General features: G+C 34.6%; 1 long non-coding RNA gene across 1 annotated transcript; it reads left to right on the top strand.

Annotated features, from left to right (window-relative positions):
- The first annotated feature begins 29,956 nt into the window (after positions 1 to 29,956).
- On the top strand, positions 29,957 to 69,203 carry LOC122238412. The gene is made up of 3 exons (XR_006217327.1): positions 29,957 to 30,028; positions 67,189 to 67,241; positions 69,107 to 69,203. It is a non-coding gene; the product is annotated as an uncharacterized LOC122238412 (long non-coding RNA).
- Positions 69,204 to 72,089: the final 2,886 nt, after the last annotated feature.

Raw genomic sequence — 72,089 nt, 5'->3', positions numbered from 1 at the left:
CAAATCAAACCCGCGATGAAATATCACCCCATACCCATAAAAATGGCTAAAACCAACAACACAGGGGGTACCTGAGTGACTCAGGCAGTTGAGCATCCAACTTTTGATTTTAGCTCAGGTCATGATCTCACGACTGTAAGATCTGTGTCAGGCTCTGTGTGGAGCACAGAGCCTGCTTGGGATTCTCTCTCTCTCTCTCTCTTTCTCTCTCTCCCTCTCCCTCTCTCTCTGCCTCTCCATCTTCTCTCTCTCTCACAAAAGAAAAAAAATATATGTATATAATTTCTAAAAATTTCTGAACTACTGGGACCTCATCAAAATAAAAAGCTTCTGCACAGCGAAGGAAACAATCAGCAAAACTAAAAGGCAACCAATAGAATGGGAGAAGATATTTGCAAATGACATATCAGATAAAGGGTTAGTATCCAAAGTCAATAAAGAGCTTATCAAACTCAAAAACAAATAATCCAGTGAAGAAATGGGCAAAAGACATGAATAGACACTCCTCCAAAGACATCCACATGACCAACCGACACAGGAAAAAATGCTCCACATCGCTCATCATCAGGGAAATACAAATCAAAACCACAATGAGATACCCCCTTACATGTGTCAGAATGGCTAACATGAACAACTCAGGCAACAACACATGTTGGTGAGGATGCGGAGAAAGAGGATCTCTTCAGCATTGTTGGTGGAAATGCAAGCTGGTGCAGCCACTCTGCAAAACAGTATGGAGGTTCCTCAAAAAACTAAAAATAGAACTACCCTAGACCAAGCAATTGCACTACTAGGCATTTATCCACGGGATACAGGTGTGCTGTTTCAAAGGGACACATGCACCCCCATGTTTATAGCAGCACTATCAACAATAGCCAAAGTATGGAAAGAGCCCAAATGTGCATCGATGGATGAATGGATGAAGAAGATATGGTATATCTATATATATCTATATCTATATATATATAGATATGAAGATATGGAAGATCTATAGAAGATACCATAGAAGATATGGTGTGTGTGTGTGTGTGTGTGTATATATATATATATATATATATATATATATATATATATATAGACTATTACTCAGCAATCAAAAAGAATGGAATCTTGCCATTTGCAACTACATGGATGGAACTGGAGGGTATTATGCTATGTGAAATTAGTCAGAGAAAGACAACAATCATATGACTTCACTGATATGAGGGCTTTAAGAGACAAAACAGAAGAACATAAGGGAAGGGAAACAAAAATAATATAAAAACAGGGAGGGGGAAAAACATAGGAGACTCTTAAATATGGAGAACAAACAGAGGGTTTCTGGAGGGTTTGGGGGAGGGGGGATGGGCTAAATGGGTAAGAGGTATTAAGGAATCTACTCCTGAAATCATTGTTGCACTATATGCTAACTAATTTGGATATAAATTAAAAAAATAAAATTAAAAAAAAAGATATCCTTTAGAAGCATACAATTTCAAGGTTCTGTCACTTATTTGCAACATGACCTTAAGTAAGTTTTAGGACTTTCATTAAAATTTATTTTTTTAATTGTGAATTATAACACCACACCTGTCTTTCAGGGATTTTGAATAAATGATGTATGATGATGTTGGTAAAAAAATTATATACATATATATGTGTGTGTGTGTGTGTGTGTGTATATGGCATATACATATTTGCCTAGAAATAGAGTACATTTCTTCTCTACTTCTATTCTTTCCTTAGTTTTCTACAAATTTAATTATTATTTAACAATTAGCTTAGAGCTATCAAATATAATATAGCAACTGCTCTCTTCAGCTGTAAACAATTGCTTGAAATAGTATTAACTTCTGTAAAACGCATCCCTATTAGAATGAAACGTTCACCATACCTTCCAAGGAAACTATATTCTTCAAGAAGAAAAATACAGTTGATTTTCCCCACTGGTGCTTTTTGATTTTCAAATTGATAGATTTCAGATGACTTTATTTTTTCATTACTTTAGTTCCTATAACTCAAACGTAAGTCACAGAAATTTAGTGACAGTAGTTGAACAGCTTTGAGCAAAACTTTCATAAAAACATTGTTTGGGTCTACTTATAAAGTACCTGATTGAAAACAACCTCTAGCATTCATTCTAAGGTATATTTGTGCTGAGTTGGTCTCTCTCCTCGGTTTTGCAAAGCAACATAATCAGAAGCTTATAGAATATCTTGAATTTGCTTTCTAAATCTCTGTAGCCTAAATAATGACCACACTTATAGTTGCATGGTATAAAATATGTGATTTCTCTAGGAGTTTGGTTTTACTTTGAGGAAGACTCAGTTACTGAAAAATAAACTTTATTAATGTGTAAGTATTATAAATGTCTAACTGAAGTACCTTAGGGATTTGTTTTCAAGTGGTCCTACACAATACTTCAGTGAAAAAAAAAAGTCAAAAAAGCTTGTGTTCATGTCTCTTTTCCCTTTACTGCTATTAGGCCACAAGAATATTTTCTAAATTAATGAAAGACTGGAGCTCTCAAAAGCAATGAAGAAACTCGATGTGAAAAGTTGAAGCTAAAGTTAAACTTGGACAAGGACTTTTTAACTAAAAGCCCTAATAAATATTGCTTTCTTTTTACCCAGATATCCAATTATAAACATTTATTTATCCCCCCCCCCCAAATAAAAGTGGTACCTGGGTAATCATCAGTATCTACTCTACTATTAATTTTAAAGTAAGCTTTAGCATAATCATAGCACATCCTCACCAGCTTATACTAGGGGCCATGAGATGTGAATCACAATATAAGAGTAACCAGTAAGAAAGTGAAAAATGTAAAAATATAAAGCAAGGGGATGCTGGCTGTCATGTTCCTGCTTTATATTTGCTTCTACACCCAAGGCTATATAGGTTATCCTATAATAAAGTGTTTCCTACAATAAAGTGTTGGGGTGAGGAAGCCTCATACATTACTCCTTAATCTATCACTGGCATTATGCATACAAACATGAACATGTGTCCCTGCTCTTATGTTCTAGTGGGGAAGGCAGATGTGTAAACACATTATTACAATTCAACTCTTCTAAAGAGTTGAATGGAAATAGGAGGCTGGTATCATTGGGGTACCATAAAAAGCTAGAAGAAATTCTTCAAATCAAGGGGAACTCAACCTAACTTGGAACACGGTAATTTGTGAATATGCAACTGTTATGGATGAATTTATGTGGTAACAATTACATAGGAAATCAAAGTGATACAAGTTACTCTTCCCTAATAATTAAATTTAGCTTGAGTTTTCTGCTTCTGCCCAAATAGATCCAACTTTATTAGTCTCAGTTGCATTTTGTTTTACTTAGTTCAAATATGAAAGGAGATATTTACATGTCTGTTATAAAATCTATAAATTAACCTGATATTCTAAATTCGGGGCTTAATCATTAACTGTAAACTAGCCCTTATTCTCTGCAAAGCATTGTGCCAAGTACTGGATTATAAAGAGATACAGGACAGAGCATCCCTAACCTTAAAGAGTTTACTTAGTCTAATTTTAAATGTAATGTTACAATGGTTATTATATATTATAGAAAATAAAGAAATATGAAAGCACATAAGCTTATGGAATTTATAACAAAATTGAATGAAAACAGCAAATTTATTGGGTTATTACAGACATTTGGGCATGTAACCAGATTTCTGGTAATGGTGGTACCATGTCTGCCTCCCTTAAAATTACCTATGAACTTACTGGAAACAAAGTACTTTTCACATCACCCTCAGAAAAGAATAATGTTCTCTCCCTTGTGTTTTTTAAACTAAATATATTTTTAAATAAAGTCTCTATATAGAGTTTTATTAGTGTATAATACTTCATTTGAGCTTCCAAATCATATTTCTATTGTACTAATGGAGTATTATTAGTATACTATACTAATATACAACTTTGACTGGATTAAAGAATCATTTGGTAGAATAGTTTCCTTCCTTTAAAAAGCAATGTGTATGACTATATTGAATATCTGTATTTCTTTCAAAGTGTGCCTAGGAGATTCCTTGAATTTCTAATATTAAAACAGTGATGCCCCTTTTGTGTACATAGGTTATTTTAGTAACCATTGTGTCAATGAATCTTCTCTACAGTTGTTTTAGAATAATCCTCTGTTCCTCTTATTGCTCTAAATTTGCTACCTGTTTACAGGAAAGGAAGTTATTAAGAATAAGTTAAGTGATATTTAAAATGATTATGTTCTATGCTCTTGAATTTGTGTGAAAATACTGGGATGTGGAGGAAGAAACAGTTTATGTAATTTTATCTAAACTCACATTTTTAACATGTTCACTTATGAAAGATTAATTGATGCATGAGTATATATGATTTCTAAGCCCTGAGAATTTACATATAAGAAAAAAAGAACAAAGAAAACATCTAATCTTGTGAAATTCATACAACTAAAAAGCATTGAAAATAGGAAAATAATTGAATGTTAGAAGCAACACACAATAGTCTTAGTCATAATAAGTGTGAATATATTCCCTATTAAAAAATTATAAGATTGGGTAAAAAGCAAATGCTACCTGAATGCTATATATATAAGTGAAATAAAGACTCAAAATTATTTAAAATAAATGTGCAAAAGTATATCATGTAAGGGCACATGAAATAAGTCCAATTTGCCAATATTTAATTGAGCCAAAATAAATTTCAAATTTTAAAAATAAAAACATGAACAGAACAAAGGGTGGTATTTTTTGCATTGACACAAGCTTTGATTCATCAAAATATATAATAGTTCTATGTTTTCACTCATTAAATATCATAACATTGAATTATATACAGCAAAAGTTATTACCAATACATGAAGTAAACAAAACGACATTAGTGAGGAAGATCAATCACACTTTCTTTAGAATTTGACAATTCTATTGGCAACACTATAAATTAGGATACAGAGGAAATATATAAATTACAAACAATGATATTGATTTTATACACATGGTTATGTGATAGAGAGAAAGAAACAGAGGCAGATGGAGATAGAAAGACAGGGACAAAGAGAGAAGATGGATTATATATAGAAAGAGAAGGAGGAGGAAGAGGGAAAGAAAAGAGAGGGGAGTTACTGATTGTTCTCAATCAGAGATATCTTCAATTTTCTCAAAGCATTAAATTTTAAAAAATATAGATAATTTAAAATGTATAGTAGTGAGAACCAATGGGGGAAAAGGCTCTCAGAATATGCAGAGTTTATGGGAAAAGCTCTGTCTTTACAGTTCTGGATAAGTTTATCCAGAGCTCCAAAAAGCAGGGATGAATGAGATACTAGTTAAACTATATATATTGCTAAAACAAAACAAATAGAAATTCCCTAAATAAAGTCCCCACAATATTAACAATGGTGTTAGGAGTCAGAGTCTAGTCAGTGAAACAAAATTCACACTACATAGTTCAGTAAAGAGGTATTAAGATGGGGATCTATTTACCAATAGAAACATTAAAAACTCAGAATATGGTAAGGCAACTCAAATAGAAGGTTTGGTGTTATCAGAATCCATGGAAGGATCTGGGACAGCAGGAAGTGAGACCACAGAAAGAAGTCTGTCCAGTAGAAGCTAGAATCCAGGAGGCATGGCCACTGCTGGTCACACTGCCCCCATCAGTCAGGGAAAAGCAAAAAGGAAATAACCTGTTTACTTCTTCTCACTCAATAATCTCCTACCAGTGCCTCTCATTGGCAACTCTAGCCAGCATCTAAGTAGTGAATGAACCTAAGACACCTTGTTTGCTGGGTTAGTTCCCTATGATGGCAGAATAGGAAGCGGCAAGAAACGGGTCTTGTATGCCAGCAGGTGACAAGCATACAACGTTATCTATTTATTGGGGAAGGTTGTAAGTTTACCTTCATTTTCTCTTTATTGTACTCAGAAATGGATAATATACATGTTTTTACTATTAAACAAAATAATTGAAAGCTTATAACACCACCAACCATTTTTAAGGGAAAATTATTCTATTTTGGGAAAAAATCTATCTGTACAAAATTGTAATAGTGTGCTGTGTTGAACCAGAAAGATTTATGACATAATCTTAACACAACTGTATCTCCTGCTTTTCCCTTAGACTTTATTCACTTTGGTTACATTTACCCAGGATAAGAACTGAGATCGATATGATGGCTTTTCTTCTCATACTTGGGTAACTGAGAATTCTACACTTATTTTAAAAAACAAAAACAAAACAAACCTTAGTTTAGGAATTAGGATACTCAAACCCATGTAGTAATCAAAACTGCAATTTGGCCTAGAGTTAATTCTTCCATACTCCCCTAGCCCAGGTCTATTTCAGGCTGGGTAGTGGCCTATGGCCTAGTCCTTCTGTTCATTCTGTCTCCCACTTCACCTCCACTTCTATCAGCAGGCTATTGCTTCACTCCCCCAAAAAGCTGAAGGAGTTGGAGAAAGTTGGTGAGTTGATCTGGTCAGTTTTGACTTAGCTGGTGGTTTCCGGCCTCTAAGCCTTATATATCCTGGATAAAGTTTCTTCTCCTTTGTCAACTATTCTGTTTCCCTAAGGGATCCGTATCTTACCCACTTTTCCTGATCTAGACAAGTGTGTTTCTACTTCCAGACTATATACATGTGACTTTTTCCTCAACTTTTAGGCAAATTAAGGCAACTTCAGCTCCTTTTGGCTAGGGGTTTCTCACTCTCCAACACCTATTAGCCAGGGCCCTAGATGACCTGAAATAAGTCCTGTCTTTCAGTTATACACCTGACATTCATGCGAAACCTGGAAGTGCATGGCAATCCCCAATCCCAGGAAAATTATGTGAAATTTCTAACTGTAACATAAGGTAACTAAAGAAGCTATCTGGGGAATTAGACATCACAGAAAGCTCTTAAAAGGGGAACTCAAGTATGTCACTTGGGTTGCACCATTGGAAATAATGAATTATAATCATCTCTGTGTTCTCTGGATCACTTGGTTCAAGTTCATAAACATTGGAGAGAGATTCTTATTTGCTAAACTTAAGTCTTGTGCCTGTCTTTTGGCTTTATCTTATTGAAAAAAGAAAGGATCAGGGAGAAGTATACTTTAGGAACCTTTATGTTTCTACAAGAACTTAAGGTTACTATCCCACAAAAACTACATAATGGGTGGGCTTGGTCAATGGTGGTGGAAGAGAAAGCCCCAGTGTGTAACCTTACCAAGTTTCTGCTTAAATCATGTTTGTTAATGTAGCATTAGGTAAACCACGAGGCCAAAGTCAAGTGGAAAGGGTTCAGAAATAGACTCTGCCTCTTGCTGAGAGAAGAGCTGCCAAACTCAAAGCAAGGGGGATTTCAAGGATTTATGAACTTCCTTTGCAATCTGCCATATGTATGTCAAAAAGCTGTTATGTGGTCCATATCCATTCTTTCACTAGAGGTTTTCAAGTACTTATTTTGTATCAAACACTATTGCAGACACTGGAGATTTAATTATAAATACAGGAAAATACTTATTCTTAAGAACCATTTACTCTGAAGGGATAAAAACAGGCAAAAGATGATGACTGGAATACTATTGCTATGGTAAGAATATGCACAGTGTTATAACCCTGAAGACAACATTTAAGGAGTAGTGAACCCAAATGTTTAGTAGAGGAGTAGACAAAAGTTATATTTTCTGGAGAAGAGGACCTGAAGACTTTAGGTTACAAGAAGACCTATTATCACACTACTGAAGTTTCTAGTCAATTTGTAAGGCAAAAAAAGAAAAAAAAAATGGCATAAAGCCTTAAAAAAAGAATTATTTTGACTTGCAGATGATAAAATTGTATATTTAGAAATTGCAAAAGGTGGGATACCTGGGTGACTCAGTTGGTTAAGCATCCAGTTTCAGCTCAGGTCATGATCTCATGGTTTGTGAGTTTGAGCCCTGTGCCAGGCTCTGTGGTGACAGGTCAGAGCTTGGAGCCTGCTTCAGATTCTGTGTCTCCCTCTCTTTTTGCCCCTCCCCGCTCGTGCTCTCTCACTGTCTCTCAAAAATGAATAAACATTAAAACTAATTTAAAAGAAAACCCAAAAGAGACTATAAATAAATATTAAAATCAGCATATGAACTTTACAAATTTGTGGACACAATTTCATTACTCAAAATTCACTTGAATTCTTACACTAAGAATGAATTAGAGAATAACATTTTGAATAGCATTTACAATTGTATCAGATGACATCAAACACTTAGGAATAAATCTAACTATAAATATGTGAGTCTTCAACACTAGCAAATAAAAACATTGATAAGCTAATTCTTAAAACAATCTATAATGATACATTAAAAGATGGGGAAGGGGTTGGGAAGGAGAGATTGAGTTAATAACTTACCTAGGCTAAAAAAAAAAAAGGCACATGGTTGGATAGTCAAATCCAGGTGTTTTTGTTTGTTTGTTTGTTTTTGGTGTGTTTCCTTCTATGGGCTTTCTCTTCCCTATACAACTTCTCAGCTTCTGAACTATGAATCACGTACATCCCTTTCTCTCCACTGTAGCCTCTCTATCACAGCCCTAGTTCAGACATTCATAAATTCTTCCATGAACTACTGCACTTGCCCTCTCATTGGATTTCCTGTTCTGATCTCATACATGTGAAATACAATCATATTTGAATATGTAACTATTCCCAGTCAAAATACATTGATGGATTTCTATTATATTCTTGACTAAACCTGAACTCCTTAGCACAGCATGAGTTAACTTCACCTATATACCATGCACATCTCCACTTTAATTTTATTTTTTATTTTTTAAAATTTACATCTAAATTAGTTAGCATATAGTGAAACAATGATTTCAGGAGTAGATTCCTTAATTCCCCTTACCCACTTAACCCATCCCCTCTCCCACAATCCCTCCAGCAATCCTCAGTTTGTTCTCCATATTTATGAGTCTCTTCTGTTTTGTTCCCCTCCCTGTTTTTATATTATTTTTGTTTCCCTTCCCTTATGTTCATCTGTTTTGTCTCTTAAAGTTCTCATATGAGTGAAGTCATCTGATATTTGTCTTTCTCTGACTAATTTCGCTTAGCATAATACCGTCCAGTTCCGTCCACGTAGTTGCAAATGGCAAGATTTCATTCTTTTTGATTGCCGAATAATACTCCATTGTATATATATACCACATCTTCTTCATCCATTCATCCATCGATGCACATTTGGGCTCTTTCCATACTTTGGCTATTGTTGATAGTGCTGCTATAAACATGGGGGTGCATGTGTCCCTTAGAAACAGCACACCTGTATCCCGTGGATAAATGCCTAGTAGTGCAATTGCTTGGTCTAGGGTAGTTCTATTTTTAGTTTTTTGAGGAACCTCCATACTGTTTTGCAGAGTGGCTGCACCAGCTTGCATTTCCACCAACAATGCTGAAGAGATCCTCTTTCTCCGCATCCTCGCCAACATGTGTTGTTGCCTGAGTTGTTAATGTTAGCCATTCTGACACGTGTAAGGGGGTATCTCATCGTGGTTTTGATTTGTATTTCCCTGATGATGAGTGATGTGGAGCATTTTTTCCTGTGTCGGTTGGCCATGTGGATGTCTTCTTTGGAGAAGTGTCTATTCATGTCTTTTGCCCATTTCTTCACTGGATTATTTGTTTTTTGGGTGTTGAGTTTGAGAAGCTCTTTATCGATTTTGGATACTAACCCTTTATCTGATATGTCATTTGCAAATATCTTCTCCCATTCTATTGGTTGCCTTTTAGTTTTGCTGATTGTTTCCTTCGCTGTGCAGAAGCTTTTTATTTTGATGAGGTCCCAGTAGTTCATTTTTGCTTTTGTTTCCCTTGCCTCCAGGGACGTGTTGAGTAAGAAGTTGCTGTGGCCAAGATCAAAGAGGTTTTTGCCTGATTTCTCCTTGAGGATTTTGATGGCTTCCTGTCTTACATTTAGGTCTTTCATCCATTTTGAGTTTATTTTTGTGTATGGTGTAAGAAAGTGGCCCAGGTTCATTCTTCTGCATGTCGCTGTCCAGTTTTCCCAGCACCACTTGAAGAGACTGTCTTTATTCCATTGGATATTCTTTCCCACTTTGTCAAAGATTAGTTGGCCATATGTTTGTGGGTCCATTTCTGGGTTCTCTATTCTGTTCCATTGACCTGAGTGTCTGTTCTTGTCATGCACATCTCCTTTTATGATTGGCCTTTTTCCTCTTTCTTCTCCCCCCACCTCCCGCAACCCTCTTGTCTTCTAGCTCTTCCTTATAATCCCTTGATAACAGGAACAATTCTTGGTAATCTTTGAAGTCATCACTCAAAATTCACCTTTCCAAATTTTACTCTGTCCCTCTTCTTAGCCTCTTCTGGTAAGCTATCATATGATTTCTTCTGTTGTTCAAATATGTTTTACATTTTATAATAGACTGATTATATTTCATTGTTTCACACATGTCTATTTCTTTATTACATTATGAGCCACTTGAATGGCTTTACAGTGTCTGTTTTAGGGAAAGGTTCAATAAATATGTGAAACAAACCACTCAATTAATGAAATACTTTTATTCAGAATATTTTGATTAATTCCTTAGGGCAGGGAAATAAAAACACAGTCTGAGTATTTTACAAGTTTACTTGAAATTATTAATAGATGAAAGATTTTATTCCACAACCAGAAGCTGATATTTACTCTTTGCTGACAACTAAATGATTTTCTAAAATCCATATTATTTCTCTCTTAAAGATGAAATTGTGATTTGCACATTACAAACTATTCTCCCTGGCCCACAGGCGATTTGAATTTAAATGCTCCATATTCTTTCAGATATTAGACTTATTGCACACAGATGCAATCTATTAATATTTTGAATGACTGTGTGGCTTCTGTCACAAAAAGCCTGTAGAAATAAACCAATGTGAAATTGTGCTTTTATTTAAATGAGACAATATATATAAATTACTCCATACTATATCTAAAGTATATTCTAAAAAAATATTTTTCTTCTATTTCTAAGACACAAATAACAAAATGAAAGGCCCATTACATTAATATACATCCGATAAAACATCCGTATTTCCAAAACAATACAACACTTTCAAAATTCATTGCTCTTCTTAATTATTTAAGTTATGAGATAAAAGGAAATAAGGTGAAACTTTACATTAGTAGTTATAATGTTTATGCCTTAGGCTTCTGTTGCAATATACCTTCAGTTAATGGAATTTTTTTTAACGTGGGGATGCTAAGCACAATTTGTTTTGGGAGTTGAATTTAATTATAGAATTTTCTTTTGAAAGATGAGATAAAATTATGGAACTTAATTTTTTATGTGCACTATTTTTTGAGGTTAGACAATAGAAGAAACTTTCTATTTATAAATTATATCTGCCCATTTCTATCAAATCTGCTTACTGAATTTGGTGCTGTTTTCAATTACTAATACATTTAAATTTTTATTATTTAAAATTTAACTTGGGAATATTTAATATTGTAGGTCTACTATATATTTTTTTTCTAATTATTTTAAGTCCTGGAATTTTCAGAGCATGGATGATGTACATCGATTATCAGAAATAGTAAGTTTTGGATTTGGGATGCTATTTGATTATATTGAGCTAAGAAATGTGGCGTATCTGGCCAAGTCATTGATTGTTCCTATTAGTAAGGGAATAATGGCAAGTGGAAATGATAACCTGTACTTCTCATCTCTGACTGACTTCTGTCGAAAAAACAGTGCTGAGATCAAGTGAATCAGTTGGGAGGTTTGGCGTATTGTAGAGATCAAAGCAAAAAAACCCCACAAAACGAAGCCAAACCTGCATCTTAAAATGAGAGCTTTCTTCATCTAAAATAAGCAGAAATGACAGAGCTAGCCATTTGATTTTAGAATTCTTATATGTCATACTTTAATAATATTTAATAAGTTATTTTTTTAATTAGGACGTTTCTATTCCAAATAATGGCTAAGGTGAGAGTGTTCCTGGTTGCTGTGTTTAAGTATTTGCCTGAATGTAGCTTTGGTGAAAAGAGAGCTTAGATCCCAACTAATAAAAATCTAAATGGGAATTAATGTTATAAAATATTTTATCACTTTTACATTAGTTTTCAATTACTAGAGGAATTTTGATGTACTGCCAAAGACATTTTATCAGAAGAATGTAATGTACACATCTGGTAAAATCTAAGTGGTTTTGCAAAATTATCAGTTTCAGTATTTCTCATTATCTTGTCATGTTTCCATATCAGTGTGTTCTGAGCTTCCTGTTTTTACTAATAGTCCATTATGGGCATAACGTAGCCAAAGTGTGAGTGAGAATGAAAAAAAAAAAAAGGTCTTTAAAGCTATTTAATGATTATAACTATGCTCTGGTTAGTGAAAGCAAACTGAATTGATAACCTGAGTAATTAATGGTGCCAGGAGTTGCCCATGTGATCCCACAAACTTGAGATTGTCACTCAATATAAGTTCATTAATTCTTGAAATATTTCATTTTAAAGAGAAAAAGTCATTAGTTATTATATAATTAATTATCTCTTTATTAATTAGGAAAAGAAATAGAACCACATGTCATTTTTTTGTTTGTTTTTGGTTTTTTTTTAACTTGATAGTATATTTATTAGAATAAGAGATTGGATTTGTTAAACATCTGGTTGAAATGGTTAAAAGGATTTTCATACAATTCTTAGGCACTATACACACTGTTGTTTACAATAGCATCAGTACTTGGATTTGGGGAAAGATAAATCTCATACATTTTAATGCCTTGATCCATTTGTAACATTCAAAGTAACCACCATTTTAGAAACACTGATTCAAACTTAAAGAGACACATACCACTAAATATCCCACATAATATATTTTAAAATATGTCAATTTGTTATGAACCCACTGGAACAAATCTCTCGAAGGCCTAGAAACACAATACCTAAAAACATGCAAAAAATGTACTTTCAACAACACAAAAGAAACACAGATACATTCTCTAGTAGCAACGTCCATCTAAGAAATGAGATCCTCACCAAAGGTGTTAATGCTGCACTGGTTTACTAAGAAAGAAATAGAGGCAATCTAGAAATTCGAAATGTCCACCACTCATTTAGGAATGACTCTTACCTTACTTCTAATGCTATCTGCAGCAATAAAACATTACTCTGAAAAAATACATATTATATACACACACACACACACACACACACACACACACACACACACACAAACGTATATATGTAGCATATAATGAATTATAATTTCATGACAAATATTGATCTAAAATATTGACAGGAGTCTACACAGTACTTTTGTAACTCAAAGTTGGCTGAAATACAAATAAAATAAATATCTGACAGCAAAGTGCATGTGGGAAAATCATTACATATAGACTTTACAGAGAAAATGACAAAAATGAGTTCCATGATCTGTAGACCCTGTAGATGTAAGTTAGAAAAATGGATCAGAGTGTTGAGATGAGAAAAGACTAAGAAGGATTGCTGAAGAGAGCTGTGTTAGAATGTGAATTCCTAAGAAGAGGAATGACTCTATCTCCTTTTCCTTAGGTTGGCAAAGCAATGGGACCATTCAGATTTCTGAATTACGTTTCTTGAACTCATGAGCCACAGAAGACAAGCATCAGGTTACACAGAGATCTGGAGAATAAAAGACAGACTAACTCACTACTTCGAAAGTAGAGATGGCAGCACTTTGGGGATCAGTTGGAGTTGGCTATTGTATTGACTTGGGTTTGCAATCCCAGAATCAGCCTTTTTTTCAAAGTAAAGGTTGCATATAAATCCTGACTATATACCAGATATAGGAGAGGACAACCATGGCTCCTATTGGGTCCTGTAAGGCCACCTACAGGGGTGGAAGAACTACAACAGCAAGAAGATGAAGGTGAACTCCAGACCCCTGGAGGATAAAGGAGGAGTTAAAGGTGACCACCCAAAAGGAATTCCTTGAGTCAACTCTAATGATCTGTAGGACAGAGGTCCCCAGCAAATGACTCTAAAGAATCCACAAGAGAGAGTCATCAGGCACACAGAGCAGCGCACACTCAGCTTATACTGCATGCAACCAATTCAAGTAAGATCTTCCCTACCTTAACTTCTTATCATGCTTCATACCCTCCCCATCACGCTTCTCATGTCCACCCCAGGTCTCAATCAGAAATGTATTAAAAAAAAAAAAGACTGTTAGAGAAGACACCAAACTTGTCGTTTGTTTTTTTTTTTCCTTTTTATTTTTTCTTATCTTTTGGCAAACATTCAGGTGAAAACAGGTTCAAGAGAGGGAAAAAAGACATAAAAAGATTTGCTTTGACTACATCATGTGCCTGACATCCACATGTCTTAGTCAAGATTGTGTTTGTCAGTTAAAGGGACTGAAGCATCTTGTATTAACTAAGAGTAGGCATACAAACCATGGGCCAAACACCCAAATGGAGCGATGGCAATACAATCATCTTCAAAATCAGAGCCCTCAGCCTGCATCCTCTAAGAGCGTGTTGTCTGTTTCATAAAACTGCCATAAAAATTAAATATATGAATACTTGTAAGGAGCTTGGAAATAAGCTTGGCACACAGTACATACTCAAAAAATGTTAGTTGTTTTTATTACACAATAAACTGCTGATTTAATTTCATTTAGACCAAATATTTCTTCTGATAGAAATGATCAAGTAGTAATTTTCATACGTCAAAATTGGCTTATCTGCAAATATTTATAAATAATGGCTTCTTGTATAATAGTCCATGAAACGTGAAAACAACAGATTATTTAACATACACATTTTAAAAAATAGGTAATGCCTCAGAAATAGATTCAATTATTGCCTCAATAATAATACCTCAGATATCAGTCCCAGAAAGCTTTAATTTTCATTTAAACTACAATATAGTGGGTGGTTTTATCTCTGTTCTTTAATATATATTCCTATGTCTTTTGTCTGAGAATAATATAGTCTTTTCTTTAACTTTGAATATTATTATAATTGGTATCTTTGTTTTCCCTTATCTAATTTTTTTACATTGTATAAAAATGCCTTTAGTATTTTTTGTTATTCTTTAAACTATGAGATGCAAATCAATGGATATGAAAATGCATTTTTTTAGATTTGCCTAAAACTGTATTTTTCTTGGTTGTCATACAATGACATATTTTAAACTCTTCTAATTTCTGTCATTATACCATAATCTTCAGGCCGTAGAGACTTAATATCATCAGGTCCTTGAATATTGAATATATTTATATATATATATATATATATATATATTCAAAGTTAATATATATACATATATGTGTATATATATATACATATATGTGTGTGTGTGTGTATATATATATATATATTTGGTACTGAAGGTGAATATTTTAGACTTCATTACTCTATTAGTTTAAGTACTCCCCCCACCCAATTAGCACAAAGCCTCTTAACTTCCTGAATTGGAAATAAGGAACACCATTTGCACTTGATTTTAGAATGTATGCCAAAAATAATTAGCTTCTGTAACAGAGAATGACTCTGAATTTAAATGTAAGCCATGGCTATAGAATAAAAAAGTACTGCCAAAGCAAAAGGAATTCTAATGTTTCAAGGGCACTAAGTTTTGATTCAGTTCTCAGAGATGAAGTCAGGATATGCTTCATATCATACCAGAATCTGGAGATTTAATATGGTGTTAGACATTCCATAGTAGGGAAGTCAAACAGAAAATTCAACCAGCAATGCCATTACTTTTCAGATGTGGGAGCAGCTATGTGTACTGAAATCTTAATGATATGTAAGACAGGTTTTATTTTTTTTATTTTTACTTTTGTAATTCTTAATTTTATTAGTCATGATAAATGGTTTTCTTTTTCTGAGGCACTTGATCTCTGGTCATCTCTACTCTTCACTATCTCTATCTTACTTTTCAATGATGGTCATACTTCTCTACTTTTAACTAAGGTCCTTAATCAACTTTGAGACTTGGAAGCTATTCATCATCCTATATTACATTTGCATTCATTGCCTATTTCTGAAATTTACTTACTTTATTTTTTACATATGTTCATATTTGCTTCTAAATTACTTCAAGTTCCTTTGAGAAAACTTATTTTTTTCATACGTGCATTTGTCCCAAGAAACTCAGAATCTCTCACAATATGGTAGGCATGTACCTGGGGGAAAGTATTTTCAGACATGTATGTTTTCATTTTGAGAAGTAGGTTCATTGAGGGAGTAGATTCATTATCGGAGATCTTAGTAGGAAATTCAAGGTTGTTCTGTCATCACCCAGGACATTTGGTGTCCTCAGGTAGTAGCCACTCAGAACCTGAGTTGGTTGACCATTTGTGTAAATTCTTTAGATCCAGATCTAAGTATCAGTGGCAGCAGTTTTTTATAACTTGTGAAATTGCAATACCTACTGAAGTATTGATTTTTTTCGCCCTTCATAATCATATTTATTTTTTAATGTATTTATCAATGAATTTAGAATCAGGGCAACTTCACATTTATTTAGTACATTTAATGAACCTGAGACATATTCACCCACCCATGCACAATACTTAGTAAACTGTACTATCTGTTGATATTCATGCCTAAGCCTGTTAAGAAATCATCTCAGCAACATTTTTGATGTTAAGCTAATGTCTTTGTCTTATACTAAAGTGTACATGATAGGGAAAGTATATAGGAGGCAGAAATGCTAGACAGAATGTGAGAAATTCTGGATTAGGGGTCCAAAATGTTCTCATGATAGTAAGAGACAGGGTGCTATCATCTGTTTCAGGATATCAGGAAAAACAGCAATGTTGTATCGTGCGTGCAGGCTTTGCTAGATGGTACTATAGAAGTGGAATTGTACAGATGGCTTTTATCTCTAAGGAAGAGTCTGAGTAATCACGTGGAGATAAAAACATGAAGATGTGTAAAGGAGACACAAACAATCCTACTATACTGGAGGACAGAATTTGTGTATGGTACAAAATATTAGAGTTCATCTTATGTGTAGAAGTGTTCTAGGAGGTCACTTATATTTCCTTTTTGGCCTATACCTGACATAATATGACGTGTACCCTTTAAATATTAGGTCAGTAGCATATAAGGCCATACTTATTTTTATTTGCCTGAAATCACAGTAAGAGATATACTTTACCACCACCTGCCCCATATATACATATGCATGTCATAAAAAAAGATACCATAAAATTACTTATGCACACTTATAAGGGATATTTTTTTACTTGTGTTGTATTTTATTTTTATTCTCTCCAATATTTTCTGTTCTGTTCTCTTTCAAAAATACTGTTTATGGCCCACTAGCCTCATTGTAAGGCCCTAACCTGGGTTATAACCAGGAATTTGAAAACCACTGGCTTGGGGCACATAAATATTAGAACAACTGAGTTTTTAGATAGGAGGGATAGATGGAGAAAAACTGTATTAGTTCCCAAAACCAAACTTATCTATGCATGACTGGTAAAATCAAAGAATGCATCCATGGGAGAGATTTGGGAAGGGGTATCTATGAGTCTTGCACATGAAGGAGATTGTGAAAATAAGGAAAATGAAGATAGAATAATCCCAAAATTGTAAAGATAGGTGATTAGCAAGTTTAGGGAGAATAGCTGATTGAGTGAGAGAAAAATGTTGCTTACTTCACAGTCTATAGTAGTATTCTGGTCAGGCTGGTATCTTGAGAAAGCAATTTAGGGACTAATGCTTTAACTTGTGGCTCCTTCATCTTTAACATATGGTTTTATTGTCCTGGAGGTGTTCTTCATTCTAGCCAACCAGAATTAAAAAAATAACAGAGATTGCCTGTGGACATTTTTATGGACTAGGCCTGAAAAAGATGTAGATTGCTTTCACTCATATTTCCACTGACCAGAAGAGTCATTTAATTATGAGGGGGGCTGGAAACATCATCTAGATGTGCACCCAAAAGGAAGAAGAAACAGAATTTGATGACGATCTGCTAGTGATTGAGATATTCTATTAGTTTGCTAGAACTGCTTTGATGACATAACACAAATTAAGTGTCTTAAACAACAGAAATTTACTGTCACATAGGTCTGGAGGTTAGATGTCCAAGATCAAAGTTTCAGTAGGACTAGTCCTTTCTAAGGGCTGTAAGAATCTGTCCCATGCCTCTTGCCTAACTTCCAGTGGTTTCCTGGCAATCTCTGGAATTCCTCGCCTTATACAATCGTCACCTTAATCTCTGAATTCACCTTCACATCGTGTTCTCACCATATATATGTTCAAATTTCTCCTTTTTATAATGACAGCACTCATATTGAATTCATAGCCCACACTTCTTTAGCATAACCTCATCTTAACTAATTATATCTGTAACCATCCTATTCTCAAGTAAGGTCATAGTCTGAGGCACGAGGGACTAGGACTTCAATAATTGAATTTTGGGGAAGACATCATTCAATCCACAACACATATAAAGAGCAATCTGCGGTACTAACACAGATTTCACCTGAATGGAAATGATAGATCAATTTCATCAAAGGAGACTTTGGGGTAGAGAAAAAAAGAGTCCTGTGGCTAGGGCTTCTGAAGTTTACGGTAGGAGGGTAAGCAGGAATACAATTTAGGGCAGAACAGATTTCTTTAGGAGTGCCAGGGGTGAGGGTCAGATGAGGATAATCCAAATGAGAATGATACAGAGTCACAAAATCAAAGAAGGAGAGTGTTGTGTCTGAGGACATTGTTTCCTAAAGGAAGAAGTCACCAATGCCAATATTTGCAGCTGTAATGCAGCTCTCAGTCAGGTGTGTGTTCATTCTCTTTGCATAATGAGGTTGTTCTCATATGGAGAACAATAGCTTGCCCAACGTCTTTTAATGAGTTACTGTCAGGATTGGGGTTGGCAATGAGAGCTCACAAGTCAGAAATAAGCCAAGTTCCTGGCTCTGTAATCTATAGATACCACCTGTCTGTTTTCACTGGAAGAAACAGTGAGAGAACACACATTTGTCTCCATAGGATTTTAACTTGTGAAATGTTTTGGATTGCTTATTCAATCTTTCTGTTATATTTTAGAGCCAAAAAGTTTTCTGGAGCTATTTCATGGCAAATCAGGATCTACATATTAATGCAGTATGATCCTGTTATGATACCAGTGTCTAGGGAAGTAGCATGGCATGTGGAAAGACTGCCAGCCTGGACATTATTATGCATCTCAGGTTCTAATTCTCACTCCAAGTGTATGAACTTGAAGAGTCTCAAGCCCTCCGAATTTCTGTCTTTTCATGTTTTAAGTCCATGTTAAACTACAAAAACACTTAAGATCTAGGACCACCCTCACTATAAGTACCCTGTCTTATAGTTCATGGCTGGATTACATAAGCATGGACTGAAAGGCTACCTGGCAGAAAAGACACTATTCTAGACATGCTCACATACATTAATTATTTAATAATCTGTTTAATTTGAGCACTGTAAGAGTGACAGATTACCCTCTACAACTATATTCATGGAATATAATTTAAAATTGATAGACTGGTGTGAACTTTAACCACAATATGTTTCTGAGTCATCCCACCTCTGTCATAAAAGCAGAGTGCACAACAAACACAGAGAATCAAACCTTAGTAAGCCAGTATTCATGGATAGGTAAGAACTGCATAACTTCTCTCTACTCTTGGCACTAGAAATCTTCAGATATTGTTCACCTGGTTTAGGTTTCCTTATATAGCAATATCTATGAGTCATTACCTGTGAACTTGAAGCAAATGTCCAAATAATCTGTGAAGGGTAATTGTAACTATATTCTCAAATGAGAAAAAAAAAATATATATATATATATTTACTATATATTAAGATATGTGTGTATATATGCATTCATATTATTATGTGTAATTTTGTGCATATTTTTCATATCTATCTACCTATATATGTGTAAATATAAATAATATCCAGAAATGCTGTGAAAGGGGTTTTTATGTAAACATTTGTGACAGGACAATAGGTTGATCAAATATTTAATTTTTACTTTGGATAGTCAAAGTTATTCTCAGAAAAAAATATAACTGGCAAGAATAATCTGTATTGCAACTTTAGTATTCAGTCACATTAAATAACTTCTAATATACCATTTTATTTACTCATAAGTAGCATAATCCAATTTGTATTTGCTCCTGCTCTAAAAGCAGAGAATTTTGGTGTCACAGAGTGGAAAGGGAATGGATGAAGGTTTTGGGAAGCAAGAGATAGAGACACAATTCCTAGAGCCTAGGAAGGGGACAGAATTTCTGTATGCCCTGCTCCATGGCTGTATCCCCGGGGAAGTAGCCAACCTCGAGGAAATGAATGTTGGGCATGCTGGGTAGTGAGTACTGGGTGTCTCCCCATGACAAGTATTTTCACATGCTAAATATGGGACAAAAGCAACAGATCTCTAGATCAAAGGGACCATGAAGATCCTCAAACTGGGTATGATGGGTGTAGCTAGTGAACACTGAGCACCAATGGTTGAAAGGTCCTCTCCAGGGCCTGGGTATTAAGTCATATTTCTGGACTTTGTATAACTCTTGGGCAAAGTCTCAAGAATAAACATGCACAGTAGATTAGGGTTTTGGATTATGTTGATAGTGGAAAACATATATGTGTGTGTGTGTGTGTGTGTGTGTATATACACACACACACACACACACATAAACAATTTATTAGTTCTTGAATTGGAAGAAATCACTTAGCCAGGGACTAAGGGAATAATATACATTCTTTTCTGGTTTAAATTCTCCTCTTACAGCTCATACTAATCCTCTTCTGTTTATCTTATGGCATTATTGTTTAATTATGTCTGTGTAAGAATCATTTACTGTCTTTATTTTATGTTCCTTACTGCTATTTTCAAAAAGTTGTTACTATTTACATCCACAAATGCTCATATTTCACTTTAAATGCTGAGCTGTTGTCAATTGATTTTCAGAGCAGCTTGATTCCTCCAATACTCCCTGTGAAGGGAGGGTGCCTGGATTGGCTTATAACAGGAGGGTGACTTTCATGAGTTTGGTTGGCTCTGCCATAACTTCCTATAACTTGAGTAAAGGGGTCACAACTCATTTACACTCCAATCTAACGTGTAAAGAAAACACTGATTTTTAATTCACTGTAACTGATTTAATTCTCCTCCCACCTTCAACCCACTCATCTAGTTCACCTAGGGGAAAACAAACCCTACACTTGTCAGGTTGTGGTATTATATTATTGCCCCTTTCAGTAAGGTCTTTCAATTCCTTTCTTGTCTTTGGTCTTTTGTCTTGGTCTTTTGATTCCTTTCCTGTCTTAGGTCTTTTGGCTTGGTCTTTCAATTATTTTCTTGTCTGCCAAATTAAGCTTCTCTCAAAGCAGGTTACCTAGGTAAAAGAACTGTCAAAGAGAAATTGCACTGGATGCTTGTTGAAAATGGCTAGGAAGAATTTGTTCAAGACTATTGCAATGCGGAAAAGAAATTAAACTCAACTCTGTTTAAATAAAAGTCAGAAGGAATTTCAAACGCTGGGGAAAATTCCGCATGGAAAAGTATTGGAGAACATTAGGGGAAGGTTAGTCAATGTGATTAGGTCATTTGATGAAATTTTAATAAAATGATATGTAGGTATTTATAGAACAAACAGCAACATAAAAATAAAATTATAATTTTGTCTTTTTTTATATTATGGAGAGAATGATCTTATATTAACCATATTTATAAAATATTTTTCTTATCTTTTTATATCTGTTTTTTAGAACAGATTAGACCCATTGCATTTGAATACATGTAATTCTGAAACACCAGATTTTTGTAGATGCCAATTCTTCATCTAGGTTTTTTTTTTTTTTTTTTTTTTTTGAGAATTACATATGTAGGAGTTGAAAACAGGTGCATATTTAAAACAAAGGAAAAAAATTCATTGGAATTGCAAAACACTTTACAAATTTTGGCATGAATTTCTATGTAACACTTGGAAAGAATCAGAAAGAAAAAAATTAAGAGATTTTTTTTAATATTATAAAGTATCTTCTTAATAAGAATTAATCATAATTTTCAGTTATTTTAAAACAGACATTATTTTAACATTATTTCAGTAATCCCACTTTCTATTGGAAAAAATATCAGTAAAAATTTAAGAGACACTTTTTGAGAATTGTGTACTGCTTTCATTAAAAGAATGTAGTAGTCAACATTTAAATTATTTACAAGCAAAAATATTTTAACATTTTTTTAATATTTCATTTTTCCTCTTTTATTTCTTTATGCACATGTTTCAGAATAAAATGCCTACTATATGGCAAACATTTTTCTAGGTAATAGTACATAAAGGAGACAAAGTTCCTGATTTTTTGAGAACAAAAAAAAATTACAAAATACATACAGACTAAAATATGCAATAGAATAAGAGTGAAGTCAGGGTGCCTGGGTGTCTCAACTAGTTAAGCATCAGACTCAATTCCAGCTTGAGTCATGATCTCACCATTTGTGAGATCGAGCCCTGAGTCAGGTTTGAAACCTGCTTAGGATTTTCTCTCTGCCTCCCCCCAACTCTTTCTCTCTCTCAAAAATAAATAAATAAATTTTAGGAGAAAAAAAAAGAGTGAAGGGTATTTTAGAATGAGTGTCTCAAAAGGCTAAGGACATACCATGCAAGCTAAGACTACAGAATGTTAAGCAGTCAAAGGATGATGTGTGGGAGGTATGCTTCAATAAGATAAACTGATATGAATGGATTTAGGAGAAAAGGACTTGGAGTGTTAGATTAACAGAATGGAGGCTGAGTAAGGGAACTGAGACAGGGAATGCTAGCAGCTAAGTGTAACCTGGTTGATGTATTATTACACTGTTCACTGTGATGTTGAGAATGTATTTAAATTACTCCATAATATTGCTCTCTTGGCATCCATATTGTGTGGTCATGTGGCTTGCCTTGAAACTGACACTAGCCCCTCCCTCCAGCCCTAGGCAACAGCCTTCAAAGTCACAAGTAAAAGTAAATGTAAATTCCTGATATGACTCCCCCCAAATCCTGTGATAAGCAGTCTCCCCAGTGCCTTCCCCTAATGCAACCCTTAGATAAGCCTCCTCCCCTCTTGAAGCTTACCAGAACTCCTCTTGGTTTGAATTGACCAGTCCATCCTTAGCTTGGGAACTCCAAAGCACTCCACTTTTGGATGTTAATAAAAGCTTGTGCCCCAGGTCCTCCCATGCTCTACCTGTACCCTGCTTTGACTTCCTCACGTGGCTCCTCCAGGTGTGCTGTGTACCTATTCCAGGATCTGTGAGTCAAAAACTTCTCTATTTCACTTGCCCTTGTGGTCTTTTGTTGAACTGTGGCTCACCATATGCACCCTGGGGGTCTACTTAACAAATGTTAATTTAACAAAGTTCCAGTATATAGGATGTTGGGGAGAGTCCAAGGGATGTCCCTGGGTCTGCGGGAGATCTAGTAAATGAGGTTATTTCAGTCTTGAAGGCACAGAGTTATGAGCTGTTACCAGCCTTCAAAAAGAGCAGATCTCTCTGTCCCTCCCCTGCTTGTACTCTCTCTGTCTCTGTCTCTCTCTCTGTCTCTCTCTCTCGTTTTCTCTCTCAAAAATAAATAAACATTAAGAAAAAAAAAAAAAAACTATGAGCGGACTTCACAGGGTAAATAGATGAGAGATAAGGCCAGGGACATAATGCTATACATATTTCCCCTTCCCCTCCTGAATGTTGAGTTTGGAATGTTAAATATTGAAACCCAAATCCCAAAGTAATGGTATTTGGAAGTGCCACCATTGGGAGGTAATTTGGTCATGAGAGCAGAGGCCTCATGAATGGAATTAGTGCCCTTACTATAAGAGGCCAGAGATCTAGCTGGCTTTCTTTCTACCATGTGAGGATACAGAAAGTCAGGCCTCTATAAACCAGAAAAAGGCTCTCACCAGAACCTGACTATGCAAACACCATGATCTTGGACATCCAAGTTCTAAAACTACGAGAAATAAATGTTGTTGTTTGAGCTGCCTAACCTGTGGCCATTTGTTATAGCAACCTGAACTAAGACAAGGGCTGTTTTTTTTCCTATTTTTTATATGTTGATCAAAATTATTTTATTGTGAGGCTGACAAGTTTTCTTGCAATAAAAATCTACTCAGATTCATTCACAGAGACTAACGTTCGTTTTCTTCATAGTTGTGCAATATTCCTGAAGTGCTACAGGTCCTACGAAGGGAATGTTGACAGCAGTACCGCCCCTCAGCCCTCTTGCGCTTAAAGGAATATGTTAATCAATAAGTAGTCATGAGACATCCACTTTATATAAGACATTCTATAAGAAGCAAAATAGGAAGACAGTCTCTATTCTGCAGGAAAATTTTTTTTCTACTTGGGGAGTACCGATGCAGGCCAACAGGAAATATAATTAATGAGTTAACACAACATCATTATGATATTCATCCACTTCGTTTTAATAGCAAAACGAAATTTACTGAGCATTTACAATGCCCGGAAGTATTTGTTTCTAAGCACAGATCCCATCATCCAATCTTTATATTAATTCTATGAGGTATGTTGCTGACATTATACCCATTTTGCCAATGAGGAAACAGGGAGACAGAAAGACCAAGGAAATTGGAGGACCCACAACAATAAGTGTAATAGAAATTCAGAGAGAAGACAGAGTGCTGTAAGCTTAGGGAGAGGTGGAAGAAGTTGATGTGAGGCTTGAGGTACAAGTGAATTTCTGAAGAAGGGTGGAATGGGGAAGGGAAAGGAGAAGAGAAGGGGAGGGGTGCATTCTAGGCTGCAGGAGTAGGTTGGGGAAAATTTTAGTGGTGATTTCAAGGTGATTACAGGGTTATTGAGTATACCTGAATAGCTATAGAGAAAGGATCATGGAGGACAGTATGTTGAGAGATACTGAGTGTTCATCTTTGTAATTTACGTCATGGGGCCATGTTGGTGAGTTAAAGAGTTAGGAAATTATTGCAGTGGTTCAGAGGTGGAATGATAAGGACAGAATTAGTGCAGAGCCACTGGGTCTGGAAATGAGGCAGCAGATGTGAGGGGATCTTTGCAGGGAGTAATCAATAGGCTTTCAAAACTAATTAGATGTGAGAGCTGTGCAGTGTCTGGTTTTGAAGGATTGAAGTGCTTGAAGAGTGGCCACAGGATGGAGCTCTCCATTAACCAGCAGGAAATGACAGCATTGGTCTTTAGTGACAGGGATTAGAGATAAAACACAGGAGAGAATTCCACAGAGGCCTATGGAAATAAGGGCCTTTAACAGCAATAAATAAGAAATGATAATAATAAGATGTTAACAAACACAAATTTCTGCATTTCTACCTCCATAGCACATCTCCTAAAACAAATCAAGAACTAGTACGTGCGTAGAAATTTATTTGTACTTGGACATTAAACATCATAAATATAAAAAATTGTCTAGTCAAGGTTATATAAATAATAAAGTAAATGTATCACAAATAAAATAAAACTTCAGTGATAGCCATGACTGTGTGTGTGCACATATATTTGATATGTTTTTATAGTATTATCTTAATATTAAAACAAAATACAAAAACGATGCCTAAGTTGCCAAGAGAGAAAATTGTTTGACTTAATGATACAAAAAGATATAATAATTAAAATCATGTTTTCAAGGATATTTAATGTGATACACCATATCTATGAGGTATTATTCAATTGAAAAAATAATGTATTTAGAAATATATACAGTATGATGTATGTCTAAAATGTTTATTTTACATTTTAAATATGCATATGCATTTATACATGTATATACCCATACATATTTATTTGTCAATAAGATTTGAAGCCTGTCTATAAACCACATTTTTGAATATATTATCTCTGGATTTCTAGATTTCTGGTTTATAGGCAAGCTTTTAGTTTTAGTTTGTTATAAATTTTGTGCCATAGGAAATCTCTAAAATGAAGCATGCTTAAAAAGTAAACTGCATTTTGTATCAATGGTAAAGTAATTCTATACTGCAGTTTAAAATTTTGCTCACAAATGGTAAATTTTAACTGCAGGTACAACCACTGTTTGGCTCTGCTGAGCTTCCGGGGATGACGGGAAGATAGCTGTCTAGCTGTACCATCGTAAGTTAGCCTTGACTTGAAATGCTAACACTGGATGGTGTACTCGACATTATCCAAATAGGAGTCTTTCCTGCCATTTGTGGTAGTAAAACAAGAATGTTCTAAACAACTGCTACATACTAAGTTCAGTGATAAAATTAGCTCAAAACTGTTTTGTTTTGTTTTGTTTTGTTTTGTTTTGTTCTGTTTTGTAAAGGAGGTTGGGGACCTAGGAGGTTAGGAAGCAGAAAATTATCTAATTATGTTTTTATGTCTGTCAATTTCAGATTTGATGTGATGATAGAAATAGAGTGATGATAAATAATTCCCATTGATCTACTATTAAATTTCAAGTTTACCTTAGACGTAAGGATTATAGCCTTCAAGATACTATATCTGGCTTTAGTCCCAAATAGCTGCCGTTTTTTGCCTATTCACTGTGCCAAGTATATATGCGTATATAGTCAATTTTTTATTTATTCCATTTTTATTATGGGCAAATGCAGTCACCTCATTTTTGCAAAAGAATGATAGCTCAGAATTGGTAAACAACTTGCTCAAAATCACACTACAACTAGGTGAAAAGAGGAGCTCTGATTGTGTTCATGCTTGTCTGTCTGCAAAGCCTCTTCCCTCACAGTCAGGCTTCTTTCTAAATCCTCTGGACAGTCTTCCCCAAGACTTCTTCATTAGTCCTCCTTTCTCCTCCCCAATTGTAAGCATTTCTGGACACTATTTCTTCTTTTTCTATGCTCCTTATTGAGCCAAGCTGGTGAAGTTACTTTGATAATCATTTAGGAGGGTAACTCCTTGCAAGCTACAATGTTGCTGTCCTTCTACACTTAACTCTACACTTAATCAGTTACATCTTTTTAAGTCAAACATTATGGTGAACAGTTGCTCTCTTGGCCTCCTGCTATTTACACATTTGTGTAATCTCCTCTTTAGTGCCCATTCGACCTTGTGACACATAGCCTTGGCAATGAAAACTGTGCATAACTTTATATTAGAAAACTATTCCAGCAGCTATCCCTGGGATTTTATTTCTAGGTGCTGTGATTTCACAAAAGCTCATAAGTTTTAATTTCTACTACGTAAAGTATTTATGCTGAAGTTTCTGGGTGGTGCAGCCGAAGGTTTTAAAGGATTTCTATAACCTCTCTCTTGGCTTTCTACTATAAGGGAGAGCCTCGCTGTGGGTAGCCTGAGCACGCCCCCCTTGTCATAACTGCTGCAGAGTGGAGGCCTCTGCATGGACCATCCCTCAGCCTCTTCTCTCTTTGTATCTTTTGAGCCTATTTCAGCCAACATTACCTACATAAAACTCAGGTGTCACTGTCAATATTTTTCTAATATTTTAAAAACTATTTTTCTAATCTTGTCTCTTGCAGGAACAATTAAACAATAGAGGAGAGTATAAGACTTTTTATTTCCCTTTTGGGGAGCTTGCCATGTGAGAAGTGCCATGGTTGAATGTTGGATAATCTTTTCCCAGCCAAATGAGAAACGCGATCATGAACATCTCTAGGTAAAAAAGGCTGGTGAAAATCTACAACCTCGAAAAGACTTCAGAGTAGCCTATTAGCAAGACATGGGTGATTTCCTCACAGAGCAGGATGAGTCAAAAAGCAAGAATAATGCAGAGGCCTCAGGGCCCCCAGAATGCTGACATCCTATCCCTTAGGTTTCTAGGCTTGGAAGACAGCTAGACATTGTAAGATTCTCATCTCACCATCACAGATTGCGTTTAATTTTTCATTACTGATAATTAAACTGACTTCCTCATGTTGAGGTTAAATTGCTTATGCATGCAAGGATCTAGTCCACATATTGCCCCAAATCACTTAGAGTCTCTTGGACTACAGAAAGGCTAGGCCTATCTGACTACAAATCTGTTTCTTTTTATTAAATAAGGTAACACAGTAATTTCTCTCAAGGTGAATTTGAATTCCAGGAGAAAAAAAAAATATTTTCCACAATATACTTTGAATAAGAAATTGTAAACCATAACAAAAAAGCAAAGCAAAACAAACTAATCACATAAACAAATTAACATAATGAAATTGAGAAAGACAAACAAAGGGAGTTAATGATGAGTATAGAGGAAGACAATGGATCTTGCAGGTAGGACCATAGACAGAGTGATATTTTTATTGTGATTTGAACATGGGCAAGATTTGGACATAAGGTTTAGAGAAGAGGCATGGCAGTGAAGACACTGGGAGAACATTCTACAAGTAGAGATATTTTATTAGAAGGAACAGATAAGAGAAGTATAAATAATATTCAGGGAAAAGGAGATGCCCTGGGGAGTAGGGTAGATGAACAAAAACAAATAAGGAGTAGGATTGGAATGTGGGCTTTATTTTCTAGGCATGAGAGAGATTTTGCAGACTTCTTAAAATCAGAATGACATATCAAAGAAGAAAATTGGGTGATTGGGCTGCAAAAATAAGGATGAATGTAGATGGGAAGATCTGTTGTAAGAGTAAAATACTCTCAGTTAAAGTTAATAAGGAGGCATCTCATTTTAGTTTTGATTTGTGTTTCCCTGATGATGAGTGATATTGAGCATCTTTTCATGTGTCTGTTAGCCATCTGGATGTATTCTTTGGAAAAATGTCTATTCATGTCATCTGCTTATTTTTTAACTGGATTATTTGAAATTTGGATGTTGAGTTTGATGAGTTCTTTATAGATTTTGGATACTAACCCCCTATCATATATGCAATTTGCAAATATCTTCTCTCATTCCAAAGGTTGTCTTTTTATTTCATTGATTGTTTCCTACACTGTGCAGAAGCTTCTTGAAGAAGTCCTAATAGTTCATTTTTACTTTGCTTCCCTGGCCTCTGGAGACATGTCGAGTAAGAACTTGGTCCAGCCAATGTCAAAGAGGTTGCTGCCTCTGTTCTCCTCTAGAATTTAGATGGTTTCCTGTCTTACATTTAGGTCTTTCATCCATTTTGAATTTATTTTTGTGCATGGTGTAAGAAATGTGGTCCATTTTCATTCTTCTGCACGCTGCTGTCCAGTTTTCCCAACACCATTTGTTGAAGAGACTGTCTTTGTTTCCCATTGGATACTCTTTCCTGCTTTGTTGAGATTGGCTGACCATATAGTTATGGGTCCATTTCTGGGTTTTCTATTATGTTCCATTGATCTATGTGTCTGTTTTTGTGCCAGGACCATGTTATCCTGAAGACTACAGTTTTGTAATATAGCTTGAAGTCCAGAATTGTGATGCCTCCAGCTTTGCTTTTCTTTTTCAGGATTGTTTTGGCTATTCAGGATCATTTGTGGTTCCATACAAATTTTAGGATTGTTTGTGCTAGCTCTGTAAAAAATGCTGGTGGTATTTTGATAGGGGTTGCATTAAATGTATAGATTGCTTTGGGTAGTATTGACATTTCGACAATATTTGCTCTTCCAATCCATGAACATCCCATGGGATGTCTTCCCATTTCCTTGTGTCATCTTCAAGTTCTTTCATAAGCGGTCTACAGTTTTCAGAGTACAGATCTTTTACCTCTTTTTATTCCTAGGTATCTTATGGTTTTCAGTGTAATTGCAAATGTGATTGATTCCTTGATTTCTCTTTCTGCTGCTTCATTATTGGTATATAGATATGCAACAGATTTCTTGTATCCTGTGACTTTGCTCAATTTGTGTTTCAGTTCTAGCAATTTTTTGGTGGAGTCTTTCTGATATTAAGGAGAGCACTTGTTGTGATGGACACTGGGTATTATATGTAAGTGGTAAATCACTAAATTCTACTCCTGAAACTAGAATTACACTATATGTTAACTGACTAGAATTTAAATAAAAACTTGAAACATTAAGTAGAATAAATTAAATAAGAATAAAGTTAATGAGGAAATCTATTAGGGAATTTAGAATAAATTTAGAATAAAGAAGAATTAGAATTTAGAATTTAGAATTTAGAATAAAGAAGAAGAAATGTTTGGGCAGGTGAAACTAAAAACCCCAGGATGTTAGGAGTTTCAAGGCAGATGAGCATTGATGAAGGTAAGGGATTCAGCTTGTTTAGCTTATTTTGAGTAGATGATATTAGAAGTAGGAAAGTGAGTAGGAAAAGGAAACCTTGAATGGTTTGGACAATATTCAGATAACTTCATTTTTAGAGATGTTAATTCTGAAGAAACGATGACAGGCAAATTTTCCAGCTGCATCCAAAAAGAGACATCATCAGTGTGGCCATCGGTAATCGGGCCATGTACAAAGAAGTGTGCCATCATGCAAAGGCCAAAAGCATCAATGTGCTAAGTGGATCACTATATTTACAGCTTGTGGTGAGATTCACAATACAATTATCCAGCTATGAACATTTATAAAATGAAAAGAATGGTGCTTAAAAATCAAGTTTAAGCACCTTTCCACAGGACATGGATGGATGGTACTATTTTTCACCTAAAACAATGTGGTTTACTGAGAAATGAATAGATAACTTCTTTTTCCATGACCAAAATTGGAAAGTTAAAATGGACGAATAGATGGAAAAAAAGAGTCTGGACAACAGAGTATTATACACTATAAGTGAGGAGGACAAAGAGAGGGAAGGGAGGCCATCCAATATCCTGGGATAGGAAAGGCAGCAAAGGAAGCATCCCCATGTATACCTCCCAGTGCATGAGGCATACAGAAGAAATGAAAGAGACAAAGGAGAATGAGAAAACACAAACACAGTTATGAGGTTCTATGACAAGGGTAGCAAACCCTAGGGATGATGGAAATATCATGCTAGCACACTTGGTGAGGGAGTCGGCAGTCCCTCTTGAAATGAGGATGGAGGCCCTGTGAGACGATGATCAACTCATGTATCAACTGATGGTATCAATAAGGACTAAGCAACTTCAGAAAATGAAAGACCAAGAGCATGAGGACAGATAGTAAATGGAATAAAACAGTTGTAGCCTTGTAGTCTTGCAAGTTATTATCAACCCTTAAGAAGGATATTAATCGTAGACTCTAATATATAGTATACTGCTCTCTTGGAGATATTCATGATTCATTGTCTGTAATTTAATGATTTATTAACTGTAGTCATTTTTTTTAAATTTAATAAGAATTCCTCTTTCAGTTATTCCCAAATAAAAGGTGCAGGGCCCTGTATTTTCTAGTGACTGCTATATCCCCAGCACCTAGCACAAATTCAGACTATAGGGAACAATAAATATTTTTGAAGTAATAAATGAGTAGGTGAGTAAATGACTAAACTCAGTCCCAAATTTACTATGGCACAGAAGTCATGTAAGAGAACTTCTTGGATTCAAGTAGACTCTAATGAACATCTTGTCTTCACAATAGAGTCAAAGTAGGAGATAAACCATCCCACCTCAGCTTCTACCAACATGGTAAAAGTCTGTCTCTGACAGTTACAGATTCAAGTACAATTCTCTCTTAAAATGTTTGCTGCTGAAGAGAGAAGTAGGACAGTGATTTAAAATGGTAGTAGTTTGGAGATATGTTTTGAAAAATTATCATTCAACATTGTCCTATGTACCTGGTGAAATGTAAAACTCTGCAACACATTAAAATGCTTTCAATGTGTACTTTCAATAGGTACTAAATAATTTAATTTAAAATAATTAAACATGTTAATAAATGTATAGGTTTATAACCAGTGTTAGAAACCATTGCCCCTATCCTCCTCACAAGGTACATTTTCTGTGAGCAGAAAAATAATTATTTGCTATTATGTAGCATGTAAGATTTAACTAACTCTACTACACTGTCTAAAAGATACTGGATGAATAGTGACCACATACATTTCAGTGATGGTGTATGGTAATAAACTGATATTACTTTCACATCAATCATTTTGTCTCTTCTAACATATTTTTCTAAACCCCTGTATTTTCTTTTTCTCAACTACATGCCCAAAATACAGTCCTTAATATTAATAGACACTTATTTTTTATTGAATATTCTATAAGGGCTCTTAATGTACTAGAGTTTTTGGCTCTCCATTTTGGTTCTTTATACTTAAGCCAGCTGTACAAGGTTCCATTTTTGTATATACAACTACTTTTAGCACAGTAGACTGCCAAATTTCACGGACTTTTTTTTTTTCATGCTGCCTGTGCTATATTTATTATTCTCCTCAGAGTTTTCAAATTTAACAAATTCACAGATGCTTTCTCTGTCTAGGCTCATTTATGTAGATTTTTTAACAGTAAATATGTCTACTGACCCACTCAACACTTCTCTTCTTGCAGCTCTGGTAAATTCTTGGTGTTTTAATCATCCCTTCTTCTCCTCAGAAACTTGCCTTAGTATAATCATTTCATTATGTGATGTTTGAAAACTGTTCTTAACCATGATAGCATGGAGGTTAATAGGACTTAGAATATTGTTTGCAGAGAATTTTATGATCTCCACACACCCATTTGTTTTTTATTAAAAGACATTTTAACCCCACCCCACCCCCATTGAGGAGAGATCAATACAACTTTATGTTTTATGATCAAGAGTTCTTGGCAGGACACCTCATTGATTTCAGAGACAAATTTGAACATATTCTTGATGATGCTGGAAACTAATATCTTAGCAGTGAAATCTTTTTTTTTTTTTTTTTGGACCATGTCCAACGAAATTTCCAGAAAATTTAGTTATTATTTAACAAGAAGAAATAAGCTGTATTTTCCTTTGGTAAATTTCATATTCTCCTCCCTACATATCCTAGGCATTTAAATTGTAAGGAAAAAATATAATTAGAAAAAAACTGTTAACTATTCTCTTAAAGTATAGAGATAAGAATGACCTTTAATCTTATTAGTAGCTTGAGTTTAAGATGATGATCTAATATCTTTGTTTTAATTCTAAAATTATAGCTTTCCACATCTTTCTGTTGACCTGATGCTTAGGACATTAGAGAATGCCTGTATAATTGAAATATTAGCATTTTTAATGATACTGGATTTGAAAGACTTTATTCTTAGGATCAGTGAGTCACATGGTAAATTCCACTTTAGTTGTTCATGATGATGACACCATTTCTTTATACTACAATTTCCATGTGTGCATGAATGATGTTATTTGATCTGTGTTAAAAAATAAACACTCATTAAATTTCTTGTCAATCTCTAGTCTAGCACAGTTAATTCCACTCAGTAGTTACTGTTGACGATAATAAATTGAGAGAACGAATTAGCCACAGCATTTCTGATGCAAATTTTGCATTTGGTTAAAAACGATAAATGTTGAGGATCTAAGTGCTACTGAGATTATCAATTTCCCTGCATTTGATGAAAGTCTGTTTTGTTTATTTTCTCATGGACTTATATTACCATGTTCTGCCTATCATAACTGATGCTTCTGTAACAGCCACTTTTTTAAAGATCTTCATTCTTTTATATACCTAATCGAGAAGTTATCCTGAGATTTAATGACTCTTAATAGACATAATAGACACTTAACTAATGTTATCTCTTTTGCTCTTCTGTTAGCACCCAGAAATTAAACCTACAATACCAATCAGAACTGAAATCTCAGACTGAGAATAGACTGATGAAAAAAAAAATCTGTAATTATAGTTCCAAGAGAAATTACTGGGATAAAGTTAAACACTGTTTGTCCATGGCTCTCAAAATGCAAATTTTGGTATGAATTTCTATTTTAATAATATATAAGGACATTTCAGTTAACTTCCAAAGAAAATTAAAATGTTGTCAATAATTTCATATATTCTGTTTTCCTTTTATGCCATTGGAGTCCATTTTTCAATACTTGGTAGACATATTTTTTAATGTATTACTATTACAGAGTGAAATCCCATTTGACATACCAGAGATTATGAACCTGCTTTAGTCTAAGGATAATTGTGTTAATTTTTCCCTTAGATTAATTTCTATAAATGGCTTTCCTTCTTTCAAATGGACATTGGATTCTCATAAAACTAAATTATTTTGTGGATTTTAAAATATCATATTTAAAGTATGCAGAATCCATTGGAACAATAGACAAATTCTCTAAAGTTATTCTCTTTAGGGATCGTATTTTTCATAAACATTCTTTTAATAGATATCAGACTGAAATTCAATCTAGAACATATGAACTGAAAACATAGAAGAAATATAGCTAGTTAGTATTTAAAGAGAAGATTAATGGGGAGGAAAAAAGGTATGCCCCTGGCCAAATGAAACAGTGAAATTGTTTTATTTTAAACTCATAGATGAATGATTCATACAAAATACTGCACATGTAAAAATAAAGAATTTTAGAAGAGTTATCAAACAATAATTTAAGCATAATATGGTGTCATACTTGGCAATATGGAAAATAAAGTAGACTATACTTGCCCCAAAAATATTCAACACAGACCATACTAAAAATGATCAACGTAGCCATAATACTGATTAAAAAGGATGGTTTTATTTTGTACGCTTCGTTAAAAGTAAAACTATGGAGAAAATATAGAGGCTTAAGAGCAACCAAGTTAGAAACTAGAATTGTTCATCTGTAAACTGACCAGAACTTTACCAGAATACCTGGTAAAAGAATAGTAAGAGACAGATCTAAATGACACTAAACAATCAGAATAGTATTTAGTTTAGAATTGGACATATTAGCTATATACTAATGATGGCAATATGGCAAAACTGATTTCACAGCCACAGAATTTTATTCTGACAGCACAAAACACATAAATCTCTAATTGGATTATTTAATAATATGCATTATCATTTAAATTTATTTTTACACATTAAAAAATATTCTACATTTAATGTAATCCCTACCAAATACCACCAGCATTCTTCACAGAACTAGAAAAAATAATCCTAAAACTTGTATGGAACCACAATAGACCCCAAATAGCCAAAGCAACCTTAAAAAAGAAAAGAAGGCATCACAATTCCAGACTTCAAGTTATATTAAAAGCTGTACTAATTAAAACAGTATGGTACTGGCACAAAATAGACATGTAGGTCAATAGAACCGAATAGAAAACCCAGAAATGAACTCACAACTATTATGGTCAATTAATCTTCAACAAAGCAGTAAAGAATATCCAATGGGCTAAAGAAAGTCTTTTCAGCAAATGGTTTTGGGAACACTGGACAGCAACATGCAGAGGAATAAAAGTGGACCACCTTCTTACACTGGATACAAACATAAATTCAAAATGGATGACAGACCTAAGTGTGAGACCAGAAACCATAAAAGTTCTAGAAGAGCACACAGACAGTAACTTCTTTGACATCAGTCATAGCAATTTCTTTCCAGATACGTAACCTAAAGCAAGGGAAACAAAAGAAAAAATAAACTATTGGGACTACAGTAAAATAAAAATTTTCTGCACAGTGAAGGAAATGATCAACAAAACTAAAAGACAACCTATGGATTAAGAGAAGATATTTGCAAAGGACATGTCTGGTAAGGGGTTAGTATCTAAAATATATAAAGAACTTATGAAAGTCAACCACCAAAAAATAAGTAATCTGATCGAAAATAGGCAGAAGATAGGAATAGACATTTTTCCAAAGAAGACATACAAATGACCAACAGACCCATGAAAAGATGCTGAACATCACTCATCATCAGGGAAATGTAAATAAAAAAGACAATGATATATCACCTCACACCTGTCAGAATGGCTAAAATCAACAATACAAGAAACAACAGGTGTTGGGGAGGATGTGGAGAAAGGGAACCCTCTTGCAATATTGATGAGACTGAGAACTGGTAAAGCCACTCTGGCAAACAGTATGAAGTTTCCTCAAAAAGTTAAAAATAGAACTACCCCAGGATCCAGTAATTACACTAGTAGGTATTTACCCAAAAAATACAAAAATACTAATTCAAAGGAAAATATGATCTCCCAATGTTTATAGCAGTGTTATCTACAATAGCTAAATTATGGAAACAGCTCAAGTGTCCATCAACTGATGACTAGATAAGGAAGAGGTGATATATGTATCTGATGGAATATTATTCAGCCATAAAAAAAGAATGAAATCTTGCCATTTGCAACAACACGGATGGAGTAAGAGAGTATTATGCTAAGTGAAATAAGTCAGTCAGAGAAAGACAAATATGATAGGATTTCACCCAGATGTATACTTTAAGAAACAAAACAAATGAGCAAAGGGCAAGAAAAGAGAGAGAGGGCAAACCAAGAAACAGACTCTTAACTATAGAGAACAAACTGATGGCTACCTGAATGGAGGTGGGTGAGGGGATGGGTTAAAGAGGTGATGGGGATTAATGGGTGCACTTGTGATGAGCACTGGGTGTTGTATGGAGGTGTTAAATCACTATATTGTACATCTAAAATTAATATTATATTGTATGTTCACTAACTGCAATTTAAATAAAAACTTTAAAAAGTAGTTATTCTAATTGATATAATTCACAATAATTACATCAGAATCTCAAAACAATTCACTGCTTACTTACAGCTTCTGAAGAACTTAGAACAGTACCTAGTATACAATAAGCTATACATGTTTTATTAATGCTATATATTATGTTGTATTATATAAATATTTATAAGCACTCTATATATTATTGCTATTCATTCTCAAAGACGTTTTAAAATTTATATAACCCTTAAATGGTAGCTGTAGATATGAAATCAACTGCTCTTACTAGGGAAAATTTAAAAATCAATGCCTTCAGTTAAAATTCAGAGGGTTATAAAAGTGAATAGAGAGTTCAGTTTTATATAATGCATATACAGAGTGCCTAATCTACATATAATTTATACAAATGTTTCCACAGTTGGAGACTTAACTCCTGAGAAGTTTTAAAGGATATTCTGTGCAGGCAGGAAACATTTACCATGATTCCAAATGTTTCCGAGAAGCTTTTTTTTTTTTTTTTTTTTTTTTTAATGTTACTCACAGGGGTGGGTTGGGACTAGTCTGACCTCCATTGCCCACAGAGTCCCATGTCTTTGGCAGAATTCTCAATGATAGAAGGGGATGACTTGGTTTCTTTCCAAAGAGCATCTAAATGAATAGGCTGCTTTCCTTCTGATTTTACAGATGATAAGTCCTTTAGAATGTCCTTAACAATTGGGCTTCTTTGGAAATAAGTGAATTTCAGAATTTAGCATCTTCTAACACTAGCTGAGGCCTCCTGTGCTCTTACACAAGAGAACAGACCCCTCAAGAGTGACACAGCTCCTTTCCCAGCTACAAATGGTGCCATAGAAACCAGAACAGCTTTGAGAATGTAACCACTGGGTTGCTGTGTTTAGATTAGTGGCAGTATTAACCATCAATCCTATTTAATCTTTGGGCTGTCCTCAGTGATTGGTGGAAATTATAAAGCATGTGTCGGAATGCTTCTGTTTCAGTGTTGGGGGCATAGGGACCCTAGCATGAGAGCCTGATCAGGAACATTCAGGGCAATTAGGCCATCTAAAAGCATAAAATATCATGAAGACTTCAGTTTTTCCATTTCATTTTCTTTTAAAATGGAATTTATTTTCATCTGGTCCATTATTTAAAAAGTCTAATGACTTAGCGGATATATATTTTTAATGTTTTATTTACTTTTGAGAGAGAGTGTGTGAGCAGGATAGGGGCAGAGAGGAAGACAGAAGATCCAAAGCAAGTTCTGTGCTGACAGCAGCAAGACCAATGTGGGGCTTGAATTTGCAGACTGTGAGATCATGACCTGAGCTGAAGTTGGACACTCAACTGACTGAACCACCCAGGTGCCCATCACTTAGCTGATGTTTTTTAATAAAAAATAAACTTTACCATATTTATAAGATAATTGAGCTTCAACAAGTTATTTTTATTTCTGAATGTCTGTTTTCCCCTTCGTAAAATAGTGATATTAATAACAATACCTGCCCCCATAGAATTGTTGAAGGAATTAAATGAGGTAATACACAGAACAGTACATTTTCTGAAACACAATATATCCTCCGTAAGTGCAATAATGATGATGATCATCAATTTTTCTCAAAGAGCATTTACTAGTAATAGTAAAACAATAATTTACATGTATCAAATGCTGACAATACACCAGACACTTTTCCAAGTATCTTGTAAGATTATTAAATTTCATTTTTTTAATTCATTCAACCTACTTATCCAGTGCCTAATTCGTGCAGGTTATGTTCTAAGTGCCATATAAACAGACGAAAACACACCCTATAGTGATATTTTTACTTTACAGGACTGAATATAGAACCTTAACAAATACTGGGACTTTTAATGTATTAATGACATGGGGAAGCCGAAAGCAGGGTATATGGAAGGTTTATCGGAATTTCTGTCACGGAGGGCAGTCTAGAGAGGCTGTCTCTGAGAAAGTGGTATTTATGGAAAGACTTGGAGGAAATGAGGAGTAAACACAGGGATGCTGAGGAGGAATGCTCCCGGCAAAGGGGGCGGAGTGTTCAAATCCCTGAAGGAGGAGTAGCCTCGGCATGCTTGGTGAAGCACCAGGGAAGCCAAGGTGGCTGGCCTTGCAGGGTCAAGGTGGAAGCAAGGGAGGATGCTACCCAGAATCTCAGAGGGGGGCTTGACCCTGCGGGCACCCTGACTTCATACTCAGTCGCACGAACTGTGAGACAATGAATTTCTATTTTTGTCAGCCATTCATTCTGTGGCACTGTTACAGCCGTCCTGGGGAGCTGACACACTCCGTGCTCCGTGTTCTGACTTCCGAGAGAAATACAGAAGGGTAAACTATACTACTCCAATACTTTCAGAGTGCCCTCTTTACAATAAGAAAGCAGATTTCTTCTCTTAAGCAAAGGTGTGGACAACAAAACATATCTTGAGTGACGTGATGAATTATCAAATGTAACTACAGCAGCTAAGGCTTGAGTGTTTAAGTTTTTGTTTTTTTGTTTTTTTTGTGGGTTTTTTTGGCTGACATCTATTGAGTTTACTGCACAACACACACCATGCTATGTTCATTAGCCTGTACTGCTGTCAGAGCAATTCTATGAGTTAAGGGCCATTTATAGCTCTCCATTTTTTCAAAGGAGAGGTAGAGTGACTTTGGAAGTTTGGTGGCAGTTTGAACCTAGACCATCTGACCTCTCACTGCTGTGCATAACCTATGCTCCCTGCAGCATTCTGTCTCAGAACCACTACTGCATCGGCTACATTTTTAAAAAGACAATGCGGTTTCTTTAGTTATTAATTTAAAACTTCCGTCACCTTGTTTTCCTGAGCCTTTTGTTTGTTTGCTACTGGTCTTTAATTTCTTTGCCTGTAGTTTGCTTTCAGTTCCATCAGCTACTTTGATGTCTGTTTAATATTGAATTAGCATTCCAGCAATCTCTCTGCCAGCACTAAATTGGCTCATTTTCTCTTCAACAGTTCGGTACACTGACCATGCACAGCAGCCTGTGTGATTTGCTAAATTGAGTCACTTGTGCTGTTATTTATGCTTACTATGAACTATTATTTACATGGCAAGCTGTAATCTTGATTTATAATGATAACATTAATTGACTGCATTTGACTGTGCACCTTAACTCTACATAATTTGCCTATAAATTTTCAGAATTTTGTGTTGTTTAGCATGGGAGGCTCATGACCATTTTTGCAAGGCTGCCCTATCGATGTTGTTCTCGCTAATTGGCTGGAGGTGGTGTAGAGCTTAACCTTAGAGAAAGGTTTACGGTTTTCTGCCAGAACAAAATTCCCCTTTATCCCACCTTAGCAATGTTTTCCTCTCCTACTGCTTTCTAAATCACAAGGCCATGAGACCACTGGTTTCCACCTGTGACCAGATAAATTCACCATTCAGTCACAAACATGAATTCCCATGAAAATCCAACTGAAGCTAATAGAAAAGGCAGAGATCAGTAGGAAGTTACAATGGCTTTTCCATTAAGCTCTCTGAATCTGTTGGTTTTAATAACTGGCATTACCTACTTTAGTCTCCACACCAGTGTTCTGCACCTAGGCTTTGTGTCAGAACCACCTGTGGAATTTTTTAAATGGTACGTGGGGTGAAAAACTTTTTATTTCATTGTCTTTCTCAGGGGGTGGAGGGGGCAGGGAAGGATGCTGGCAAATCTGTTTGTAAATCACAGCACATCTAATGCACCGCCCAATTGAGAAGTTTCTCTCTCCACGGTCAGAAGGTAAATGAGGAACAGGATGCGAAAATACACTGTCAGAGCCCCACTCTATTCTGGGAAACTGGTAAACAGACCATATTTAGAGAGGTTCCAAGTCTGGTTTGAATCACTTTGGGTCACTTATCCTTTCTCACTCTGCCGTTTCCGTAAGACACACCTTTGTGTTTAACCTCAAATGACTTAGTAAAATAGCTCAGGGAGGAAAGGGAACCAATAATGCTGAAGGCAAAATGAGAAGCCCCACAGTTTCATGAAGTCATTGGTTCACCTATAGAGTTAATTGGGAACAACCGCACTTTCTTCACCAACTGCCTCTCTGGGCCCTCCCAAAGGCCTGGTCACCACAGGGCAATTTCTCTTCTTTGTCCTAATCTGGAGATGGCAATAAATAGGTACTGTTATGCTTTCAAGATAAACTGCATTCCACTTAAAATATTTAATATCCCCAGTAATACTTCACACACATTGTAGATCAATTCATTTGTCTATTATCTGGTTTTGAACAGAAGATAAAATAATCACTTTGTAGAGTAAAAATAAACAAAATGCAAGTCTATCTAATGTTACAATTATTCCAATTTGATGACCTGCCCCCTGTGCAGCTTTACGCATTGATAATGCGTGGTGCTTTGCTATGAGTGACAGAGCCCTGGTATCTAAAAAGCAGAACTGTTAGCAAATTAATGGATTGGAAGATTCAAGGAAGTAAATATGATAATTCTCCCCAAATTCATATAGGTTTGAAGCAATTTCTGTCAAGATCAGAACATAGATTTTGGTAGACATAAAGACGTTTATTATTATTTTTACATGCAAGGGCATGGGACCTCGAAAAAGAAGAATAGGGGCACCTGGATGGCTCAGTTAGTCAAGTGTCCAACTCCTGATTTTGGCTTAGGTCATGATCCCAGGGTCATGGGTTCAAGCTCTTCATCGGGCTCCGTGCTGAGCATGGAGCCTGCATGAGATTCTCTTGTCTCTGTCTCTGCCCCTGCCCTGCTCTCTCTCTTTCTCTAAAATAAAGTTAATTTAAAAAAGAAAATACACATAAAAAGTAAAGTGGAAGGAATCACTCCACCCAATTTTAATATTTACTACATAGTAAGCATAATTAAGACACTGGTATTACTGGCAGAATAGATATATAGAATTTGTCTGATTTAATTTTTCTATCTACAACCAAGGAAAGAATATCCTGTTCTTTGAATAGCTTCGTTTTGGCATTTGTGACCAGCATGGTTTAGGAGTGATGCATGGACAAAAATGTTCAGCCATTAGGTAACCTATTATATCATTCAGTAAACTTCCTTTTTCTTTTTTTAAGTTTATTTATTGACTTTGAAAGAATGAGCAAGCTGAGGAGGGGCAGAGTGAAGGAGAGAGAGAGTCCCAAGCAGGTTCCACACTGCCAGAGTGAAGCCATATGCAGGGTTCAAACCCATGAGAACATGACCTGAGCCAAAATCAAGAGTCAGAGGCTTAATGGACTGAACCACCCAGGCACCCCAGTAACCTTTCTTTTTCTTTCAGCATTTTAAATATTCAAGTGATTGTTTCAATATGACAGTACTTTTCTACCTGTATGTAATTGTTACTAATTGTTATTCTTTGATGATGTACATATAATTGTAACAAATTACAAAAATATACTTTTTTAAATTTAATTTTAGGGGCGCCTGGGAGTCTCAGTGGGTTGAGTGCTCAACTTTGGCTCAGGTCATGATCTCACTGATTGTAGGTTCAAACCCCACATTGGTCTCTGTGCTGACAGCTCAGAGCCTGGAGCCTGCTTCAGAATCTGTGTCTCCCTCTCTCTCTGCCCCTCCCCCACTCACACTCGCTCACTCTCTCAAAAATAAATAAACATTAAAAAACATTTTTAATAATAATAAAATTTGAAGACAAAATTTGAAACTCATTGGCCATATTTAATTTGAAATTATAATGGGGAATGTGGAAAATTCTATTACATGAAGCCACAAATGTAATTTTATAAATTTCTCCCTTGGTAAAATTTGCCAATATATATTTCAGTTAATAAAATCCTAAATTGAGGGCGCCTGGGTAGCTCAGCTGTTAAGCATGTGACTTTGGCTCAGGTCATGATCTCATGGTTCGTGAGTTCAAGTACCACATCAGGTGAGCTAGTCCCTTGCTTTAGGTGAGCCCCACTTCCCACTTCTCTCTCTCTCTCTCTCTCTCTCTCTCTCTCTATCCCTCCCGAGATTCCTTCTTTCTTTCTCTCTCTCTCTGCCCCATGCTCACTTGCACTCTAAATAAATAAATAAATTCCTAGATTGACAAGTTTCAAATGTTTATCTTGCCCCACTCTCTCTACTCCAAAAAGAGATGAGACCACTTATCTTAGGTCAAAATAATCTGTGAATTTAACCAAGTATGATCACCTCTCCATCCTGTATTTTTTCTATTTTGCTTAACTGCTACAAATTAGATTTTGGATAAAAGAACAATTCTGATCCTGTTTTTTAACCTTCGTTTTTGAAATTGTGAGATATGGTCACTTTGCAAGCCAACTGCATGGAAAAGTTTCTTCAGTGCAGATTTCCAGGACCCACTTCAGACCTACTGAATCCAAATCTCTGCACGTCGGCCCCAAATCTGTGTTTTTAAAAGTTCTCCATATGATTCTTAACCTGCCATAAATTTTTAGTCTTACTCCAGAGAATGTTTTTCTCTAGACTCCAAAATATTTTCTTCTCTGTAGACTCTATAGCACATATTAGTAAAATTATGCATCCTAAAATCACTTTGACAATCACTATTGTTATTTCCTTTCCTTTGTTGAAACAGTGGTTCATTTGTAACACCCACATGCATTTATTTTGACAAAAATCATACCATGAACATGAGATGAATTAGACATGATTTCATCTGCAAATGCCCATTTGCTTTTATTATTCATTTGTATTAATTCAATCCAGACCAACCTATTTTCCTAAAATAACATGAGAAGCATTAAACCCAGAGAAAGCAGTGAAAGAACTGAGATTATTTTGCTTGAAGCCTAGTCTGCTATAAAGCAGGCACAATGCATCTATGTTAGGAGATCCACGTTCTACTCCTTTCTCACCAAGCATTTTCATTTTCCCCTGTGATCTTCAGTTTTTTGTGCAGATTTATTATTATACAGATACTTAACAGAGGAAGTAGAATTCTTAGAAGCATAAGGCTTTCATGGCCACTCCATACATTGTGTCTTGTACGCGCGCGCGCGCGCACACACACACACACACACACACACACACACACACACACACACTTAAATACAGGCTCAACAATAACCCATTAGTCTCCATCTTTAAAGGACAGGATATCAACAAATTGGTGTGAAACTGCGGCAGAAGATTTTCATAGCTATGCTCTGAAATGGTGTAGCAATAGGCAGGATTATTTTACAATTGGATTAAAAAATTTATTATTTAAAGATCAGTGACCCTGCCCTCCCAGATACTATGCCACCTCCTGTTACCACAGACTCAGTCCTTCCACAATTGGTCATGATCTTGATGCCTCTTTTTAAACTTGTTTCTTTCAATATTTACTTCTCCACTCTGCGTTTTCAGTGTTTCCCTCCATTAAAATCATTCCTGCATTCAAATATGCCCTGCTATACTTCTATATTAAATAATAATAATAATAAGTAAAAACCCCTCTCTGACAAACCTTACATCTAACATATAAAACCCTTCTGCTTTTCTTCATGTAAGTTTCTCAAAAAAGCCATTTAGGATGACTGTTTTCATTTAATCCAATTTCCTTTCACTCCAAAATGTACTCCAATCTGGCTTCTACTCAAATTGCTACAAGAAAACTGCTCCCTCATCAGTCCTTAATGGCTAATGGATTTAAATGACCCCACATTTTAATCTCTAGCCATGAACCTGCTAACAAGATGCAAATTTATGTATGCACCTACCCAACTGACACATTCACCAGAACGCTTCCGGATGATAAACTTTTATGTTCCAAAATTTACTTTTTGCTCTTTTCGATCAGATTTTGCTTAATTTCTTGCTTTGTTTTTTCTCATTTTTTTTAAATGGCACCTCCATGATGCAGATACTCAAAATAGATATTTTTAAATCGTTCTTGTCACTTCTCTCATTCTCTGCTCTTGCTCAGTCTGTTCTCATTCTCTGTAATTCTTGACTTGTAGTTGTTTACATTTCTATTGGCATCACTAACTCACGACACTATCATTTTTTACTACAATAGACTCCTGTTTTGTGTGCTTGCTTTATTCTTGCCCTCAAATATGTCATTATTCATAAATTTCAAAATGCTATTTTGCAACTGGACACTTAATCATGTTATCACCCTACTAAAAACAAAATTCAATGGCATTCAATGAGTTATTCCAGGAAGTAAAACTGACCCTATAGGATCTTGGTTTGAATACCTCCCCAACTTCATCTCTAGACATTTTCTCCTTAACTCACTGTGTCAGTAACACTGTCCTCCTTCCAATTCCTTGAATTTACTGACTTCCTACACCAGGCATTCGCACATGCTATCAATTCTATGAAATGTCCTTCACTTGTCTACAATTTCGTCAAAGTCCAGATCTTAATTTAAATTCCATGTCCTCAGACTCTGCCTTAATTCTCTTAAACTTATAAAATGTGCTTCTTTGGGATAGGTGATTTTTCAAAAAAAAAATGTGCTCTTGTATTCATTTCTTTATTTTCAGTTTGTGTTTCCTACTAAAGGGTAAGTTTCATGAGAGCATACCTTGTATTTTTTTAACACGTATACCTGACACTTGTCATAGAACGTGGAAATATAAGGTATTCAATAATTATTTGTTGAATAAATGGATTAAATGATAAACAACTGTGATAAACTTTACTTCTTTCTTTCAAGATCTCAAACTAGCATATGATGATGCATCTATGACATGTGTTACATGATATAAAGCCAAATAATATACAACATTTAGGGATTCTGAATTTGTTTTAGCAAATTAATGTAACCTCATTATAAATTGCTTGGAGCTATCCATTTACAAAATAATGCTACAAATGTGTAAAATGAAAGCACTGAAAAATGATTCCAATTTTAGAAAAGAACATTTTGAATGAGAACATTAACATTTGCAAAAACATTTATTTTCAATTTTTAGCAAGATGACTAAATGGCAATATGTGCTTTTGCTTTCTGCACGAAGGTGTAGCTGGTTGATTTTACGTATATGCTGGAGTATATTACATACTAAAACAACATGTTGAATCCAATTGCTCTCATTTCTCAATTTCAGCCCAGGATATGTTGTAATAGAGTCACGATCTGCTTAATGACACTATGACTTCTGCTTAATATGAGTTATAAATTTTCATTCTGGCATCTGTGTAAGGTGGTGCACCCTACCTGGTAAGTGACAATTCTCTAAGGACAAAATGATTAAAAGGATTTTTCAAGGTGCCAAGTTCAAGGGTTGGCTTTCACGGGCATCTGATTCCAATTCACATACTCTGGTCCACTAAGCCGTTCTGCCTTTTCTTATAAGGATCACTGAAACCATATATACTTAAGTCCTGAACTCAAGTGAAACGTCGTAAGGACTTTTCTGGGCTTTATACGTTAACCTTTCTATGTTTTCAAGCTTAAATTATCAACCTTGGTTTTCTCTGTCAAAAGAGGCCAAGTGAGCACTTGTGAAGCTTTACAATTTTTTTTTTTTTTTTTGGTGGATAACAAGAAGCCCAGTGGCAGGGAGAATTTTGGAGATTTTTTATTAGGTCTTTGTTATTCAAACAAGCCCTCTACTAAATAGAAATTTCAGGAATTTGGCATAACTTGGAAGCCTAGCTATCTTGAAGGTATGAAATCAGGAAGCCAAATTAAAAGTTAAGAATTTACAAAAGCCTGTTAATGATTGTCTTCATATCTTAGAAGAATATAGGGTGCCTCCTGTAAAATTGGAAGCATATTACCTTTCATGATCTTTCCTATTTCTTCTTTCTTGGGTGTCTGTGGTTTATTCCCTATCCAGCAAAAAGGGGGCTGAGAGAGAAAGATTGCTTAAAGCAAAAAGGGGACTAAGTGAGAAAGATTGCTTACTAAAGACCTATGTCAATTACTTACAAGGGTGGTTGGAAATCTGCATTGTCTCTTTCTAATTTCATTCTACTTGCATGGATTTGATGTACAGCCAAGAAAAAAATATTTTCTCAATTGTGGCAGATTTGATCATGGATTGACAAAGTGATGTCTGTTATGTAACAGGAATAGAAGCATTATTTGACCAACTAACAAACTAAAAGCGCTCTACTGGTATTTTGAGATTCATCTACAATCAAATGCCCCGCTTATTAATAATGAAGTATTTTTTTCTTCCATTATAACAGCTAGACTATTGATAAAGTGGTGAAATAAAAAACATAAATGCCCACTTATGTATTTATATATTTTTAGTGCTTAAAAATTTTCAGTCTGGCATAATTGACAAAATTATAAGATCTTTAAAGTGTACAACATGATGATTTCATATACATAAACATTGTGAAAAGACTCCCCCATTGAGTTAATCAACACACCATCACTTCATATATTTTACCTTTTTTTTTAATGGTGAGAACATTTAAGTTCTATTTTGTTAGCAAATTTCAACTGTACAATACAGTGTAAATAACCATGTTTTATGTTAGATTCTCAGACCTTATAAATCCTTTTTTTTTTCTTTTTTTTTTTTAGATTCCACATATAAGTGATACATTGCAGTATTTGTCTTATCTTTCACTGTCTGGCTTATCTCCCTTAGCATTATGCTCTCCAGGTTGTTCTATATTGATGCGTATGGCAGGATTTTCTTCTCTTTTTAAGGCTAATATTCCATATTGTATACATTACATTTTATTCATCCATTCATCTATAGACAGACACTTAGGTTGTTTCCATACATTGGCTATGGTAAATAATGGTTCAATGAATATGGGAGTGCAGACATCTCTTTGAAATAATGCTTTTGTTTGCTTTGAATATTTGGTTCATTTTAAAATGGACTTTTATCTTCTTTACTGAATTTAAAAGTTTGTTTTAGTTATCACAAATTGATCTTTGAGTCACATATGACCAAAACAATTGTCTCCATAAACCTGATTTTTGGCAGTAGAAAATGATGAACTATTTCATCTGCCATAAAGCTCTCATGACTTGAAGGAGGGTTAGAGGTGAGTGATGAGCAGACAGCATGAGGAGTTGAGGAACTTTTAAATTGTCATTTTACTTCCTTCTGGTTCAAATCTACCTAAAGAATTTTGAAGGAAACTACTTCCAATATATTTCTAAATTTTACTCATTTCCAGTATTGATCTCTGGAAGCTTTTCTTTTCTTTTTTTTTTTTTTTTTTTTTTTTTAAGATTGGAAGCTTTTCTTAAGGGAAAATGCCATAAAAGTGCAAGTGCTTCCATGAGATTGTTCTAAGTAGTCTTAATTGTTTTGGTGATGGCGGGAGAGAAAAATCAAAGGAGACGGAATTTGGAAATGTGTTTATGAGTATGAGAGAGCTACCAACCTTATATAGAATGTTATAAAAAAGGTTTATCTGACCTGGATTGAGACACTGGATACAAAGTTGAAAGATACTCTTAGCCATCATAAGGTCAATAAAGTGTCCCTATGCTTGTTTTGTATTTTCTACTTTATACTAATCAATACCACTACCACTTATCCCATCTCTATTACCACTAGGATTGCTACTATCAAATTAACAATAATTATGTTATTTTTACCATCATAGAAAGTCAAGAAAGTCACAAGTCTAAATATTCTATATACAGTTTTTTTTTCTCATTTCTCTCATATATTGTACAGGTGAGCATTTTCATTGTGTGTCTATTTTAGATACAGTAATGCAGATAACTAATTTTTCCACCAAATTTTTCCACCAAAAACTAAACCCTCATAGGAGTCCAAAAGTGGCATTTCATGTCATCTTTCCTTTATCAGATAACTCAAAATTCAAATAGAAAGTCATAAGATTTTACTCAAAAATCTAACATGTTTAGCTCTTAGAACCTCACATGGAATAGACCCTCCAGACTGACTACCAATAGTCACCATTTTGTGAATTTGATGGATCTGGTAGGTTATCTTTTACATGTTTATATGTTCTTAAAAGAGTATGCTCACTGCATAAACATTCAAATAGCTTATAAAACAATTAGCAAGCATTGTGATGTAGAATACATTCTATTTTTAAGTGATAAATATAGATTTTGTTTAAAGTTTAGCAATTACACTAAGGATCAGTGTTGGAGTTTAGATGAACAGAGGCTTCATGGAGGTGACTGCATTTGATCTTTTTATTTTTTTCAAGTGTGTGGGATTTGTTCTGGGAAAGGAATAATTTTTTTGAGGCCTTGAGTAAATATTTATTTTACTCAAGTATTTATTTCTTTATTTTATTTTTTTAACTTTTTTTAAAATTTACATCCAAATTAGTTAGCATATAGTGAAACAATGATTTCATGAGTAGGTTCCTTAATGCCCCTTGTCCATTTAGCCCATCCCCCCTCCCACAACCCTTCCAGCAACCCTCAGTTTGTTCTCCATATTTATGAGTCTCTTCTGTTTTGTCCCACTCCCTGCTTTTATATTATTTTTGTTTCCCTTCCCTTATGTTCGTCTGTTTTGTCTCTTAAAAGTCCTCATATGAGTGAAGTCATATGATGTTTGTCTTTCTCTGATTAATTTCGCTTAGCATAATACCCTCCAGTTCCATCCATGTAGTTGCAAATGGCAAGATTTCATTCTTTTTGATTGCCAAGTAATACTCCATTATATATATATACCACATCTTTTTATCCATTCATCCATTGATGGACATTTGGGCTCTTTCCATACTTTGGCTATTGTTGATAGTGCTGCTATAAACATAGGGTGCATGTGTCCCTTCAAAACAGCACACCTCTAGCTCTTGGATAAATACCTACTAGCGCAATTTCTGGGTCGTAGGGTAGTTCTATGTTTAATGTTTTGAGGAAACTCCATACTGCTTTCCAGAGTGGCTGCACCAGCTTGCACTGCAGCCAACAATGCAAAAGAGATCCTCTTTCTCCGCATATTCGCCAACATGTGTTGTTGCCTGAGTTGTTAATGTTAGCCATTCTGACACTTGTAAGGTGGTATCTCATTGTGGTTTTGATTTGTATTTCCCTGATGATGAGTGATGTGGAGCATTTTTTCCTTTGTCGGTTGGCCACCTGGATGTCTTCTTTGGAGGAGTGTCTATTCATGTCTTTTGCTCATTTCTTCACTGGATTAGTTGTTTTTTGGGTGTTGAGTTTGATAAGTTCTTTATAGATTTTTGATACTAACCCTTTATCTGATATGTCGTTTGCAAATATCTTCTCCCATTCTGTTGGTTGCCTTTTAGTTTTGCTGATTGTTTCCTTTGCTGTACAGAAGCTTTTTATTTTGATGAGGTCCCAGTAGTTCATTCTTGCCTTTGTTTCCCTTGCCTTCGGAGACGTGTTGAGTAAGAAGTTGCTGCAGCCAAGGTAAAAGAGGTTTTTGTCTGCTCTCTCCTTGAGGATTTTGATGGCTTCCTGTCTTACATTTAAGTCTTTCATCCATTTTGAGTTTATTTTTGTGTACGGTGTAAGATAGTGGTCCAGTTTTCCCAGCACCACTTGCTGAAGAGACTGTCTTTATTCCATTTGATATTCTTTAGGAAAGGAATAAATTTTAAAGGAGGTAGGCAAAGATGAGGAAGCATCATGAAAGAAATATTAAGTTATATGAAGACCAATTCTTCTATAGCAAAGACACACAGATACCCAACCCAATATGAAAGGATATTAGAGGAGACATGCTGTTGATGTTTTTAAGACATTTTTGTAGAAAATTACTATGTATCTGCATTAATATAGTATTGTTTATTATTTTTAAATTTTTACACTAATGTTTATTATGTAAGTATCATTCATTTTTTAAAAATTATTTATTTATTGAGAGAGAGGGAGGGAGAGAGAATCCTAAACAGGTTCCCTGTGGTCAGCACAGAGCCTGATGCGGGGCTTGCACTTATGAACTGGAAGACCATGACCTGAGTGGAAATCAAGAGGCAGACAACTGACTGAGCCCCCTAGATACCCCACTATCATTCAATTTGAAGTGCAACTTCATTTTTCAAACATTTTTGTATTTAGTATTTACCTACAGTAATAAATTTAAATAAAATTCATTTTAATATTTTTATAAGTATCCCATGCCTAATTTATCTCCATGTTAGCAGGCATTTGCCTTATTTACAATTGTTTTGCTATAATGGGCTACAATATATATCTTGTCATATATGCCAAAGTTTTAGATCTATAAAAAGTTGAGAATATGGGATAAAAAGTATGAACCTTACTAGATATTTACCAAATGGATTTTAAAACTCTTTTAACAATTTGTAGTGTCATCAGCAATGTGTATCTCTTCCTATGATTCAATACCTTTCCAAAAACTAGTATCATCATTCTTTAAAAAGATCCAAACTAAGTCAGAGGTTTGGTACTATCTGACATTACGACTTACTATAAAGCTGTGGAAATCAAGACAGTGTGGTATTGATGGAAAGAATAGACAAATAGATCAATAGAACAAAGAGCCCAGAAATAGATTTTATATATATATATATATATATATATATATATATATAAACTGATCACTGACAAAGGAGCAAAGGCAATAGAATAGAACAAAGATAATCTTCTCAACAATGGTGATGGAACAACTGGACATCATATGCATAAATATATATATATATATTATACCCCTTCATAAAAATTAACTCAAGATAGATCATAGACCTGAATGTAAAACACAATTATAAAATGCTTATGATAAAATGTAGAAGAAAATTGATCTTGGGCATGGTAATGGCTTTTTAGACACAACACCAAAGGCATAACCTATGAAAGAAATAATTGATAACCTAGATTTCATCACAAGTAACAACTTCTGCTCTGCAAAAGACAATAAGAATGAAAAGGGAAGCCACAGGGTGGGAAATAATATTTGCAAAAGACACAACTGATAAAGCGCTATTCAAAATATATAAAGAACACTTAAACTCAGCAATAAGAAAACAACCTCATCAGTAAATGTGTCAAAAGACCTGAATAGACACCTTAAAAATTAAAATAGATAACAAGCACATGAAAAGATTCTTAACATGTCATAAGAGAACTGCAAAGTAAAACAAAAAGAGATGCCGCTACACACCTATTGCAATGGCAAAAACTCAAAACACAATAGCAAATGCTGGCAAGGATGTAAAGCAATAAGAACTCTCATTCGTCATCTGTGGGAATGTAAAATGGTCAAGCTACATGGGAAGACTGACAATTTCTTATCAAACTAAACTTACTCTTACCATATATGATCCAACAATTTTGCTTCTTGGTATTTCCCAAAATAAGTTGAAAGCTTATGTCCACACAAAAACTTGCACGCAGATGTTTTTAGCAGCTTTCTTCATAATTCCCAAACATGCAGGCAACCAAGATGTCTTTTAGTGTGTAATAGACAAACTGTGCTAGAACCAGACAAAGGAATATCATTCAGCACTAAAAAGAAATGAATTATCAAGTCATGAAAAGACTTAAATGAATATGACTGACTACAAGAAACCACTCTAAAAAGGCCCCATATTGTATGACACTATTTGATATTCTGGAAAAGGTGAAATTATGGAGACAGTAGATGGATCAGTGGTTGCCAGGGGTTGTAGAGAGGGATGGATAGGCAGAACACAGAGGATTTTTAAGGCAGTGGAATTATTCTGTATGATACTGTCATGGGGGGTACACGCCATTATATGTTTGTCAAAACCCATGGATTATACAATACCAAGAATGGATGCTACTATAAACTCTGGATTTAGTGTATAATGATGACTCAATGTAGGCTTATCAATTTTAACAAAAGCCTGTTAAAATATCTCAAGTGGGAGAGGCTGTATCTGAAGAAGAGCCCAGAATGTAATTTCTGTTTAATTTTGCTGTGAACCTAAATCTGCTTTAGAAAATTACAGTCCAATATAAAAATCAAAAACAAAGATTGCCATCACACCTAAATATAAGAATGCTTCCTTAACAGTGTAAAATACTGTGTTCAAATATTCACTTGTCTCATAAAATTTATATATTTTTCTTTTTGTAGATTGCTTGTTGAACAGGATATAATTAACAGTCTTTTACACTGCAGACTCTCTTGCTTTCTTTCTCTGCAAAATTTTATTTGGTTACAATTGGTCATTGAAGCAATTTGGTTCTTTGTCCACCAGTTTCCCACATTTTGGAATTTTTTGACTACATAACAATGGCATTATTCAATATGTTTTTCTTTTTTTATGTCCTATGAATAAAGATAAAACTTAGAAGCTTGGTTAGATTTAGTTTTCATGTGCATGAGTGTGTGTGTATGTGTGTGTGTAATTTGTGTTGTTTTGCTTTATTTGGCATGGCTACTATTCATGTGGTGTTCTGTTTCTCCCTCAGGATGCACATAATGTTTGGTTGTCTCTATTGATATTAGCAGTTATATATGATAACAGCATAGATCCATTAATTCAGACCAAAAAAGTGCTATTCTAAACTTTTTTTTAACGTTTATTTATTTTTGAGACAGAGAGAGACAGAGCATGAACGGGGGAGGGTCGGAGAGAGAGGGAGACACAGAATCTGAACCAGGCTCTGGGATCTGAGCAGTCAGCACAGAGGCCGACACGGGGCTCAAACTCATGGACAGTGAGATCGTGACCTGAGCCGAAGTCGGATGCTTAACCAACTGAGCCACCCAGACGCCCCAAAAAAGTGCTATTCTAATTAGATCATGTCTTCTTTGTATCTTAGGCAGAATACTTCCCTAAAGAGAAGGTTCCTTTGTCTAGTTATCTAGTGCTTGGTTACCCAGTAGAATAGTTAGTGGGGGAAAGATGAGATAAATGTGTGATTATTTCCTTTTTTTTCGGCTTCAAAATAATGGAAAACATCTTTCAACCATAACCAATTGGTGGATGGTAGTTCTTTTATGTTTTGTGCTTTGGTCTCATTGTAATTTCATGGTTTTAAATATATTTTGTACATTTTTATCTATTGCAAGTAATACTGATATTCAAACTTTTCATATTTTGTCCAAGTGGGATCCTTTCTAAGATGACTCCTGCATCATTTTGACACAGCACTCAACATCTTTGAAACATTCTGTACTCTGTGTCATGACAATATGGTCCATTTCATCTTGATCCCTCCTGCTTGTCTTTTCTGTAAGAAGTTCTAGTTCCTTCTGATGAGAGAGAAAAAAAAATGATAGATAGATGATAGATAAATAGAGATAGATACATATGAAATACCTATATAATTTAAGACCAAATTTTATTCATTGTTAATGGTTGGTTATTGTTTCTAAGCTTTTTTCTAGAAACATATAGGAAATGTGTTTATTTTTTCTTAAAGATATTTTTATTAAAATTTCTCATGAACTCATAATGATGCATCCAATTCAAATTTAGGGCCTCCAAGGTTTTTATTTAATCTCTTTTGCATTATATGTTTCTCTCATATCTATACTGAGAATTCCAGTTCTCAATAACACTGAGACTGTAGAATTAGACAAAGAAAACATTACTCATTTGCTTTATCCCACAGTACGTGTACAAATATATCAGTATAAAAACACAAACACTAAAACAAAAATGATTGCTTAAATGTTTAAGATTTTCTTTTGCAGTTTATTTTTGTCAAATTACTATGACTTAAAGTCACTTTTTAAAAATTTCCTCTCTTTATACTATGAACTAAATACACATTTAGTTTTGCATGCTTCTTGTTTTGCTTCTTTTAAAAATTTAATTCTAAAGGTAAATGTAAAATGTTTGTAGATTTCTAAAGTCATATCTACAAAACAAGGAAGTCCAGGATCTGGGTTTGCCCCTCTATGCTATTCTCTCTCTCTTCTTAGAGCCAACAGTTGTCCCCCTTAATGTTTAGTCTTCTATCGTGTACTTATTTTTGTGTTTTAATGTAAACAGATCCCTCTTTCAAACTTCTGGTATGTAGGAAGGTTTCTAGTGGTTGCCTTCATACACAGTACCTTTCCACAGCATTCCTAATCCTTTTTTTGAGGGGTGGGGGTATGATCTAATGGTTCCTTATTATAAGTAATAATAAATTAGTTACTAAATTCTGCTTCCTCCTGTCCTCTCTTCCCCAGCATCTAATTTGAACCATTCAGTTTAATTCACAGTTAATAACTGTAAGGTCATCAGCAAGCACATTCTACTCCCTATTCTCTTTAGAGTTTGGTAATGTTTTTCACATTTGATTAAGCCTCAATTTTGAATCAATCCCATCTCTACATATTCTCCAATTTTCTTCATTTCCTAGAAATCATAAGTTCAGAATATTTTAAAATATTATTTTCCGAATATACCATATGCTACACTTTGAATCATATTTATTGAATATATTATCTAATTTCAGTTTCATACTTTAATGAAATGAAATGCTTAAATGAATTTGTTATAACTTAACATTTCACCCCCATCCTGTTTTTCAACTTCCGGGATCTTTGAAATTCATTGTAGAATCTAGGGGGTTTTACTATCAACGTGTCAAAGGAATAGAGCTCAATTTCAGGTCAAAATAAGATTCACAGCAGATGAGAACTGAAATATTGTCTACGTTATGAGAGAATGGATATGCTGGGAACTTGAAGATCTGATGGATTCCAAGGTCACTTACCAATCTTAAAAAATCTTCTCAGCTTCCAGATATATTTTTTAAACTCCTATATAGACACGATGTTGGATGGATTCTCTACTTATTCTTAATAATGCCATACAAGTAAATAGTAGAAAATATTTGCAAAGTTTTCTTATATCAGGTGTACTTTAGTTACATAAGGCCTTTACCTCCATATTTATTTAAATACCTGTACACAGGTATAGGTATATTTTAATACATATTTTATATAGAATATGATTCATTTATTCCTTTAACAAACATTTATTGAACTGCCTTTTGATACACTAGGCATTAACTTAGACTCGCCCAGAAGAGTAAAACAAGACCAACCGAAATTGAAAGATCCCTGAGTTTGAAACAAAATATGTATAAAATCGTAATGGGTTATAATTACTCCATAGGCTGCAGAAAGCAGAAGCTGCCATGACCCGAGCCACAGCCTTTCTAATTCTGATAAAAGTAAGCAGCATTTATATCATCCTTAAAATTGACAAAACAGATAATGGAGGGAACAAAATGGAAATGGTTTACTGTTGGCTACCAGGAACCCTAAGGAAAGATATGTTCTTTCCCTCACCCTATTTCATTAAGCATATCATACTATCAATATTTTCAGTTGACAGTAAGGGTGCAGCCTGAAACTTCAGCTCTGTGAAGTTTTTCAATACTACATACTCTTCGTTCTGTCAGTCGCATGAGAAAATGTATTTATAGAAACCTATTTTTGTGTGCCTCTTATGGACCCTTCACTGGCGTTGGGGCTTGACTTAAAACAATAAGTCAGGTACAGTGCAAGCCTTATGCTATTTTACAGTCTAGGAGCAGAGGCATACAAACAAGCACTTCTAAATGCAGAGTGGAATGTGACAAGTGAACCTTCCTTATAGAATATCTAATTGTAAGCAATCAAATGGATGGGGAATAAAATTCCAGGCACCTGGCTGGGCTTAAGTATTCCTATATCGTAATTTGATTTTATGGCACGGAATCTACTCTGAAACTCAAAATACGGGGTCACCCTTACTTGGCAATTGTGCGCAGGGAGTGTAATATTGTGTTGGCAAGGAGAAAAATAAGAGATCTCATTCCACCTTTAACAATGTTGTAGTTCTGGCCAACAATTTAAAGAGGTTATGACGCCACTGACCTAGAAATCATAATGCAAACATAGCTCCAGCAATCGCAAATGCATATACTTGCTTTTAGAACGTTTATAATTTGTATAAGTACATTTTTAATATTCTTTACATTTTCAGTGAGTTGTGAATTAGATTTGTTTGCAATGTGCAAGGGTTTAGAAAGCAGAATATCTTGTTGTTAAATAAGATTCGTATCATTATAAAAATGCACTTAAAGAAACATTTTAGTATATTAGCATAGATCATGGCACACTTCACCATTTTGTTAAGTCACAAAAGCAATTAGGAACTTTGATTTTCCACCTGTATGAGGAACTGACTGAATATCATTTCATGATATTGGTGAGGAGTTTGAAAATCTATGCCTGTATTTGCCTGGAATCATTTTTACGGCCAATTAAATCTATTTAAAAGTATGCTAAATAAATGACAAAGATCCTTTCTTGAGGATGAAATAAAGGTGTAAATAAATCATGTATTTTGAAAACTAAAACTGAAAAAGAAACCAACAGTAACAAAAATAAGTGCCATAATTATAACTCCAACTATATAATTCAGTAAATTATATCTATATGTATATATCACATCAAAGCATTTGCCTATGTTATTTGTAAGTTTAAGAGCTGTCTAACGCATGTGCTATATAGATTAGGAACCCTGTCTTATTTTGTAGGTACATAAACATTACTGGAGTCATAAAATAACAAGGTTAGAGAGGATCAATCATAATTTTTGCGAGGTATTATAGGCTTTTTGGCAATTGATAGATATTGCACAATTAAGCAGATGACATTTTTCTGCATTTGTTTGCATCAGAGTGTATTTTGATAGTAAGAGAAGGAGTAATTTCTGGAGGGTGAATATGGTAGCGTGAATCTAGTGGTTTAATAATGGTACGATAGAACACAGCACAGACCACACTAGTAATTAAATTTCATCTGCTTCATAAGATAGTCATCAGTACATATGTTTGAAACACAGATCTGAATGTTCTTAGATTTTAGAGAGGTTGTAGCTTTACTTGAGGATACAAGGTGGTGCTGTTTCATTTTACAAACAAAAACTACTGTTACCAAGACCTGGCAAAGCTAGAATGAGGACATCATCTCTTACAAAGAGAGCAAGCATACAGAAGAAGCCAATTCCATACTGCTACATGCCAGTTATGATTTCGTTTAATGGAAAAATAGATAAGTTATATCTATATACACTGCACAATGTAAATACAGAGCCAATAACAATATTCACCCAAGGATGAAATGTTCATTTTTCAGTAGTTTACAGGGTTCTATGGCCTGCGATATTTGCAGTGGCTGCAGAGGCCCTGGCCTTAAGGGAATAAAAATATGTGCTTTATGAAACATGAGTGAAAAGTTAAAGTGTATTCCTAGTTCTTAGTGGCTCTTTGTACTGACAACCAACTGTTTCACTGGTTTTGTAAATGAAAATCTAAGCTCATCTTTTAATTCCAAATCTACTGACCTGTACCATTAATGAAGACCAAGACTTCACTGCGGTCTATCTATTCAAATGCTAATCACCATTTGCCAACTTACTATATGTATTTAAATACTACAAAAAGTGAGGCTTTTTTTCATATCAGCCTTTCTCTGTATTTATCATTACTCCGCATAGAGAATCTAAATGATAATGTGGGCTCCTCTTCCAATGTCAGATTTCCTGTGTGACATCAGTAAAATTAAATAACCTTTCTGGGCCTGATTTTTAATTCAATTATGGATACTCTAATACTAACATTTTTACGGCAGTTCTTGAGATGTTTGTAATGTTTGTAAAACAAATTGAGAGGTTATTATTATTTTTAATCATTGACATGTTTGTTTACTGAAAATCAGTAGAGAAATCTGGCTGTTTTGTGTATGTTGATATCCTTGGCAGATTTTGGATTGGCACCTATAACAATTTTCTGAGATGCTTCTTTATACCTCAATCTATTTATCTTATTAGAGGTTTTGGCTACTAAAAAGAAAAAATAACCCAGAACCTCTGCTGAGGACTTGTGAAATGTAATTATACCCTTTACTGATTTTTTTTCCACTCAGTATTTTTACCCTGACATATCACTTATTTAAATGTCAGCAGTAATGTTAATTTACTTTTCTTTTTATATTTTTGCATTTTCTTTACTAGAAGCTGACTCGTATTTTCAAATAATAGGGAAGAAAGAATTGCACTTTTCACTTATTTTGGCATAAAATAGACTTATTTAAATAATGCTTTATCCTCAGTTTTATGGACAGAATAAATAGTAGACTCATTTATTGATAATAGATATATTACATAGCATTATTTATTCTATAGAGTACAGAAATATCATTTATATAACCTTGAGAAAAAGTTCATGCCAGCATAATTTAAGTCAATGAGGGCAAAGAAAGCCAGGTAGTTCATTTTGGGAAAAAACTCAAATAACAAAAATGTTTAATAGATAGTAACAAACTAGGCTTAATCTGATGAAAGGAGATCACATAACTTCTGGTATTTCCCTAAAACTTAATGTCTAGATAGTATGGCATGACTATTAGAGATTTCTTCTTTTGAACAGCATCTGACACTTTAGGGGTGTAGTAATATGTGTAGTAATGTGTAGTATTATTATTATATTATTATATATTATATATATAATATATTATATATTATATAATTTATTAATATAATTAATATATATTATTAATTAATTAATATAATTAATTATATATTTATATATATTATATATAATTATATATAATTATAATTAATTAATATAATTAATTAATATAATTAATATAATAATATAATCATTATATAATATTATATATAATATTATATAATATAATACAATATATAATATAATATAATATAATATAATATAATATAATATAATATAATATAATATATTATATTAATGTGTAGTAATATAAATTATGTTATTGAATCACATGCAAGCCTGGATTTGAAATATAGTTCTGCCACTTGCTATAGTATGGTCTTAAGCAAATAGCCACTTTTTGAGTCTATCCCTTATGTGTCTGTAAAATAGGGATAATACTTACTTCCCTCATGGTTAGATGAATGTTTGTATGAGATAATTCATATATAGTGCTTAGCGTTTAGTGTTGAGTAAACACTCAATAAGAATTAACTAGTTAGCTAATCAGTTAATAGTTTCTCTTTCTAACAAACATTTAATTTTTAAAAATCTCCCCAAATCTCCTCAAAATACTTAATTATTAACCTTGACACACTTTGTTTCCTGTCATATACATATGAAAGAAAGAAATGGTTAAAAACTACTTCACTGATTCTAAAGAGTACAGTATTAAAGAAGGAAGGGGGCAGCATAATGTTATTGTTTACAGAGAAACCTGACAAACACTACCTTACGCGATCAGGGTTTGTTTCAACAGTGGTGTCATTTTGAGGATATGGATCCTTGATGTGATCTGATGAAACATCACCTTACCTCTGTGGTCCTCACCACAGAAACCCATAACCTCAGTCTAACCAGCAGATAAACATCAGACAAATATCAATTGAAGAAGAGTCAACAAAATTTCTGATGATTACTCCTCAAAACTCTCAAGACCATCAAAAACAAGGCTGAGAAAATGTTACAGCGAAGGGGAGCCTTAAGGAGACATGGTGACTAATGGCATAGAAGTAAAAAGACATGAATCTGAGTCACACTCTAATAAATTTTCTAACTTGGGAGACAGTGCTTGGACATCATTGCTACAATGCTCACAGTCACCATTAACATCAGGTGATGCCATTTCGGATACCTCCACATTCTATGCAGCCATAGCGATTAAATAATGGATAGAGCGAACATTCAAGTCATTTGACTAAAATGGGATAATACATAAACTGTGTTAGCAAACACTCAATTTTATTTGAATTGAACAGCGGGAAAAGAAACAGGAAAAAACAAAGAATCTGATGATCATGAGAAAAATGTTTCTTTGTCTTAGAAGAACTTATTTGCAAAAGATCAAGCTAAGGTCAAGGATTTATGAAACCCATTATGAGGTTGAATTAGTATGTTTTTAATCTACATTTTTCAGTTTTTTACAGTATTAATTTACTCTGTTTATAAATGATGAGTTAATTAGCTGCAAGATAGAACTTATCAATAGACCTATAAACATGACTACCTAAGACATCTGGGTAACTGATCTTTGTTCTTATTTTACAGCCCCAAGTCAAGTAATGTACTTATATCAGGCTGTGTAAGCCTGCAGGGGGGTGATAAATGGAATCTGGGTAGATGTTGTGTATATGAAACCTTACCTTGTTACAGTATTTTGTATTATGTAAATTCTAAAACTGATGAGAAGCACTTAGTCCAGAAGAGATAGTCCTGGCACATATCAGCTAGCTTGAATGAAGACTATTCCAGGTTTAGGTATATAAGCCAATGTATACAAGACAGAGGGCTAAGAGGGGGACTGAAAACGTCTGAAGTGACTCACACACAATTAGAAAATTACTACTGGCAACACTTTGCGAAGATTTTGGGGTGCAGAATTTTGTCTTTCCATTGGCTGTAGAACATGTTGGTTTCTCCTTTGTGTAACTCTGATTTTGCTTACCTTGACATTCTTTGGATAACCCTGGCTGTTGATCTCGTTTGTGTGCGAGGTCTTTTCATCATTGTGTTCCTAGTTCTGATAGTCTAATAAAGTGGAAATACATCATAATATTCACACTTTCTTCCTTCGCATAAAGCTGTACCAATTACATTATATTTTACTGTTATGGTTTATGGGATTCATCTCCACTTTTTAAACATAACAATGCTTACTTTTGGTTCCCCTTGTTAGCATCTTCATTAATTTTATATTTTGGTTCATTTGTTGATTTACTGGGTCTGGTGTTCAGGAATTTATTTTTCACAAAGGGACTATAGGTATTCCATTACCTGAGTAATTTTATGTTTGATAAAATCTCTTGCTTTTGTAACTGAGTAATATCTGTTCAGTGTCCAAGGAATCTTGGGCGCCTTTTAATTTCTCTCAGAAATTTATTCACATGGACTTTTTTCTAGTGTTGAATGTTATGAAAGGAAGTCTCAAGTCATTTTTTTCTTCCTGTAAGGGTCTTTATTTATCTTCCAGGATGACTAAAAATCCTTTCTTCATGCTGGGTATTCAATAATATAATTAGGATACAAGTCATTGTTAGCTGTACATATCAAGCTTTTCCTGGAAAGTGGTGTATCACTTGGCCTGTAGATAATTTCTTCCTTCATTTCAGACATTTTTTTCCTGAACTGCATTATTGAATAATTTCTGATTCTATGTGTTGAGTTCTTTGTTTCAGGAACATAAACTATCTTGATAAAGGAATATCTGAATTGTACAACTATTATCTTTTCACATTGTGATTATTTCAGGATCTATCTCTGCATCAGAATTTCCCTTTCATTTTTTTTCTGTACGGTTCCTCAGTTTCTGAATCTTTCCACACCTTTTTCCTTTTCTTCCCGCCCCCCCTTTTTTTGGTTGTTTTTTGTTTTTGGCACTCTATTTGTTTAGCTTTGTAGTCTTTAAAATCACATTTTCTTCATCTCCTTCTCCTTCTCCTTCTTGTAGGTAGAGTGTGCGGGTATGAGTAGGGAAGGGGCAGAGGAAGAGAGAGAGAAATAGAGAGAGAGAAAGAGTCTCAAGCAGGCTCCACTCTCATTGCAGAACCCGATGTGGGGCTCAGTCTCATGAAGGGTGAGATCCAGACCTGCGCCGAAACCAAGAGTCTCATGCTTAACTGACTGAGCCACCCTGAGACCCCTTATTTTCTTTTTTAAACTCTAATGTTGTGTGTCTTTTTGTTTTTTAACTGATTGCATGCTCTTACTTAGCTGTTCTATACACCACGCTCTCCTTCACACCAAGATCAAAATTTTCATGTGACTCATTTAGGGCTCTACTAGATTTAATAATAAAGAAACCCCCAAAATACAAGTGCTCAAACCAGAGAGACTTTTTATTTCCCATTTAGCTAACAGCTCTGGGTGGATGTTCCAGGTTAGTGGGTGGCTCTCCCTATGGGTATTCATGGACTGGGGCTAATGGAGACTCTGGGTCTTCAACACACAGCTTTCAAGCTCACTGTAGTCACTGTCATCTTATCAGACAAAAGTGTAAAACATAAATACCCAGGGCCGGAGAGTTTCCCTTAAGCAAGAAAGACACATATTCTAAATTTTCTTTTTAATGTTTGTTCATTTTTGAGAGAGAGAGACAGAGAGACAGAGAGAGAGAGAGAGAATGCAAGCAGGGGAGAGGCAGAGAGAGAGCAAGACACAGAATCCGAAGCAGGCTCCAGGCACTGAGCTGTCAGTACAGAGCCCAACACAGGGCTCGAACTCACAAACCGCGAGATCATGACATGAGTGGAAATAGGATGCTTAACCAACTGAGCCACCCAGACACCCCACGTATTCTAACAGTAGCAGTCAATCATACCTTTTATTCCTTGGCTTTCCTTTTTTTCTAGATTGAATAGTTATATTTTTTTTATTCTACAGTGTATTTGTATATTTCATACATCATTTTATTTGAATGATACTTGGAGAACTTTGCCCTGATTTTCTCCTTGTGCTGATACATTTTGTTCAGTTTCCCCTTGACTTTCTTCTGAGACCTGTTCAGTATCCTCTCTGAACTAACTTTTGGGGACACATTTTATATTCCAACCACATTTCTTAGACACTATGTCTTTAAGCAAGGGGCCTGGAAGGAAGTTAGAAACAATACCATGAAGCTCTAATCTTTTTTTTTTTTCCCTTTGTCATCATCTTTTGAGGTTTGTAGTATCAGATTGTTCCCTTTACTTTTTTTTGATAACTGCAAATATTTTAACTTTTTTATTATATGTATATTTCACTGAGGAAAAGTAGTATTTATTAGGCTTTGATAAATTACCATGATCATTACCAGAAGTATTACTATAACTAATTTTTACTGTGTTTTCCTATTTTTGTGTAGGATATGAGATTCACACTGTTAACTTCTTTGCCATTGTAGTGCAAACAATGTGTATAACAGTGTCTGAATAGTAAACTGTCATTGCTGTATACCTCAACCAATGGGTGATACATGAATAGTCATCAACTTGCAGATATAAGTTCCAGTTTGGTGTTTTAAGGGAACTAAATGTCCATGCATTAAGTGAAGTATGCCTGAGGCCTGTCTTCCAAATGATAGTTTAAGGAAATTCTCTACCCATCATCCGGCTTTCCAGTGGAAATCAACACCCTCTAGATGAATTTTATTTCCCACACTGGAAAAACAGGTGGAAATAATTTCTACCTTTTGTTGCATTTATTATTTGTTCTACAAATGTAGGTAAAGTCCCTTAAAGGGAAATATAATTTATTTTATGACTTTGAATTCTCAAACTTCTAAAAGCAAAGAATTATTTTAGTGAATGAATGCACTGTTCCTAACTCTACATACAAAGATTCATTAAACAGAAAAAAAAAAAAAAAACTTACCTATTTTTCTCCAAAATTTTGATACTATCTGCTTCTAGGCCTAAGCTTACCTTTAAATATCAAAGTACAAATACAATATAAAAATATTACTGTTAGACACACTCATAAACATCAAAATAAAAGGAGGAAACTTATAAAAATAGTTTCCTGTGGACTACAACAAACAGGAAATCTTTAATTGAGAAAGTGAAGTCTCTAAGAAAGGACCCATAATGAAACTGAAGCTTTAGTTACACATAGAGCAACAATGCTGTGTCTAGAATACAAGTTCCAAACTTGGATTTATGATTGCCGTGTGCAATGTATTCCTTATATACTATTTTTTTTCTTCTGCTCTGGTTTCATTTTTATAGACTGTCATGTACTATATATGAACTCATTTTTACACTAAACCCTTTGGCAAACTTACCTCAGTATTTAAGGAATTGCCTGTCTATTTGAGAACTTGGCTTGAAACAACAAAGGGGCAAATGGTAGAAAGATGGCAAAAATCTGCTTTCTAGATCAACAGCCAATGAGCAGAAAATAGACATGTACACACAAGTTAGGCTGAGTATCTAAAATAAGTTATGCTTAATTATAAACTCTGTAAATCTCTCATTTGCATTGAACCATAGGTTTTGTCAAGCTTTTGAGTCTGCAAGGCAAGAGGGGGGTGGGGCTGTCCCCCACTCAGGAAGGCCCAAACCTCAGGACTGACTCTTCCTTTAGGAACTTTACCCATGACTTGTGCATCCTTGATCATTTGCTCCTTTTTTGAAAGTGACTTTTTCAAAATGTTGTTATTTTGGTCTCAGTGGTTTACAAAATTGGGTTAACTTCTCTCTGAATTCCTTAGATTACAATCATACATGTGGGTGCTTACATGATAGACATATTTCTATCACTGGAAAGCTAGTTTTCATAATAACATAATGCACTTGTTACAAATATAACTTCACATATGTAAAACTACCTATGGCACTCCTGTAGATATGTTCCTCCCATACATATCTTCATCTCAAATGATGGCAATAGTTCGTTCTAAGATCACTTTTAATCCATCCAAAAATAGTGATGGCTCTATTTTCAAAGTATATCCAGAATCTGAACACTTATTACCACCCAATATTGCCACCCTGGGCCAGACCAACAAGAGCTCCCGCCTGGATTATCACACAGCGTCTGCTCTGGTCTCACTGCTCCCATGTACAGTACAGCATCCTGTTACGTTTGAAAACATGGTTACCCTGTGTCACTCAGAAGGCCCTTTCACAAAGTAAATGAATATAAGCTCCTTTTAGCTGTGTATTATGATCATTAAAGACTTTGATCCAGTAAGGAAAAGTTTAGATATTTGTCTAGTAGATATACAGAGCACCAAACAAAACATATGTTCCGTGTTTAAAGGCACTGGCTAAAGAGACAGGCCAATCTGAATCCAAATTCAATTTCCACTACCAACTATCATCAATTATGACTTAAGAAATCTGATTAATGTCTCAAAATATCAATATTCTGATACATAAAATGGGATTAAACAATGTCATAACATTTTATATGACTATAACAATGTATAGGATTGGTATATCAAAGTCTAACCAGGAAGAAAGAAACCACCTAAAATGTTTATAACAGGGTATTTAAAATTTTTTTTACATTTATTTATTTTTTAGAGATAGAGTGAGACAGAGTGCGAGCGGGAAAGGGTCAGAGAGAGACTGAGAGAAGGAGAATCTGAAGCAGGCTCCAGGCTCTGAGCAAGAGTTCAGCACAGAGACAGATGTGGGGCTCGAACCCACAAACCGTGAGATTGTGACCTGAGCCAAAGTCAGATGCTCAACCAACTGAGCCATACAGGTGCCCCTGTAACAGGTTATTTAATTCTGGGAATTAGTTACAAAGGTGTTGTGGATTTGGGGAAGCCATAAAAGTGATTATGACCTAACCCAGAGATTAGCAAAAGTGGGAGGTTACTGTCACCCTTAACCTGGAGGACTAAATGTTGGTACTAGTCAGAATCATTCTTTCAAAGCTCGAACCACAGTGGGCCAGATATAAGCTTAAACAGAAAATACTGCCCAACAAAGATGAAGGTGAAAATAACCTGGCATTTCCGTTCTCACTACACTCTAAAAATCCCACCAGTGTCTCCACTGTCCAATGCAGCTAGAAGCCAACTGACAGTGGTCCTGGGAAATGTACCTGGGAAATGGATGAAGAGGTGAGCCCCTCTCATAAAGAATGGAAAATGGGAAGAGGGATGAGTTTGGGAACAAGTGGTCCCAAGGCTAGCATGGTCTATCACCAAAGATCTTAAAATTGGCTATGTAGTCTAGAGGATACTTAAATGTTCATGCAAAGCAGCAACTTTAAATTGCCGTGGCACGGAGGGTACATTACCTAGGAGGATAGAGGAAGTTTGTTTTTATGGGCTGGGGTTCATAGATGCCGAAATTAACACTGACTTGAATGTCAAGGTAAATACTTCTACTGGATCTCTGATATTGCTCTTCTTAATGAGAATAAAGAGTACATATAACTAATTGTCATCCAAGAAAGGATATTAGTAGTCAGATTTTGGGAAAAAATAATTGCATGTTATTTGACATGATTTATTGACTTAAAAATGGGAAGAAGCCATTGAGACATCTGAGTTATAGACATGAGAAAAATCTAAAGAAGACAACCTAAATCCTTATCCAGAAATGAAGAACAAAGCTACTCACTGATGTAGATACACTTCACCCTTTAATGGCTTTCGTTCATGATCAATGGGGGAAATAAATCCTGTAGGATTTTGAATTCATATTTATTCTGTTGATGAATATATATTTTTATACGTTAATGAACATAAACTTGAAATGTTAAGCATATCTTGGAAACATTTTTGCTAATTACACATTGCCTTGCATCAGAGTATTGTTGACTTTCCATTAAATAATTTGAAAATTCGGGTACTACATTTGAAATGCTTAACATATTTAGTTAGGAAGTAAGTTCAGCCTTGTAATATTATAATGACTTAGCTTTGCAGGTATCTCAGTTAAAAAAGATCAGTGAACCAGAATTCTTTCTTACTGTGTTGACACAAAGTCCGAGTCACGTACATATATCCAAGACAATTCTGAGAAAAATACATCCATTCCCCAGAAACTCAGTGTCAGTGAAATTAAGAACCAAATGTTTGTATGCCTACAAAGAAATTTTTGCTTTGACCCATTTTCTACCTATAATGAGACAAAATCAGGTGGACCTCAAATGTTTTAGGTTGGTTTGGATAACTCAGCATATATATCCTGCTATTGTAATTAGCAGCAGTGGTTTAAAGTTTACAGAAGCAAAAACATGAAACTAAAGCTCTGGGTTAGAAATTAGGTTAAGAATAAAAGAGGAAATAAATATTTAATTAATGCAGAATCAAAGCTCTGGCAGTGAGATGGGGTCTTTATTATTACAGATGAAGCTTTCTAAAAGTAAGGCTACATAAAATGTATGAATCCTATTTAATTTTGTTAACATGAGGTTAAATATCTTTGAGATTATAATAGGGTATCTTGTCTTCTGTGCTTGCATTCTAAAGTATCAACAAAAATATGGCTGTATTTCTTCCTAGAATAGTTGATTTGAAGCCCTCTGTTTTTGTGAAAGAACTTGCAAATAAACTCTACAAAATTGTAAAGTGGAAGATAATATTAAGAGGAAATACTTATCGTTGCTCATTTATTTTCAGTGAATATGCCCACATATGTCTCCTTCAGGATGACATACAAACAACATTGACAAGTATGTAACATTTTCTTTTAACCTAAATTCTAAGCCACGATTGTTGCTGACCTTTCATTTTTCTTTCTTGAAAATTATAAAACCGAATTTGAATATTTTAGTACATTTAGTGTTGCCTGAATGAGAACATCATTCAGTAAGGTCTGAGGAAAGTTCCAAAACATCAATCAGTTTATAGTCTTCAGACAAATTCTGTCACATTTTCTGTTAATGTCTTTCTAAACCTGTTCCCATTCAGAGTATGTAATGTGAAGTGAAATAGCTTATTACAAAGTGCCACTAATTATATGCCACCATAACTGTATTATTTTAAGTTATTGTATTCCTTAGATTTAAATGATCTCTAATGTGTTTAAAGTTAATATTTGATGAAAACTTGTTAATATTTAAATAGTTTGCCTACTGCAATAGATTCTATGGAAAATGGGAGTATATCATATGATCATCTTTGAATGAATAAAGAGAAAATCTCAAATGATCTTTCCTGTGTTCAGTCATACTTCACTATTTTTAAGACTTGAGATTTTTCAGTTCACAAATTTACTAGATGTGAATTTGAATACATTTATAATGTTCATGTTTCCATTTTGAATGTGATTTGTTATTGTATTTTGGTTATCTTTTAGAAATTTCAAAATTTCCTGTCAGTGTGCATTTTTTTATAGTAGGAAACTACTTCTTAAGAGCTTGCCAATAAAATATTGATGAAAAATTGATGATTTTTTTTTCTTTTCATTTATCTAGAATCCATTTATTCATCAAGGTGGTAACTTCACCAATAACTCATTGGAATAGTCTACGAATTTTAGGGAAGAATTATGATTTTAACAGGAAACCACAGGGGAAATTTAAATTATTTGTCTCTTAAAAAGTAGAACATTGTGATTTAGGGCAGTTAAAGAGTTCTGGGAGTGAGAACATCAAATATAGTGCTAGAAGTGTAGTTACATGGTTCAAGAGAATGACTTGAGCATCATAAAGCCTGAATCTCCTTGGATTCTGATTTGTTTACACAGATATTCTTTCAACTCATGCTTAATAATGTGTTGTTAAAAATAAGTTGGCTATTAAAAAAGTAAGCTGACTATATTTTTATCATCAAATGGCAAAATTTCTTAGCTTCATCTCTTACCCCATGCACAGGCTGGGGAGGAAATAGGTAACAATTGCCTTCTAAGTCCTTTTTCTTTTGGAGAACTTAAGTTTTTGGAAGGAAAAATAATAAATAATCTAAGGGGCATCCGTGTCTCTTTGTAACTAACTGGGGCCTGAAACAGGACAGCAAATACCTTTCTGACTTTCAAGTCTCAATTCTCTGATGTCTCCTTAGAATTGGGATGCTCTTGTAATGAGCAGTGATGCATCAGCAATACATTTAGATTTTCTATTTCTCAAGAACTTTCACTCAAAAACCTATATCAATATCTTAAATACACATGAAGAGCTTGACAAAAAAAAGCCTGCGATTTTGAATAGTAATTTTCAAAGTGCTTTTTTGTACATTATTCCATTTGTTACTCAAACTTATAGAGCTTCTCATGAATATAGATTAGAAAAGCTGTACTTTACAGAGAAAGAAATTGAAAACTCAGAAAAATGGTTTTCCAAAATAAATGAAGTGCTCTTAGAAATGTGTTGTTTTGATTTTGGATTGAAGACACTGCACCAGATACCTCACTAGGCCATGGTTAGCAGAAATCCCAGTGAAACGGATACTGCTTGCCAATAATGGGAATTCCCTCTCCATAGAATATTTCTGTCACCTGTGGAAACACTAGCTTTCCTCTAAAATTCCACAACTGGGAATAATCTCTCCTTTTCCCATTGTATTCTTTCATCGTGGAAATTTTTGTTTTCTCTTTCAGGACATAAGAATTACTTATATACCTACTTCCCCCGGACTGTGAAGTCTGGGACCAGGACTGATGTATCTTTTTGTCTCTCATAACATCTAACAAAGTGTTTTTCATATGGTAATGCTTAAAATGTGTTTGTTTATTGAATAAAACATGTCAGTACGATTTTGAACATCTATAAGAAAAGAAAGTACTGTGAGACAAAGTAATGTGGATAAAACAAACGTAGCAAAATATTAGGAAACTATCAGAAATGCAGCAATAATGTTTTACCAATTCCTCCAACAAGCTATGCAAATAAGTCAGTCATTTAAACTGAATGACATTTGTGGAAGTATAAAACCAATGAAAGGGTCTTTATTTAAGGACTTATTTAAGTTCTCATTAAAGGCTAGATGGAAACTTTATTTATTTAGTTAGTTATTTTTTAATTTTTTTAACGTTTATTTTTGAAGGAGAGAGAGAGAAAGAGAGAGAGAGAGAGAGAGAGAGAGCGAGAGCGAGCATGAGTGGGAGAGGGGCAGAGAGAGGAAGACATAGAATCCAAAGCAGGCTCCAGGCTCTGAGCTGTCAGCACAGAGCCTGACATGGAGCTCAAACTCACAAGCCATGTGAAATCATGACCTGAGCCAAAGTCAGACACTTAACCTACTAAGCCACTCAGGCGCCCCTGGAAAATTTATTTTAACTGTGCAATGGATGATATGAGGTGAGATATTTTGTGGAAGTTGGGCAACTTTATTTGAACTGTGCACACTACAGAGAATAGAAATACTCCTGTAATGTGTTCAGTTCATTAAGAACTTGGAGCAAAAAAATGGCTGTACATTACATACTGAGATCTTCTTAGGGCAAAACTGCATGCTAGAATTAGTCTGAAATCCTCCTAATGTAGGTACTTTTGGTGACGAGAGTTTGGAGTAAAGTAGCATATTGTTAACATTTACTTATGGCTTGTAAGAGGTTTTAGAAAATTCCATACCTGTAAAGCAGAAATACTTTCTTGGTTCATAAAATAACAGGCAGGCAACCTTCTTACCTTGAGGATATTCCTGTCTATAGCAAGAAGATAAAAAGGCTGGTACTACTGCTTTTGCCACAGTAATACATATTCCTAAGATTTCTTAATCATAACCTTATGGTTTATACAAATTACATATGTGAAAATGTTTCTGAACGTTTCACTTTCGCTCTGGATTACTGCATAATGATTGAGTTACAGCATTACGTAGTAATCTCGTCTTATTTAAATCAAGTAAGTCAAAGAAATTATCCACGTCTTATGCAAAGTCAAACACACCTCCAAAAGTCTAAAATGATTTCAAGTTTAGCACTATAGATACTCACACAGTGATAATTCAAATTTTTTTCTATCTAGTCCTTCAAATAGATTCCTTTGTTCCAGTGATGCTAAGTGGTTAGTATATTTTTGAATTTTCAATAAAATCTAGGGATTTAAAAATACTTAGAGTAGTTAGAAAAAAACACTATCTTTTTATAGAAACTTTATAATATGCTGTAGTTGGGAAATGTTAAACTTTACTGTTTATTTGATGCCACAAACATCAGTACATTCAAGAGTACATATATTTATTATAATCAGAGAGATTAGAACCCTTTAAGTTCCTTTTTGCAGATATGTATCCCTCTCCTTCCTTCCCCTTCTCTCTCTCTATTTCAGGAGTTTTTAATCCATTTCAGTTTTCATATGATATTATTATAATAGTTCTTAAACATTTCACAAAAGAATATTGATAACATTGAGAGGCATCTGGTCATAGGCATATGTATTTTAAGTAACTTGATTCACATGCTGAGAAACTTCCGAGAAGGCCAACATGTGATTCATATCTAAAGGCTCTCTTTCCTAAATATCTAGTAGAAATTGACATGAATATTACAATTTATATTAAACAAGTGTTTACTATTTTAAGCATTATAGTTGACATGCTATTTAGAAAGCATCGTAGGGGCACCCTGGTGGCTCAGTCAGTTAAGCATCCAACTTCAGCTCAGATCATGATCTCACAATTTGTGAGTTCAAGCCGTGTTTTGGGCCTCTGTGCTGACAGCTCAGAGTCTGGAACTTGCTTTGGATGCTGTGCCTCCCTCTCTCTCTGCCCCTCTCCTGCTCACATTCCATCTCTCTCTCTAATAAACAAACACTAAAAAAAAAAAAAAAAAACAAAAAAAACTGAAAAATCATGGTAGAACAAAAGCATTTAAAAACCTGTTAGCATTTTATAACTAATTGGCATTAACTCAAGATAGTATTTTTAGTGGTTTGGTATTCATTCATGTCAGTTATTTCAAAAGATGTTTAATTCATAGTTTATACATAATTTAATTCACTTGAATTAATTTCCAATCACTGGCATTGAGTAAAAATAGTATACATTGACTTAAATATATATATTAGTAATACAGTTATTTATATACATATACAATTATGATTTTAAGTATTTGATATGGGTTCCTCATCTGTTAAATTACTTAATTTATTAATATTCAAAGTTATGTGTATGAACAACAAAGTTTTAAATAAGGTATTGAAAAGTCATAGACTTGAATTTTCTGTGGGGGGGATTGTTAGTACAAAAAAGTAGGGCAGATATCTTTATAACACAGAAGACTGCTAAACACATACCAGTGTTTGCTGGAATACCAACAAATGACACAGAAATCTCACTATCTCATAATGCACTCCACTCCATTATTGAATGGTCCAATATCAGAAAGAGAATCTTCATGTTAAAATGAAATTACAAAATATTTATATGCAGAAGTTACTTGGCCATAAAAATTTTACTTGCATTACTTCTTCTTGATTTTCTTATTCTTAAGTGCCAGGCACCAGGTCAAACAATTACCAAATAGAGACAAGAGTATGGGCCTTTTTACAATGCCCTGATTCCTGTACAAAAGGACCCAAAGCAATGCATGGGAAATCTCCCCAAAAGGAAAATGGCATGCAGCCTTTATTAGAATTTGT

This window comes from Panthera tigris, chromosome B2 (assembly GCF_018350195.1).
Source record: "Panthera tigris isolate Pti1 chromosome B2, P.tigris_Pti1_mat1.1, whole genome shotgun sequence".
Classification (NCBI taxonomy): domain Eukaryota; kingdom Metazoa; phylum Chordata; class Mammalia; order Carnivora; family Felidae; genus Panthera; species Panthera tigris.
This window is presented reverse-complemented; position numbering and strand designations above follow the sequence as displayed.